The sequence below is a fragment of the Lactuca saligna genome, chromosome 7 (genome assembly GCF_052625555.1).
Source record: "Lactuca saligna cultivar CGN05327 chromosome 7, ASM5262555v1, whole genome shotgun sequence".
NCBI lineage: Eukaryota > Viridiplantae > Streptophyta > Magnoliopsida > Asterales > Asteraceae > Lactuca > Lactuca saligna.
In genome coordinates this window covers 81,014,458-81,086,546 of record NC_136423.1, presented here as the reverse complement: position 1 = coordinate 81,086,546, position 72,089 = coordinate 81,014,458, and the positions used below count along the sequence as shown (strand labels likewise).

At 36.2% G+C, this 72,089-nt stretch overlaps 4 protein-coding genes and 1 long non-coding RNA gene across 5 annotated transcripts; 4 read left to right on the top strand and 1 right to left on the bottom strand.

Moving 5' to 3' along the window:
- The first annotated feature begins 1,295 nt into the window (after positions 1-1,295).
- On the top strand, positions 1,296-9,610 carry LOC145007087 (uncharacterized). Its single transcript, XM_078966083.1, has 6 exons — positions 1,296-3,980; positions 4,176-4,712; positions 5,330-5,965; positions 7,291-7,980; positions 8,760-9,512; positions 9,587-9,610. The coding sequence occupies exons 1-6, from the start codon at positions 1,296-1,298 to the stop codon at positions 9,608-9,610; spliced, it is 5,325 nt and encodes a 1,774-aa protein (XP_078822209.1).
- Positions 9,611-17,216: 7,606 nt separating this feature from the next.
- Positions 17,217-23,152, bottom strand: LOC145004883 (mitogen-activated protein kinase 15-like). Its single transcript, XM_078963900.1, has 10 exons — positions 22,056-23,152; positions 21,632-21,774; positions 21,097-21,505; positions 20,853-20,980; positions 20,625-20,684; positions 20,115-20,264; positions 19,819-19,974; positions 18,831-19,042; positions 17,789-17,893; positions 17,217-17,582 (listed from the first exon to the last, which is right to left on the bottom strand). Exons 1-10 carry the CDS (start codon positions 23,104-23,106, stop codon positions 17,486-17,488), a joined length of 2,511 nt encoding a protein of 836 aa, XP_078820026.1. The 5' UTR covers positions 23,107-23,152; the 3' UTR covers positions 17,217-17,485.
- Positions 23,153-24,619: 1,467 nt separating this feature from the next.
- Positions 24,620-26,937, top strand: LOC145004884 (uncharacterized). The gene is made up of 2 exons (XR_013662460.1): positions 24,620-25,371; positions 25,472-26,937. It is a non-coding gene; the product is annotated as an uncharacterized LOC145004884 (long non-coding RNA).
- Positions 26,938-34,906: 7,969 nt separating this feature from the next.
- Positions 34,907-39,486, top strand: SR45 (arginine/serine-rich 45). The gene is made up of 12 exons (XM_078964267.1): positions 34,907-35,214; positions 35,310-35,378; positions 36,575-36,663; positions 36,850-36,896; positions 36,972-37,052; positions 37,156-37,324; positions 37,920-38,151; positions 38,236-38,298; positions 38,624-38,740; positions 38,851-38,917; positions 39,018-39,055; positions 39,166-39,486. Exons 1-12 carry the CDS (start codon positions 35,015-35,017, stop codon positions 39,266-39,268), a joined length of 1,275 nt encoding a protein of 424 aa, XP_078820393.1. The 5' UTR covers positions 34,907-35,014; the 3' UTR covers positions 39,269-39,486.
- Positions 39,487-56,773: 17,287 nt separating this feature from the next.
- Positions 56,774-63,453, top strand: LOC145005656 (glucose-1-phosphate adenylyltransferase large subunit 3, chloroplastic/amyloplastic-like). Its single transcript, XM_078964769.1, has 15 exons — positions 56,774-57,056; positions 57,145-57,258; positions 57,358-57,525; positions 58,345-58,437; positions 58,992-59,075; positions 59,162-59,217; positions 59,707-59,800; positions 60,164-60,276; positions 60,754-60,826; positions 61,048-61,128; positions 61,777-61,863; positions 62,210-62,314; positions 62,600-62,706; positions 63,035-63,095; positions 63,181-63,453. Exons 1-15 carry the CDS (start codon positions 56,862-56,864, stop codon positions 63,280-63,282), a joined length of 1,533 nt encoding a protein of 510 aa, XP_078820895.1. The 5' UTR covers positions 56,774-56,861; the 3' UTR covers positions 63,283-63,453.
- The last annotated feature ends 8,636 nt before the right edge of the window (positions 63,454-72,089 follow it).

Sequence of the window (72,089 nt, the reverse complement as noted above, 5' to 3'; positions counted from 1 at the left end):
CTATTACATCTAGGAGGCCCTCGAAAAACTCTTGGATCCCGATGACAAATGGAATGACTAATCAATCAGAATTGGATCGACAACTAAACCCAATGATCCACTACACCATTAAACAAAGCCCAAGAGAAAATACATAGACCGAACTCTAAACCTAATAAAAAAAAATAAACAACTGCCCATCCTTTACCATAAACAACCGACCCATATTGCGAGCTAACCATGTTCTCTATATCTGATTCTTAACCTAAGCAGCTCAAACGCTCCTCTCTTAATTTCCCTGGCGATTCGAGAAGGAACTAAAGACCACAACGAGTTTGTTTCCTATTGGTTTCTTAGTGTGAGGACAACACATGCATCCTTGAAGACATAAACCGGACGGCAACTTGCTCTGCACTCACGATCACGATCTGACTAATCCTTAAATTCTCCACGACCACGGAAGACTCTAATGAATCATTAAGAAACGCAACAAGGAACTTTATAACCATGAGTACTTCAATGATAGCCTACATTCATTTTCTTATGCAAAAATAAACCTACACCAAAACCTCATACACTTGAATAGTAGATTCTTCCGACACATAGTACTGAAACCACAAAATCGAACCGCCCAATGATCCTCCAATCATAATACAATGTTCTACCCCACTTAGGGTGGCTTAAAAAAATCATTAAACACATTAGATATCTTAAGGAATTGCAATGGGTCAAAATTGAATGAATCTATCTATTAGATAGTTTGTGATCAAATATGCTCACAACATATTCTAAGAAACTCTGAGTCACCATTTTTTACGTTCGAATCTAGAATTCCAGGGATTTCTAACCATATATGATGCATAAGTTATAGTCTTATAGATCACCCATTGAAATTGGATAAAATAGAGTTGTTGTCATTTCTTTATTAACTTTTTAGCTCATGTCTTCTTGGTCGTCTTATTCAAGGTATACAAAACATGGGCTGATAATACAAGCCACTTAAATATAGACCTCCATCACTCCTAAATCCAGTTTTGTTTCATCATCGAGGTTGGAGCAAAGCAGACATTACTAGCCAAACATGCAACATTGACACTAGTAACTATATCTTTAAAATGATCAAATAGTTATCTATAAATTCAGTTTAGATTATAGAATGATTCTTTTGACATAATACATCATCAATTTATACTAACAAACTTGCTCAATGAAATGCATCTCAGATAAATATATATGCACAATTATATCCCTTATCTTTGCTAATTTAGTTGTTTCCATATATATGTAGGAGATACTAAAAGTAAGCATATTAAGCAATGGAGATTGTTACTGCATTTATTAAAGAATTTGTTGAGCCACTCATGGTTCCAGTTAAGAAACACTTAGGCTACATGATTTCATGCACAAAATATGTAAGGGACATGAGTATAAAAATGAGAGAATTAAATGTTGCAAGACAAGGTGTTGAAGACCACTTGAAGTGGAACACAAGAACCCGTCTTAAGAATTCTGTCCAAGTCAGGAAATGGCTGGAAGACGTAGGACAGATCAATGAAAAAGTGGAGAACATTTCAAATAATATAAATAATGTTGGTAGTTGTTTCAATCTGAAGGATAGGCACATGCTCGGAAAAAAAGTCTCCAGTCTAATTGAGGACATTGATAGTGCAAAAACACAACACTCTCTCATTGATTGGACCAATTATCCAATTCCTCTTGGAAAAGTTGATTCCATGATGATACCCACCTCTATTCGACTAAGTCATCACAATGACTTCCAGTCAAGAATTCCGACTTTCATTGAAGCACTAAAAGCTCTAGGACCTAATCATAAATCTCACATGATAGCCTTATGGGGGATGGGCGGAGTGGGGAAGACGACAATGATGCAAATGATAAAAAGGGCTGTTAAAGAAAAGAAAATGTTCAATTTTATTGTTGAGGCAGTTGTAGGTGAAAAGACAGAACCACATGATATTCAGGAAGCTGTAGCAAATTACCTCGGTATAGAACTAAAAGAAAACACCCAACCAGCAAGAGCTGAGAAGCTTCGTGAAAGTTTTGAGGCCATTTCAGATGGAGGAAAGAATAAGTTCCTCATAATATTGGATGATGTATGGCAGTCTGTTGATATGGAAGACATTGGGTTAAGTCCTTTACCAAATCAAGGCGTCAACTTCAAGGTTTTGATGACTTCACGAAATAGGGACGTTTGCACTAAGATGGGAGTTGAAACTAATTCAATTCTCAACGTAAAAATCTTAACAGAAGAAGAATCACAAGGTTTCTTCCGCCAATTTGTAGAACTCTCAAATGATGTTGATCCCGAGCTCAATAAGATAGGTGAAGATATTGTTAGCAAGTGTTGTGGTTTACCAATTGCTATCAAAACCATGGTCTGTACTCTAAGAAATAAGAGCAAGGATGCATGGAACGATGCACTTTCTCGTTTAGAGCACCATGACATTCACAATGTTGTCCCTAAAGTCTTCGAAATGAGCTATGATAATCTTCAAGGCCAGGAGACTAAATCCATCTTTTTACTTTGTGGTTTGTTTCCTGAAGACTTTGATATTCCTACCGAAGACTTGGTGAAGTACGGATTGGGATTGAAACTATTTAGCAGAGTGTATACTATAATTCAAGCAAGAACAAGGCTGAACGCTTGCATTGAGCGGCTAATGCATACAAATTTGTTGATCAAAAGTGATAAAGTTGACTGCGTCAAGATGCACGATCTGGTGCATGCTTTTGTTTTGGATATGTTCTCTGCAGTTGATCATTCTTCGATTGTTAGTCAAAGTACCATGTCAGGGTGGCCTGAAAGTGATATTAGTGTACGATCTTGCAAAAGAATTTCACTAACATGCAAGGGTATGTCTGAGTTCCCTAGAGACCTCAAGTTTAGAAACCTCTCACTTTTGAAACTTATGCATGGCGATAAGTCATTGCGGTTTCCTAGAGACTTTTATGAAGAAATGGAAAATCTTCAGGTTATATCATTTGATAAAATGAAGTATCCATTGCTTCCTTCATCACTTCAATGCTCCACCAACCTTCGAGTGCTTCATCTCCAACAATGCTCCTTGATGTTTGATTGCTCTTCTATTGGAAATATGTTGAATCTGGAAGTGCTAAGCTTTGCTAACTCTGGAATTGAGCTGTTACCTTGGACAATTGGAAATTTGAAGAAGCTAAAACTACTGGATTTGACAGATTGTGGTGGTCTTCGTATAGACAATGGTGTATTTAAAAATTTGGTTAAACTACAAGAGCTTTATACGATATGTGGCTATCCACCAGACAACCGCATTAAATTCACAGATGATAACTGCAATGAAATCGCAGAAGGTTCAAAAAACCTTTATGCTTTCGAATTTGAGTTCTTTCGGAACAATGCTCTACCAAAGAATATGTCATTTGAGAATATTGAACGATTCAAGATCTCAGTGGGGTGTGCTTTAGATGGAAATATTAGTAAGACCAAACACTCATTCGAAAACACGTTGCAGTTGGTTGTAAATAAAGACGAAATATTGGAATCTAGAATGAATGAGTTGTTTCAAAAAACAGAGGCGCTTTGTTTGACAGTGGAAGATATGAATGATCTTGAAGATATTGGGTTCAAGCCCTCACACCCTCTCCATACCTCTTCCTTCTACAAATTAAGAGTCCTTGTCGTTTCAGAATGTGCAGAGTTGAGATATCTTTTCACACTTGGTATTGCAAAAGCGTTACCAAATATTGAGCAACTTGATGTCGAGTCATGTGTTAATATGGAAGAACTCATACATACTGGGAGTAATGCAGAAGAAATAATTACCTTCCCCAAGTTGAAGTTTTTATCTTTGCGTTGGCTACCAGTGCTATCGGGCTTGTCTCATAGTGTCAAGATAATTGAGCTGCCACAACTCGTTGAGTTAAGACTTTGTGGAATTCCAAATATCACCGGAATTTATACCAATGATAAATTTGCAACATCTTGTTTCTTCAAGGAAGAGGTAAATATTTATTATTTTAATACAATTCAAACAATTTGTTGAATCAAAACTTTAAATATAAAAGTTGCATTTAAACTTTGTTCTAGTTTGAGTAACGGGTGGCATACTAAAAGAATTATAATTTGATTGTATATGATGTCTTATAATGTTTGGATGAGGCTATCAGTGGTTGAACAAAGCTTGATTGTTTTGCAGGTTATGATTCCTAATTTGGAGAAACTGTATATCTTTTATATGGAAAATCTAAAGGAGTTATGGCCTTGTGAATTTAGGATAACTGAGGAAGTTAAGCTGAGAGAGATTGAAGTGAGGTATTGTGATAATCTTGTGAATCTGTTTCCGTGCAATCCTACGCCATTACTACATCATCTTGAAGCTCTTGAATTATGGGATTGTGGGTCCATTGAAGTGTTATTCAACATTGACCTGGATTGTGTTAGTGAAATTGGGGAAGAAGATAGCAACAGCAGTAGCTTGAGAAGCATTAAAGTACAACGATTTGGGAAGCTAACATATGTGTGGAGGATAAAAGGTGCAGATAATTCTCCTCACCTGATACGTGACTTTATAACTGTTGAAAGCATAGATATAAGAAGCTGCAATATGTTTAGAAATGTATTCACACCTGTTGTCACCAATTTTGATTTATCGGCACTTACGGAGATCTTCATTCATGAGTGCGGAGAAAGCGAGAGAAACAATGAATTGATGGAGTGTATCCAAGAGGAAAAGGTTTGACTTTCATTTATTATTTTGTTTAATTAAGGGTTAAGATCAAAACTTCAAAGCAACAAATCATTTCTTAAATTAACGTGCCTATGCATATATAGTAGAATCGATGGATTATCTATAGCTTATTTTTTTCAAAATAATGTTTCTCAAATCCAGAACTATAAAATGGAATTTGATTGATTTTTCAGTTATAAATTACTAGGTGTGAGACCCGTGTATTACACGGGTTTATTAAAAATAAAATTTTAATATCAATATTTAAACATTAAATATTTTATAAAATAATACTTTTACATAACATAATGTAATCTTTTGGAACATTTATAAAAGAAATCAAATATTCTTTAAAGCATTTATTAGATTTTATTATCAAATTAATAGAATGATTCTCTTTCCTTACATGAAATTTTATTTTTTAAAAAATGGAAATTCCTAAAAAATAACAAGTGGAAAATAATAATTCTAAAACTCTTACAAAATTACAAGTGACAAAACTCTTAACAATTTGACAAGTGACAAAAAAATAAACTTTCATTTATTAGAGAGGATTAATTAACGCACTTCAATTCTAGCTAGTTGAAGTTACTAATTACATTTCCTTTGGGATATATTTTCAGCTTAATATTGTACAAAAGGAAGACACATCTCGAGTCATTAATGATATCTCTAATGTTGTAATCCCTATGTGTCACATGCACTCTTTTCGTAACCTCCGTTCGCTTGAATTGTGGGGATATGAAGGAGTGGAAGCGGTATTTCAGATCGAGGGTCCACAAAGTAGAGAATTGGTAACAACTCAGAATAATCAACAATTACTGCCCTACCTCGAAGAATTGCATATGACTTTTATGGAGAGGATGAGCCATGTATGGAAGTGTAACTGGAATAATTTCTTAATTACTCAAAAAACACATTTGGAATCTCCATTCAACAACCTGACAACCATACATATGATCCAATGCAAAAGCATTAAGTACTTGTTTTCACCTCTCATGGCCAAACTTCTTTCCAAACTAAAGAAAGTCGAGGTAAGTGATTGTGATGGTATTGAAGAAATTGTTTATAATAGAGATGATGAAGAAAAAACAAAGACAGATTCTACCAACACAAGCACCAGTTTATTCACTCATTTCGATTCCCTCACTCTAAGTGGCCTAAACAATCTAAAGCATATCGGTGGCAGTGTCAGTAATCATCGGAGCAATCAATTATCTTTCAATAATACCACTACAACTAATGCTTTTCTTGATCAAGTACGTTTTCTACTATTCAACAACTTATTTAATTTCTTTATTTTAAGTACAAACTTTTATTATATGAATAGCAAAGGAACATTGCTGGGAATAAGGCAACGTTAACCAGGATATGACCCATAAGCAAATCAGCAACCCTTAACATTATTACTTATAGTACTATGTTAATAAAACAATCCCCAACCCTTAACATTATTTTTTATACAAAATTAATAAAAATGATGTAAAATATATTGAAAACACTAATTTCTTTTGAAATTATTACCTTATTTTAAAAACTAAAGAGAATATTTTTATGTATATCCCTGTTTTTCCAATTATGTACTTTGGAGAAAGCCAACCCTTATATTTACTAGTTGTTTAATTAGACGTTTAAACACATTTTTTTTTGAAGATAACTTTATAAATTATATTATTAGGCAATTATAAAACAAAGAAGTAAGTTCATTTATTATATAATAACACAACTAGGAACATTAATTTAAGTTTAGTACAATAACACACAAGTAATAATAGTAAATATAAGTTACAGCTATACAAAAAATAAAGTAAAAGTGAAATATTTCAAAGTTGAATGACCTGAAACTTTAACACTATACTTGATGTTGGTGGACAAATCGGTTTATTTATTTCTTTGTTCGTTTGTTTTATAAGTTCATGATGGATGGATTTTTTTGGCTTTGTAAAAAAATTTGGGTTTCATTGTTATTTGAAGATGATTAAAGGTGTTGGGGATTTTGGGATGATAGATCTTTTTTCTAGAGTTTGAACCTTCATTTCTTTGCTGATCTTATTTTTCGAAGAAAGGTTTTAGGTTGCGTTTAGTTATAGAAAAATAATTTTTATTTTTCGTTTTCAGTTTTTATTAGAAAATTTAGAAACACGTTTAATTAAAAGTTATTTCTTTTTTATTTCGGTTTTAGAAAATTAGAAAAAAATGTTTAGAAACCCAAATTTGAAAACGAGTTTTCAAAATTCTCGTTTCTCTTGGAAAAAAATTTCGAGAAGTGACCCATTTTTTTGGTAAGTAAACGCATGGTTTCTACATATTGATTTATAGAAACCCAAATTTTGAGTGTTGTTCTTCTAGAAGGAAGGGTGTGGATGATGGTTTGTGGTGGTGGTTGTGCATGGTTCTTCATATCTTCAACACCTTTACAATCTCCGTAAATGCCTTTATTTGATAACAACTAATTTAAACTTTAATGATCTAGAATGCGAAAAAAATGATTGAACAAATGATTACATAATGAATAGTTAGTTGGGCTGCAATGCCATAACCTATATATATATATAACATCACATTAATCTTTCATGTGTTGCAGCTTTCTCAAGTGGGTGGTGTTTGTTGGACCTTATGCCAATACTCTAGAGAGATAAGAATATCAAGGTGTCATACATTGTCAAGTGTGATTCCATCTTATGCAGTAGGAAATATGCAAAAGCTTCAAGTTCTAAAAATAGAGTCTTGCAGCTTGATGAAGGAGATATTTGAAACTCAAGACATCAATGACCACAACAGTAGCTTTCATAGTGCTGAAGAAACTGTTGGTACACCAACCATTCCAGGACTAAGTAATGTCATTAAGTTTAAACTGATGAACCTAAAGATATTGGAAATCAAAGATTGCAGCTGTTTGGAACATATATTCACATTTTCTGCCCTTGAAAGCCTTGGGCAACTAGAAAAGTTAAAGATAGAGAATTGCATTGCAATGCAAGTGATTGTGAAGGAAGAACCAGGAGATCAGACCAGGAAAACAAATGATTTGGTCTTTCGGCGTCTAAAGTCCATTGCACTTGTCAATCTACCAAACCTCATGAGTTTCTTCTTGGGGACGAATGACTTTCGATGGCCATTATTGGATGATGTTATGATCAAGGATTGCCCCAAAATGATGGTGTTCACATCTGGTCAGTCAATAGCTCCAAAGCTCAAGTACATACACACAAGATTTGGCAAATATAGTCTTGATTGTGGCCTTAACTTTCCTGTGACAACCACTTCGCATCAGGTATAAGTTTTAATAACATAATCTAATTAAGAAATCATGCCATATAAAATGATTAAACACATTGATATATGCTAGCTTCTTGAGAAGTTTAGGTTTGTTCTTTAATCATTTGTTTTCCATTTTGAAGGGAATGAGGTAAAACACAAAACATATATGTCTAACTTAAATACTTGATGACATAGTAGTCCAACAGAAACTTTTAGTTGGAGTTTATTAGCATCACTAATTAAGATTTTTAATATATTTATTGAACACCATCTATATTAATTATTATTCTTTTAGTTTCGTTAACAATAAAATGCTTTTGTTGAATGAAATTAAACTGTTCATCGTGAAAATGCTTGCAAGGGTAATAATTTTGTTCATATAACTAACGGATTCTGAAAGGTATCACATTTTTTGTGTGTTTTTGATCAAAACAGATAGAAATTTAATCATAAAAGTGTTTGTTTTTTCTTTCTTCAACTATAACAAAAATTATATTATCAGACGAGCATGAGCTAGCCCAAAGAAACAGACAATTTACAAATGAGGGTGAGCCTAATTAGGACTCATAAGACAACTTAACAAAAATCTGCCCTATATTTTTAAATCGACTAGAAATCCAAAAGAAATTAACAATTGGTCATAACCGAGCCAAATAAATGCCGAGTGTTGTGGCTTTATGTATTTGCATAGATATAAGATCATACAATGAAGTCATGACCATGTATAATCTTGTTGAACCTGGGATCGATGTTATCTTTCACATATGCCTCATTTTCTTTTTGGACTTGCAGACCCTATTCCCAGTTTTAGACAATACAAGCTCAAGCTCGGCTACTTCAGAAGGGATACCTTGGTCTTTTCAAAATTTGATCACATTAGATCTAGCATATAATAAATTTGTTGTAAAGATTATTCCATCCAAAGAGTCACTACAACTTCAGAAGCTGGAAAAGATTCATGTAAGGCAATGTGTTATGTTAGAGGAGGTATTTGAAGCATTGGAAGGGACGAATAGTGGTTTTGTCAAACTTCCAAATCTAAGAGAAGTGGAGTTACTAAGGCTAAAGCGTCTAAGGCATATATGGAAGAGCAATCAGTGGACAATATTTGAGTTTCCAAACTTAACAAGAGTCTCTATTGATTATTGTGATGGGTTAGAACATGTTTTTACTAGTTCCATGGTTGGTAGTCTATTGCAACTCCAAGAGCTACATATAAGTTATTGTGACAATATGGAGGAGGTAATTGTTTCAGATGCGAATGTTGTTGTAGAAGAAGAGGAGGATGGAAAAGTGAATGAGATTTTATTACCTCGTCTAAGATCTTTAGAAATTGATTCAGTTCCATGTCTTAAGGGGTTTTGCTTAGGGAAGGAGGATTTTTCATTGCCATTATTGAGTACTTTGAGTATCAAGAAATGTCCAACAATAACAATTTTCACCAAAGGAAATTCAGCTACTCCAGAACTTAAAGAAATAGAGACAAGTTTTGGCTCGTTTCATGCCCAAGAAGACATCAACGCTTTTATAAAGATAAAACAAAAGGTAGGTAGATCTTTCACTAATAACTTGGTTATACTTATTTATGACATTAACCCTTAATTATATATTTGATGCAGGAGTTTACAGATGCTGACAGATAATGTCAAGTAAATATTAGAGGTAATCTTTAACAAATAACTTGTTATACCTATTTATGATATTAACCCTTACTTATATATTTGATGCAGGAGTTTACAAATGCTGAGAGATATTGTCAAGTAAATATTAGAGGCAAATTCTATTCTCATGTCATCCTCGTTGACTATAAACTCTTGTAGTAAAGTAATGGCCATCAATTCATATTTTCCAGATCATGATGACATGAACTCTTGTGATGGATTACAAGTTTAGATCATATTTGCAGTTCGGTTCCAAGGACAATGTGTATACGTTATGAAAACTTAAGCATTCAATGCTTATAATACTGATAGCACTCATTTTCTCGTTTACTTTTCGTTTCTTATTACTTATTTTTACTAGGGGTGTGCATCAAAATGCATAAACCACCCACACTGCACCACACCGCACCGCATAATGCGGTTTTGGATGCTCGTGGTGCGATTTGCGGTTTGTAGTTTTCATAAACTGCACTATGCGGTGCGTTTTGCGGTTTATAGTTACCAAAATGCGGTTCAAACCGCACTATAACATATTATATATATATATATATATATATATATATATATATATATATATATATATACCCACACAACATGCTAGATGTTTACCACTTTTAATACCCTTAATAATGTTTATGAGATTTCGATTGATAAACATGAGTTAGAATGGGAAACCAACTATATTAAAAATATGTGTTTACAGTATCATAAGTTCATATTATAATTCTATAATATTGTAAAATATTTTGATGTTATGCATAAAGAAGACGCTTATATAGACAAGTAATCTTTTCTTCATTGTATATAAAGCACCACACACTTATTATGTTTAAAACTAAATTTAATATGTATGTTTATGAAACCGTACAAAAACCGCAAAACCGCACCGCATAACGCGGTTTATTACTTTTGCGGTGCGGCTTGCGATTCCCGAAAATAACAAACCACATATGCGGTGCGGTTTGCGGTTTTGAGGATAAATCGCAGCAAACCGCACCGCGAACACCCCTAATTTTTACGCATTGTTTTCAATAAAAATTGCCTAATGATTTATCATAATTCTTACATATCATAATAAGAATCACCGATAATCATTATTGGTTGAGTGGTATTTTGAAAATTTTGTTCAATAGCTAAACTTTTGCATACTTGTTTATCAAAATTTGATTCAATAGCCTAACCTTTTTTCCTGAACATCCAATGATGATTTGAAAGTAAATATCATGAAAAGAGGAGATAAGAATATTAAAGTATGTTAAAAGGTTAGCATTTTTCATAATCAAACTTAAACATTACTTTATAGATTATTGGGTAAGTTATGTATAAGTGTATATATGTGGGGGTGTGTTCGTGTATCTTGTATGCAGGAAGTAAGGTTTGTATGCGGATTTCGGGTCATATCCATGGATCTTTCTACCCGGAGTACTTAAGTGTTGTAGTTGGTTTGAGTCATTTAGATAACATTTTTTCCTTAACATACTCTCTCATCCCTCTCGTTTGTAGATTAGGGTTTTCTATCTAGGGTTTGTTCATATATCGTGTTCGATGTATATATTTCAAGTTGATATGTATTATGAGTGTGAGTGTGATATGCAGTGAGGCTTCAGGTGTAATCTGTTGATGTAAACCATCTATTTCATAGTGAATGAAATGATGATGTTGGAAAGCTCTTGAGTAGTTTACGTTTTTGAGTTGGGATACATCAACATTCAATTTAATGCTTAATTGGTTGTACACATTTGTAAGGGTGCACACTAATCTGAGTTTGGAAGGAAATGGAGTGGAAGATGAACCTGGAGTCGGCATGATGGAAGGTTACCATAAGCAACAAGCAAACAGCCGATAGAAGCACCACAGATTAAAGAAAATAGCATGTTGAGACAAAATTCAATCAACAATGGGTTACATTGAAGTAATCAACTAGGAGAGGAGGTCTTGAGAGTGGTTGATACACCAATGGATTAAAAGAACGCAACTTGGGAATAAGAGACAAGCACAACGAGTTTCGTGATTGTTGGAAGCGACGTCACAAAAAAAATGACGTACGTGGATTTGGTTTGTAGATATAGAAACCCTAGCATGAGACCATGTTGATTGTGGAAAAAGCCTCAAAATATAGAGGCGTGTATAGCAGAGAATATCTCCGTTTCTAATAAATAAATAACTTCAATGTCCAATTCTTCAAATGCCACGTGTCTGACTCTCAAACCTCCAACATTCTATGTCAAATATGTCAAAATTTAGCTGCGGTTTTATTTCATAAAAAAATAGTACCTGCAGATCAGTAAATCACTTTTAATGCTCTAAATTTAGCCGCATTTAAATTTTAGACATATATAGAATACAGAAGACTACAAGTATAATATCCCTAAAAAATAGCTATTGATATTCCAATTTCCCCCTCTTAAATCTCTTTAATTCCATGATTCACTGCCACAAATACGTCAATTTAAAATATTCATTTTACATTTTCCTTTTATACATTAAAAATTATAGAGATATAGAGATATTATAGAGATATCGAGATATAATACCCCTGAAAATCAACTATTCAAATTTCAATTACTTTATCATTATACTGATAAATACGTATAATGATCGATCCCTAAAATTGTTTTCTTCACTTTTGTCTTCAAAGCTTTCAGAGTATAATTCTTCTGCATCTCTACATCTACATTTAAATCCATCAGGTTAGTATACAAAACTAATGATAATGTAATACCAATGAATGTTTTCAAATCGACAACCACAAGACCAAAAAAGAATTCGGATGCAACGAAAGGTTTGAAGCGAGGTCTTGAGGATGATTTTGCTTTCGCTATCAACGACAACGTGTCGTCTTCAAAGACTACAAAAGGTGTAAGAGGGGAAGTTAGACAACAGAAATTTGTCAAGGTTAAGTTGAAAAGGTGATTGGTTACCTACCTTTTATAAGCAATAATCATTTTTTTAATTTTTTTAGTAAGGGTATTAAGAAATTTTTGTTCTTTTGGTTAGAGATTTGATGAATTTGGTTGTTTTTTGGTTTGAATTGTTTGTTTCATAATTATTTTTAGGATGACTTTATATTGTGTGTTTGTTTCTTAATAATTTGTTTCCTAATTTTCATAAACTACAATCATATTTCTATCATGTTCAAGAAATTCTATTGCTATTTTCTACAATTTTAACAATCAAAAAAGGTTATTGATTTATTTTATAAACAATGACATGCAATTTAATGAATACATAAATTTATACTTTTTTTAGATCTTCATTGTTGGGTAAAATGCTTACGAGTTACAACCTCCTAAATCATGTATTCAAGAAAATTATTTTAATGTTTTATTGCTATAGTTTTTATAATCGAATTTAATACAATTCGTATCATACCTTTATGCTATCTGAAAGAGCTGCAACATTTGTAAAATGAGGTAAAATCTCATATTCAGCCAATAGCCCCACTAAGGATGACATGAAAATATACCTCTCATCCTTAGCAACCTAAAGGGCAAAATGGTCATTTAATCATGGTCGAATTTTAATCCTAAGGCTACAAAAGGCACATGACTTACCTTCAACTCATGTGCTAATTTAAGATTTCGTCAAGAACACCTTTTCTACGTGCTAGTTCATTAGCAACAGCTTTAATGGTTTCATTTTGCCTCTCATCCAAATAGCATGTAATATTAAATAATTGTTTCATTGTTCAAGAAGGTTAATATGGTCATTTACTCATACCCAGACATTCACTCAATCTATAAAAGAAACAGTCTTTATTTATGCAACCTGTATAGCATGATTTATCTATTCGGCACTTAATGAAAAAAAAAGGCCCGAAATATTTCCATATAAAACAAATTAAAAATCAACATAATCGAACATAAAAGAAAAGGTTGAATTCATTAAATTAATAACTTGCACACCATCCGTTCAAAAACAGTCTTCTTAACTATCTTTTTCACTTGGTCTAACCCCAGATCAAAGATGATGTAAACTCTCCAAAGCCTGCTACAAGATCAAGCAAAGATGAAGAACAGAAAAATAGAGAAAAATAAAAGATGAAGAAGAAAAGGTTAAAACAAAAAAGGAGGAGGAAATAAAGGGAAATGATTTTTTTGAAGAGGAACATGAAGAAAAAAGGATGAGAAGAGAAAAAGGAGAGATCATTACAAGAGAAAGTTACTAGTCTCATTACAATGGTCAAATAATGGAAGCAAAAGACTTGGTATTTATTGAAGAGATACTAATTGTAAACTCAATATTTTTAATGCAAATGAACCACAAGTAACTAAATACTTTTAATAAAAAGTTGATTAAAATTAATTTATGAAACAAAAATTAATGTTTTAAAAATTATTCACAAATTAATATATATTAAACACAATTCTATTAAAATATTTGATTATTAATAAAAAAAAATTTAACATGGAAATCATATTCAGAACAAAAAATAAGGATGCAGTAAAAATAATTTTCTTTGAAATATTAATCCTAGGTGCCTACATCCACCACAAAGTCATTGAATACGGGTCGATTCTGTTATGAAGAGGGCAGAAAACAAAAGGGATCTCCATTAAGATTTTATTTTCCAACGGAAATCATAGTAAGTAACATTTATATTATGTGTGTGTGTGTGTGTGTGTGTGTGTATATATATATATATATGTTAATAGATTAACAAAATTCTAACAAAATAAATATTTAATATATGTAATTAGACTGAAGAGATGACAAATGAGAAGATACCAATGGATGATAGATGTAAAATGTTTGATCAAAAAACAACAGAAGCAATGAAATTACATCTATGCACATGATTTCGATAAACTAGGATTTGTAAGTTACAACAATCTTTTATATTATATATATATATATATATATATATATATATATATATATATATATATATATATATATATATATATATATATTTGACAGTTTACAGTTTAATATAAATCCAACTATTCTTTCTGTTCAAGAAGAAAATGTATTACTATTTATTATATATAAATCTCAAAAAGATATTAACAATTTTGATTGATAATCATAAAAGAATGCCGACTATTAATGTTGAATATGGGTGAATTTATTTTAGATTTATTTGCAATTAAACTGTGAATTTTAATAAATTATCAAAATGAGTGAATTTATTTTCAATGTAATATATGTAGCATTGATGGCAAAATTTATGATGGAAATAGGATACAAAAAAGCATTTCATTTCCTTACTAAAGAAATTTCTTTATTTAAAATCAATTGGTGGTTTTTTTTTTTTTGAGGAAAATGTAGTGGCGTTAATGAGACAAATGGAATGTTTTCAAGGACAGACTCAAAGCAGATGAGATTGTGACATTGAGAAGGATCAAAAGGAACAGATAGAAAAATTCACTAAAGTAAGAATTACTTGCCTTGGAGTCGATAAACTGAGAATCGACACAATACCATGAAGAGGAGGGGTTGGCCAAGTGTTTTCTTGGAGCAAGGAGAGGGAAGGTTAATGATTATTGTTGTCTGGAACTTATCCCCTCTGCCACCCTACATATACAAGACAACTCATATGAAATGATGAAAATGCTAGAGTTGGAAAAAAACAACCCAACCCATCAATCCAACCCGAACCCAACCAAAAATTAGCAGGTTGGGTTGAGATTTTCAACCCATTTACGATAAATTAGTCAACCCGCATAACCTATTTAATTAAATAGGTTGGGTTGGGTAAATGTTGTCAACCCGTTTTCAACCCACCAACCCATTTAACTTTACTATATATTTAATTAAACAATTATTTAAATATTACAATGTATTGGTCTAAGTGTTATTTTATTAATTATAAATGTTGTATTATTATTTATGTTTTAAAAAATGCAATCCTAATTCCTATTGTTTTTCTCTGCACTGATAACACTAGTCAGTCTTCAAAATCTTTTCGAAATTACATATTTCTAATGTTATTTGAACAATTTTTTTGTATTTGTTAATTGGGATTGTGTTTTTATTATTCTTTGAAACTTTATTTAAGTTTTGAACTAATTTAAGTGGTGTAATCTTTAGTTAATTGATTTACTTGTTTTATTTTAAATGGGTTAACCTAGGTTTAACCCATTTATTTAATAGATAGGATTAGGAATTAAATAGACATGTCAACCCGATGACAACCATTAAAGGTTGGGTTGGGTTGAAATCTTCAACCCAATTAATAAATGGGTTGAACCCGAGCCCAAACCAGGTCGATCCGTTGCCAACTCTAGAAAATGCCCTCATGTGCAAGGCACATGGAGCATAGAAACTACACATATAGACAGACATCCAATATAAGGACTAATAACGTGCAAGGTTTGCTCCAAAGGGATCATCAGGCAAACAAAGTTTCACAAGGAACTATTTTAGGGAGAAATCGAAAAGCAAAAGGACGATTTGTGAAAAAAATTCATTTAGTATTTGTTCCCGACGACATTGCTACATTTGCATGATTTCAATTTTTTAATCAATAAGAAGGTTATTTTTATTTTGGAAAGGCATCTATTCTACTCTTAAATTTCTTCTAGTTTCATCTTATGTCTCAAACAATGCTTAAACCTTAAACCCAAATTAGATATGACAACACTTAATATCGTTGGATTAGAAGCTCTTTGGTTATGAGCCAATGTTTATGGTTCGTTGAAAACCTTTTAAGATTGATTCCTTTAATGATCGATGTCAGCCCCTTATTCCTAAATTCTAGCTCCACCCCTACATTTAGGAGCTTGCGCTTAAAACTTTTTTTAAACAAAAACATATGATCCAAAACTACGTAGCTACTTCAATTAGCTTTTAGATTTGAGTTTTCATGAAATTTTACATATTTAAAAACTTACAACTACTTTTGCCAAACACATTTACAAAAAAATAAAAAATAAAAAAAAAAGTTACAACTACGAGCTAGTTTTATCCATGATACCCTTCATCTCTTTAGCTTAGGAAATCCTTATCAACGGATTACTCTTTATTTTTTGATATTATCTTCAACTCCACCTTCCGTAGTTCTCATGGGGTTATCTACTCAAGGTTTGTCACGGTTGACAAAATTTTGTTTTAGGATAAGCCAAATAATTTATGGAATATGAACAAGTAGTAAAATACTTCAAATGGTAACAAAATGTAACAATGTTTGATTTTAAAGTAAATTGTTTGTTTAAGTTGGAAGTAATTGATTAATTAAGATAATAAAAAAAATATTAATATACGAACATAAGGAATTAAGTATGAAGATTGAAATACAATTTGATCTATTCAAATAATTGTTGCCTCAATTCTTTAATCGACGTGACTCATCAGGTAAATTATTTCCTTCATTATGAATTTAAGTTTTGAATGGTGGGACCATGTCACAATTCACAGCTTTAGCAATTTTTATTCAAAAGAAATATAAACTCTCTCTCTCTCTCTCTACTTTGTAATCTCTACCATCTTGGTGAATAATGGTGATTTGTCATTTCCAGGCTGTTGACAGCTGTTGGCAACTCTTGAGTTAGTTAATTAGTTGCCATCGGTTAGGTTAGTTGTGTGTGTTATATATACACTCCATTCCATCTTTGTAAATTATGGAAGTAAATATCTATGTCTATTTTCCATTTCCTTTCAAATTATGTTCTGTTGTATTTCAATTACAGCATTATTCCTGGTATAAATAAGAGTTCTAAAAGCTCATTTTTACAAGGAATATGTACACTACTGCTACAGCTATAACTTTTTGCTATCTTGATTTGATATAATGAATATTTTTTAGCTCAAGTATATGTGGAAAAAAAAATTCGAATATAATGATCATATTCACCGAATCATCAAAAACCATTTGGCAGTTTGACGAACTTGAAGAGCAAGTCTAGTTATTGTCATCTATTGGTTCTCCACTTCATTGATTGAATATTGTGGGAGATCTTTTGCAACTTCAACTGTATTTTGTAGTGTCTCTTCTTGATGTAATACACAAGACCTGCACCCAAAAGTTAAGTAAACTAGTTTCAGGGTCAAGAAAAAAAAATCCCAGAGTCTATATGTCATATGTAAATAAGGCATACATCAGCCTGATTGGTGGTTTACTTCTCACAAGAAACCCAATTCACATTGGATCTGACTATGATATGTCCTAAATGAAAATCCAGGAGTTAGGAATTAAGTATGGACACAGTTATAGATCACCTTGGCAATGATGAAGCTCGTGGACTCTCTACAGGATCAGCAACTTTCCTGTTACCATAATGCTCCTCAAGGTAAGCAAACTGCTTCCTAAATTGCTCAACAGCACTGCAAAAGTGAAGACAATCATATAAAAGATGATATATTCCTTGGATACAGATTATCTTTCCATGTACCAAGTGGGGTCCAGATAGTCTAGTTGGATCACATGATCAAAATGCATGGCCCAAGTCAGTGGGGTTGACTAGGTCGAAAAAAGCCAAGAAAAGATATTAAAATTGGTTCCACACTATTTTAAGTCTGTTTATTATGTGAAACATGTGCTACAACAGCATGAATGATTTTTTGGTGTATAATGTGTTTATCGTTGTGTTTAGTGATTAAATTTGTAGTATACTTCAACAACATGATGTTAAAATATTAAAATTTGTTGACATTATTATAAGTCATTTATTGTGTCAACAGCAGGTGAGCATTGATTCAAGGAGTGTTTAGCATGCTTATATGGTGCTTTTTGTGCTCAAATTCATTGTATAATTCCACAATAGTCTTGAAATACGTTATCATGAAAGCGAAGTTTCGAGTTAAATATTGATATAATACAAATGTAGTTGGATTTAAATGCTAGTCATAAATATATGGATGTGATGGATCAAAATTAGATGTCATGCAACATTAAGGGTATAGATGCTAATGAACTAAAGATCAACATACTTCCATTGATTGGTTTATTATATCATTTTAATTTCATCTCGTACTTCTGTTTTTTTTTCTATGTATTAAGGCATTGTAGTTTAAAAAGTGTACACAGTTATAGCATCGTACTCATGTTTTTTTATTAGTACATTATAATTTGTAAAAAATACCCATTATATCGATGAATATTTATTTGTATTTGGATGAGACTACTATAATTGAATAGCTTTTTCAAAATACAATATTGTAATCAAAAGAAAGGAAAGAAGGATGCTATAACAAACAAGTATGTATATGTTTTTTGCATTTTACCCAAAATATATTGCCAAAGTTCCAAAAAAAATTGTACCTTGGATACTTGAAGCCAGTTTGTTGAGCTCCATCCAAATACTCTTTCAACATATTGGGATGGTATTCAAGAATCTCCCTATAAATCAGTTCACGTACATCTTCTTTTGTAATTCTTCTTCTTTCAAACTCAAATTCCAACTTTGAAATGGGCTGAGCAGAAGGCTCCTCCTCAGTCTTAGCTATATTCTTAAAGTATGGATCTAAAAGAGCCTAATACAAAGCGCAAAACATGCTTTTTGATAAGGCTAAATACATGAAATAGCAACGTACTTTAAGTTATATGTGTACTATAGAATCCTACATTCATTTGTTTCTATTACAACATTATACTCTCAATTGTTTTCTTAAACATTGTATTTTGATATATCTACACAGTTATAGCACTTTCATTTATTTACGTACTAAGACATTATACTTTAAATGTTCAATCCATTTATGAATGTGAAAACTGTTTTTGTATATGGATTGGTATAACTGGGTAGAATTTTCAAATTAAAGCCTTAAGGAAAGAAGGAAACCGGAAGCTACAATAAACAAAAAGAATAAAGTACGTTGTTGTTATGACCTGGGATCTAGACCTCATGACAGGACCGATGCTAGTGCTTGAAAAAGCCGTGAACTCCCTTGTAACCTAGCCTCTTGTTTGTTTGCAGGAGACTAAACTAAGCTATTAAACTAATTTACTTTATTGATTATTTTCAAATTCTAGCATATCTTATTTGATGAATGACTACCCTTTAAATAGGGATAAACAAAAGACTTAAATCAGGAAACAAAGACTTTAAAATCGACTCAAATAATAAAAGATCCAAATTACCAAAATTAAAAATGGAAACAAGATAACTTTCTAGAATATAAAATACTTATTATCTATTAACTTGCAGACTCATCAAGTATAATTCATAACAGTTGTTGTTTATTTCATTTAACCTTTTTCTTGTTAAGAGAGATATTTCATAAATCTAAATATATATCCAAAATTTTACCTCCTCAGTAGTAGGCCTATCCCTATGCTCAAATGCAAGCATTCTTTCTAATAAACGAAGAGCAAGAGGATCTTTATTTGGGAACTTCTGTGAAAAAGGAACCCTGTTTTTCTTCCTCATGCTGCTCAAGTATCTCCTTGCCTTTTCATTTCTTATCTGTTATTAACAGTAATAAGAAATTGATAACGTGATTTTATTATTGATTTGGACAATATTACAACCAAATATAAAGAAAAGAATAATTACACTTTGATACCCTAAAGAGTAATAATATTAACAATCTGATTCTAAACTACCATGGATATAGCTTCAGGTAATGGCGTTCCTAAAAGATCAGTGATCAAGTCCAGCTGATGCACAACATTTTTCCCAGCAAAAAGGGGCTTTCCTGTTACAATTTCTGCAAAAATGCAACCAATGCTCCATATGTCTATAGCAGGTGTGTACTGCAGAGAAAGAGCATCAAGTCAATTTTGGTAATGTCCTCCATATACAAAACACTTTTCACTACTATAATTTGGTAGATATTCATAGAATAATGTATTAATAATAAAAAATTGGAAGTACAGTCCAATAATTGATAGATTTTTCACCAGTACAATGCCTTAACAAAGAAAAATATAATCACAATGCTGTAATATCATGAAATAGAAATCGAATCCAATAATGCACACATAAATGAAAGTACATTGCTACTTTTTGCAACTAGCACTAATTTATAAACCTTTATTGCCATCAATATATAGCTTAATGTCAGTCTAAATGTGATGAATTAAAACATATTACTATAGTAATAGTTGTGGCACCTTGCTAAAGAATGATCCACACAGTTCAGGAGCCCTATACCATCGTGCTGCAACATAATCCTGTGAACACATCAAACAAAAGCAGTTCAAAAAAGTAACTTTTGAAAAACTTAGTTTACTATAATGAGCAGCTAAGGGACATATTGTCACACCCCAATGCCAAAGTTGTATATTAGCCCAATAACAACCTGATTAACTTAAAAAACCATGGCATTTTATTACACATACAGTCCAAAATATTGCAGTTGGTGGATCATTGAATGCAACCCTTGAAAGACCAAAGTCACAGATCTTAAGTTTGCAATCAGCATTGGCCAAGATATTTTTGGGTTTTAGATCTCTATGAAAGACATTTGCTGAAATTAAAAGAAGTAATTCACAATCAGAATACACAGAAATATAACAAGGCATGATTACTTCAAATAATTAAAAAAAATACTCATATCATCAGAAGATGATAACACTGTATGACCTGAGTGTATGTATTTCAGTCCTCGAAGAAGCTGGTAAAGAAAGAATTGATGGTGTTCTGGTGTTAAGTCATCGTTTCCTTTAATAACCTCATGAAGATCAGATTCCATAAGCTCAAAAACCATATAAATATCTTTGAATTCGCTTCTTGAAGGTGGTAATAAGATGTGTTTGATTTCCACAATGTCTGGATGACGAAGGAGCCTAAGAAGCTTAATCTCACGAATGATGCTAACAGCAACAGAAACATGTTCGAATATATCATTTATTTTTTTTATTGCTACTTTCTCGCCAACATGAGTATCATATGCAGAACATACAATACCAGAGCTTCCTTTACCAATAACTTCCAATAATTTGTACCTACTCCCTTCACCATATTCACTGAAAAAGTCTGTTTCTGTAGATCCCTGGAACATCATAGGAAAAGGATTTACACAACATGAAAATGGAAAGTTATCTGGGAAATATTTATTTTGTTCTTTTTGTGTTAATTAATTATTAATATAAGTTGATGTGTATTTTTGGATGCTTACCAGACTTGAAGTATCTGTATGTCCCTGAAAACCTTCTTCTTTGTGCTTCCTAATACCAACATCAGGATTTGTAGAGATCAAAGTGTTGTTATCAACCTTTCCAGAACTTCCCTCACCAAAACTACTCCTTGGATTTATGTTTGCTGTAACATAGTAGATGACCAAACGAATGTCTCATAAGCATTGTAAGTTGTAATTAACAAGTACAAACGAGCATTATTAATCATCAAATAACTTTGTACTAGTTTTAAGAGTGTAAAGAAGATAAGCATATATAACTGAAGTAAATGATAGAATGATACCCTGAATATTTGAACTCAGTATTCCTTTCGGAATAACTACTCTTTTGTGTTTTAAAGTTATGAGATTGCATTTCTATATTCTAAGTATTCTGTACACACAATTGAACAGGAGCTGAAAATACCAGAGTTCTCTAAACTGGAGGAAAAGGGAAACCTATCAAACATTCTTCCAAATATTGTTTTGCCACCAGCTTGAAATGAACTATTGATTTTGACTTGTAAAGTCAATGCAGATTCAAGACTGAAAACAACCTCAGCCATGGTAGGGCGTTGCTTTGGATGGCTAAGTAAACATCTCTTTGCAATTCGAACAAACACCTTCAAACATTTTGTGGATATTTCACCTCTTATATCTGAATCAATTATATCCTTTAACTTCCCCCCTTTGATAGAATCTTGAACCCATGTTGCCAATCCCTCTTCAATACTGTTATCCAAAGCACGCTTCCTGCACAGCACTTCGAACAACACAACCCCAAAAGCATACACATCAGACTTCCTTGTCAGCCTTCCAGTTGCGTAATAATGTGGATCAAGATACCCAAAAGTTCCTCTAACAAGTGTGTTGACATGAGTTGATGTCTGATTCGTTGGACCTATTTTGGACAATCCAAAATCTGAAATTTTAGCAGCCCAACTTTCATGTAACAAAATATTGGAGCTCTTGACATCACGATGTATAACCCCGAAATCAATCCCTGTACCCGTGTGGAGATAGTCTAACCCACGAGCTGCACTTATGCAGATCTTGAGTCGTTGAAGCCATGAAAGAGGGGTACCGAGTTTATGGAGGTGGTCTTCTAGTGTTCCATTTGGCATATATTCATATACAAGGATCATTTCATTTTCATGATTACAATAACCAAACAAGGATACAAGGTGACAGTGACGCAACTTTGAAAGCATCTCAACTTCCGCCCAGAACTCTGTTGCACCTTGACTGGACATTGAATCCAAACGTTTAATGGCAGCAACAATAACACTTGATCCATTGATAATGTTGCCTTTGTAAACTTTTCCAAACCCTCCATGGCCAATTACTAATGTTTCATCAAAGTTATTTGTTGCTAAGAGAAGGTCAGGAAATTTGAAGTGACGACATGGTTGTGAGAATTCAATGGAGGAGGACGTGGAGGGTTGGGATTCTTTGCCATGGCCAATAGAGGCCAACATAATTGTTGATGAAGAAGGAGAATTTGAAGTAGGTCTAGAATTTGAAATAGTTGTTCCACCATAGTTGATATTGAAGGTTCATAGACCCTGGTCAACTGTAAACCTCCTTTCCGGAAGGAGAAATGGAGCCCAGCATGACGCCACATTTGTTTTAAGACTATATTTTAAAGTCAATTGTAAACTTGTTGCTGGAATAGTGGAATGAGAGATGGAGCGCAGGTAAAGGCCGACCAGATATCATAAATCAGTCTAATATATTTTTTTTAATGTCAACCCGTTTTCGTCCTTGATTGATCCAGTTTTTTTTTTTTTTTTTTTTTTTTAAACATCATAAATGGTCATTATGGTTTCTCAAAATCTGAACAGTTAAATAAAGTATATTTTTATCATTTACTATCCACGAACCTTTTATGAGGTTTTTTTTTTTTTTTTTTTAAATTAAATTTAATATCTAAGATCTCTCTCCTCTCACACAAATAATTTAGTGAATGATAGGTACATTCTCATCAGTTTTTTTTTTTTGAAAAAACATCATAAATGGTCCTTGTTAGGTGTGTTGATCGGGTAAAATTTTCGGATTTTGGGTAATTTGGGTTTTCCATATAAAAAAATTTACCCGTTACCCTACCCAAATTAAATTCGGGTAATTCAGGTAATGGGTCGGGCAAGGGTAATTCGAGTATTACCCGATTTTTAATTTTTAATTTTTTTATTTTTTAATGGCACCTAAAAATAAATGTAATGAAATAAATATGTCATGCTAAACTTCAAACATTAAGATTTTTTACTCAATAATATTTTAGATATCAAGTATTCTTTCCAAACTTTTGATCTTGGATTGAATTCTTTATTTTTTTTTTTCTTTTTTTTCTTGTGGAACTTGATCATTAGTTGGGTGTCAACTTCAATCGTTTCATCTTCTACTTCAATATAGTCATCCATTGGTGACGAATACCAACGAAGAGCGGACGAGGTACAAGGGTTTTTTGACGTGGGGAAAATAGAACGAGTCTCAACGAGTGAAATTGGGATTTGGGAATTGGGAGGGACATATAAACTCATAAATGGACATTATTTGTTATATATATTTCGGGTAATCGGGTAAACCCGAAACCCAAACAACTTACCCTTTATCCGACCCGAAAAAAATTCGGGTTACCCACTTACCCGAAAAAATTAACCCGATACCAGATTTACCTTACCCGATTTACCCGTTATCCGAAAAATCGGGTGGGTAATTCGGGTAACGGGTATTTTTGATAGGGCTAGTCCTTGTGGTTTCTCAAAATCTGAAGTTTAATCATTGTGGTTTAAAAACGTCATAGATGGTCCATGTGCTTTCAAAACTTTTGATGTTTGGTCATTTTTGCTAACTCCGTTAGCTTTACACCATTAAATAAGGGGTATTTTTGTCATTTAACTATCTAGAGACTTTTATGAGGTTTTCTTTTCTTTTATTTTTTAAAATTAAATTTAATATCCAAGTATCTCTCCTCGCAGATAGATAATTTAGTGACAAACCTAGTTGCTTACCTTTCCGTCATCTTCTTCCCCTCTGCTTACCTCTCCCTCATCAAGATTAAGAACTTTGTACTCGTTTGTTTTTAGGGCATCGAAATCCTCTCAAAAAAAAGGAAAGGATGACTCATGTTTTTGTTCATAGGGGTTTTTCTGCCATTGGGACTTCTTCATCATCTAATAATACAAACAGTTCGAGTTCTTCGTCTTCATCGAGTCCACCTCAGGCTCAGATTAGGTTATTAGGGACTCGTCCAATAACAAGCGACAAACACATATACAAAATCGATTTTTCAGAAATTGATTGTTCTTAAATACCCATAAGCCTTATTTCAGATTTGGAAATTGATTTCTAGTTCCAAAAGCAAACCCATACATTCAGTTTTTCTTAAAGAGCAAACACAAAATCCGTTGTTTGTATACGTGTGTGTTTGACTTGAAGAGCAAACACTACTATGAAGTTTATTAGATTTTTCAATCAGATAGTTGTTTTAATCGATTCAATTCTCACATATTGATTTTAGTTCTTTCGTTTTGATAGTAAATCCTTTTGTGAAATTGTTGATCTTGAATGTATTTGAGTTTTAAAGCCGCTGCATATCAATTTGTAATTTTTTGTTAGAGCTTTTAAATCTGTTGAATTACTTTGTAATATCCCTTTGTATTAAGTCATTAGTCAACACCTAGAATCTCGTCTACTTACAGTCATAATCTCTATGGAGCTACGTTGATGATTCTCACTAATTTGTGAGTTTCTCCATCAATGATTTGGTATTACCAAACTTTAATGTTTGTTTTAATCTTGATGCTCTGAGACCCTTGATTTGCACATGTGTTTGAGTTGCAGGTTTTCTTGCTAATTTCAAAACCAATGGTTCATATTACTCACTTTTGGTTCTTAATCGTGATGAAGATAAAGATGATCTTGACTGATGATTTCAGGTGTTCTTGGTGCACTCTTTCTTCTAACAGTGGAGCATGGTTTGTATGTGTATGTGTGAGGTTTGTCACTAAATCATCTGTTTGAGAGAGAGAGAGTTTAATTTAAAAAAAAAAAAAACTCATAAAAGGTCCCTGGACAGTTAAATGACAAAAATACCCTTCATTTAACAGTGGAAAGCTAACGTAGTTAGCAAAAAGGATCAAACATCAAAAGTTTTGAAAGCACAGAGACCATCTATGAAGTTTTTAAACCATGAGGATTAAATTTTAGATTTTAGGAAACCTCAGGGACCATTTATGATGTTTTTTTTTTCTTGAATCCTTCTCACTTTTATTTTTTCTTGAATTCGTATCTTTAAATTAAGACAAAATTACATTGTTGGTCCTATGGTTTTTCAAACAAACTTAGTAAGGAAAACTATTAAGACTCATGTGCTTTTGGTCCCCATGGTTTCAAAAATATGATACATATTTTTCATAACACGTATTACGAGAGTTGTAGCTTGTTTATAGGACAAGTGAGATACTACGCAATGCATTGCTTAAAAGAATGGTGTTAGTAAGTTGTTATTGTTGAAATAATAAGCTAAACTTAGGATTATTTATGTTTATTTGTTGTTTTAGTGACTGATTATCTGATAGTTAAGGCAGTTACAATTATGTGAAAGTTAAGGTAGTTATGGCTATTTTAATTGTAAAATAAAGTTGTGTGTTGGTTAGGTCTAAAGAGTCATGTTGGTTTAGTTTCTATATATACATATGCAAACAGATGTAAGAGGTTGTTCTTGGTGTTTTAATAAAAAAAATCTTTATTTTGTTGTACAAGAACCCATCTTCTTCGTAAGTTCATTCAATCTCTCCATTAAATTATGTGTCTTATTTGATCTGTTTCCAACAAAGTGGTATCAGAGCATATGGTTTACGGTTCAAGAGGGCCTATAGAAACGTTGGCTTGTAATCGAAGCACTGTAGAACACATAAGAAAGAACATGAGAGAAATGACAAGATGAAGAAGACGATGATTGTTTTGTCTAAGGAATATTTCTGAAAAATATAGTGATGATCTCTAAAGAATGAGAATGGGTGGAGGTTTCTGATTGTGGATAAAGATCACATAAATGAAGCAAAAGTGGAAATTAGGGTTCGAGTGGGAGTTCTTCATGCAAGGTACCCATGACGAACAAGAAACATGAAATCTCTATGTTTCCTCTCTGCTTTGGGTACAATCCTTGACGAGGATTTTACTAATTAAACAAATGAAATGATATATTCATCTCATCAGCTAAGTGTTTAGCACTCTTAAATGTACGAACATATTCGTTGTTGTCCTTCAAAAACGTTACCATAAAAGTAACTATATTCTCATCAAAATCAATTTTTCTACGGTTTGGAAAAGCGGTAAACCTGCTACTCACCTCATTATCAACATCAAAGAGATACAACTGAAGAAACCTAGGCCCCATGATAGGATCGGGACAGAATGAACCAATTTTATGACTAATTTGTCCTAAAACCTTAAACACACACGGACCACGACCATCATTTATTTCCTCATCCATATCAGCCCCAAAAGATGTCATAGCAAACATACTATTATAAGCTCTAATTTCCCTCAAAAAAACGATCACTATGAAAAAGCGCAACATATTCATGCAGAAACGACGAAGGATAAGGGAGTATAATATCACCGGACTTGCAACAATGACCATATCTAGGATGATGAGTTGCAGGCAATTTCAGACTCCTTTCAACAAACCAAAAATAGGCACCACAATATTCACAGACACAATCACAATCACCAAAATCAACATAATTCGGAAGAACACCAGCAGAACGTATTCGTGAAGAGGGTCGAGGACGCCGAAAAACAGGTGTAACAACAAGACCCGAAGAAGAAGCAAGTTCAGCCCTAGAAGAGGACGACACAACAACACCATACCCCCGTTTACGTTGAGCATACATAACAAAAAAATAAATAAATAAAACAAAGAGGGAAAAACGACAAAAAAAGGGAAAATTTTGATGAATCCAAAACAGGGAGACGTAGAAGACAATCGGGAGATCTTACCTCGAGCTCACAAAAAGGAACAGACGAAAGAAAAGAAAACAAACAACCATAGGCCAAAAACAGAGAAGAAAAGGAATCGTATGAAATATTAAAAGAATAAAAAAAACGATAAAAAAAATAAAACAAAATACAAAATGAAAATTTCATCGGATAGGAAAACGGAAAAGGAACCATACATGAAACATGTGACAGAAACACAAGAGTAAACATAACAAAGTCTACAAAAACCGTCAAATAGCACCCAAAATGCATTCCATCCCAAAATAAGAAAGACCGATAAAAAGAAAAGGCCATATGTGACAAAAAAAAGGTAATGTTCACTGTTCCTATACTTTGGTCATTTTAAATAGGGAAAATGACCTTTTAAGGTAATAAAGTCTTCTACAAGTATTCATTTGGTCATTTTTTTTTGTATTCCATTTACCATTGATCTTGTTGTAGATGTTCAAAATGTACCATTATTACCGGGTATTGAAGGTTTCCGACGAGTATGTCACTCGGGTCGTCTTCTCCGGCTAGTTTCCGGCCAAATGCTTTTAGCAACAATTTCCGATCTACAAACAATTTCAAGAACACACACTTCCATCTGTTCATTTGTTTTTGTGAACGATTTTAGTTTTCATGTTTAATTTTTGGGTTCATGTTCAAGAACACACAAAAAATGATTGTGTGTGCTCATCAATGAGTTTGAATGTCAAGAAAGCGAAGGATGGAAAGTATGTGTTGGATCTGAGAGGTGTTTATCTTCATCGTGTCCAACAAAACCTAGAAATCAAAATTCTCAAGTTCAATAAATCAATTTGTCTAAGCAATGTTTATGTGTTCTTCATATTCACCGGTTATTCAAAGATCCCAACGATTTCAGATCAAAAAAATGTTTTCAAGAAAACACACACTTACATCTAGTTCATTTGAAATCAAGCAAAATATGACATCAAGTTCGTGTTTTTCAAGAACAAACCTAGAAATCGACGAGTGTGTGTGTGTGTGTGTGTGTGTTTATAAGTCTTCAAACTTCAAGAGTACCCACCAAAAAGCTACATAGATCAAACGGTTTCTTATTTTTCTTGAAAACCCATAAATGCAACCCTTGAAATCGAAGGTTTCAGTTCTTTGGGTTTGAGTTGCAGAAATAAAAACTTGTGAAGAGCTTTAGGTTTTGGGTTTGAAATCGATTAACACAACACATTTGGAATCGTTTTCCGGGTAAGAGTTTCAAGAATTAAGATCTTCATTTCTTCAGTTCTTGAGTCGTGAGTTCCACAAATAAACGAACCCTAGATTTTAGGGATTTTGATTTTCAAGTTTTGGGTTTGGATCTAGATTATTGTGAGTTCTTCAACCTAGTTTTGAAATCGATTTTAAGAAGCACATCACAAAAAATCTAGATTTCAGATTTGTGTATATGTGTATTTGTTCAAATTGCCCAAAAAATTCACAGTGTTATTCGGAAATTTTATGTTTGGCCGGAAAATTCATAAGCTTACCGGAAAATTAATTTTGACCGGCTAAACTTATGTTAGCTGGTTATAATGATATATTAAGACGATAACAACAAATTAAATGGTAAATGAAATACAAAAGTAACCATACTTGTTGAAGACTTTATCACCTTTTCCCTTTTAAATCTTCTTTTCTAATAAAACAATACATTAATGCCACGTGTCAATACTTCCTCTCCCCTCCAACTTATTTTCAGCTTCTTTTACCTAAGTGATTTTCCAATTATACCCTTCTGTGATTGGGAAATGCCATTAAACTCGCCTTATGCTTCCCTATTTGATAATGTGTTTCAAATCAATTTGATTTTGAAATCCCTTATAATCAGCCGAAAGATTAGTATAGTAAATATTCAAACATCACTATTCAATACGAAAATCACGTATCCTTAAAATCAACTGCATAATCAAATCGATTTCCTTCTGTACTCGCTACAACCGTCTCTCTCGAAACTACCTCACCACCACCACTAATCAACCCTCTCTGAAAATCCTAGATGCCTTCTCTTCACCATCTTCTTTACCTTCTTTTTGCTTTTTATCTTTCTCAGAAAAAATGCAGTAAGGCTCTCATCACTACCACCCTAGACGTCATCATTCCATCTTTAAAATGAGGATTTCATTCAATTTGATATCCTTTAGTGTCTAAATCTCGTCAAACGCCATCCCTGGTTATTCATGGTAACTTCATCTTCTTCACTCATCCAACCATCTTTTTCTATATTCGTTTCTTCTTCACTCATCCACCTTCTGCTTAACTTCGACTTCTGGTTCTCATTTATTCATTTTTAATTGATTGTTACTGATTTCTTTTTACTAATTTGTGCCCTAATCTTCCAATATGTTGACGTAATAATTTACACCGTTATGATCAGTGGGTATTGTAGCGCTGGTGAGATCAATAAAGCATTCAATGTGTTCGATAAAATGTATGCAGCACCTGGCATCGTAACATACAACACAATTATGTTTTTTTGTCTGACAAAAGCAGGACAAAAGCCAAACAAAGAGGCCGAACCTACTTCTCCATCGCCATCACCATCATCATCCCCATCACCATCTCCATCACCGGCTTCTGTTTTTTCTCCAGTCTGTCACACACACATACACACTCGACAGGTTCGTACCTAGACTTCCTTTTCTCTATTGCCGCCACCACTACACTCCTTCCCCACCCATGTTTTCCTTCTCTGCTACTCGCTTCGTCTCTCTTCCGATCGATTAAGAATAAGTGAGTTACAATATATGTTTTTTTATTTATTTTCTCATTTTTGAGTTTTAGTTTCAAGGTTTTAAGGTTATTGCTTTTATTTTTTATCTTCTGTGATTACATGTATTAAAAAATTAGGTAAGATTTTGCCCCTTTGATTTCTTCTCCCTAAACCCTTTGATTTCTTCCACGTTTTTTTTCAAATAGTTAGACGAGAATCCTGAAGATTAAAGTGTTATGAACATGAAATGAAAATGAACAGATACCATACAATGAAGACGATTCTAAGTGACTACATCAGATTTCAACCATAAGCTACAAAAGTAGTAAAGTATGTTTTCTCTCTGGTGTTCATATGTGAATTTGGAAACTACCTTTAATGAGTTAAACATTTCTCTTTTAAGTTTCTATTTTCCTTGATGTTGGTACACAACACTTAAGATTGGTTGTTGTGATTGTAAGCTTATGCAATCCATCTGTTTGATAAATATGGAATTTTTGCTTTGAGTACTTCAATTTTTTTGGAAATTTAAGAGAAACTTTTTATTTTTGAATTATATAGTCTAGAACCCAAGTGGATTGGATTAGCGTTGCTTGAAATATGAATGTTTTGAATTGTTTCTTTCAAATTGATTTTGTTTATTCGATCATTGTGTTGGAGGCATAGTAAATCTCATGTAGTTTCCAACTTTTTTACAAGGAAGAATTTCATTTATATCCTTACAAACTTTAGATATTACTTTTATATCCTTACAAATAACACAATTACACATATGTCCTTCTCAAACTATAAAACTCACATTTATATCCAAACTTATAATTTAATTTGGATTATATAAATTAATATTAAAAAACTTATCTAAAATTCAAATTTTCATACAAGTTTACCAAAATGCCCTTCCCAAATTAAAGATTAGCCAATACGCACATCCTCTTCCCCTTCGTCTCCTTGCACCCAAATCGTTGCTGGAAATATAGGTTCCTCGAACCTGCAACAACCAAAATTCCAAAATGAATTGATGATTCTTAATAGCATAAAGTGTCGTAGCACATGTCAAACTCACCAATCACTAACGTGGCCTTGTATATGGCCTCAATTCTTTATTAAAGTAATCAATTTTTCTAAAGACATACTCGCTGTTGACTTACGATTACATAAGCAAGAAACTGGACCATGTATATTCCAACTTACAAACATAAATTAAACAAACTTGTACATCGATAATGCACAAATTTATTTGTGTAAGCATGAAACATCAAGATATTAAATCATAACTTATTTTTCCATGGCAAACTATAGAACACAAAAAAGAAACAAAAAAACTATCGCCTAACGTAGAAATACCTAATATTATATTTAGGATTTAATATTGAAAAGAGTATTTTGGTAAAGTCTTATGGAATTTTTGAAGTTTAGATAAGTTTTTAAATATTAAATTGATATAATCCAAATTAAATTATGAGTTTGGATATAAATGTGAGTTTTATAGTTTCATAAGGATATATATATATATATATATATATATATATATATATATATATATATATATATATATATATGTAATTTTTAAGTTTGTAAGGATACCAAAGTAATATTTAAAGTTTGTAAGGATATAGATGAAATTCTCCCTTTTTACAAAATCAATCACATGGAGGTTAGATTATTTTAATGTTTTTTTTTTCTTTTCTATTTTAAATATATCATAGCTATATAATTTATATACAGTGATTTTGTGCACGTCTGTTTTTTTTATCAGGTTTATAAAGCTGATAATTTTGCTACTGATGGAATAACTGTAGAATTAGTCAAATCTTTTGAAGTTATGCAACAATTAAATATTTAAGTATTGTTATCATGTGAAGTAGTTAAGGTGGATTAATTATTAGATCTTACTTATGTTTGATGTTTCAGATTTTAGATTTATATCCTTTTATTAATATGTTCTTTAATATGCAGGTACCAAATAACATTGTACCGGTGACTAATAATGGTATTTGCAAGCTCTAACTAAATAACATTGGTATAGAGGAAGCGAATTTGCAACCGGGTCTGATTACATATGCACAATTGTAACCAGTTTTTTATAACCAACCCAAAAAAGTCAAACCGATTCAATTAAAATCGAACCATTTGTTTATAAATAGTTTTTTAATCATTATTCTAATTGAAACCGTTTTTTAGAGGAGGAACATTTATGAAAGCACTCATAGAGCCCTATTTTAAACCGGGGTCATATAAGATATATTTAGCCCAGTTCCGTTTTAAAAAAATCGGGTTGTATGAGGTTTATAGAAACTTATTACTCTCCAAGTAACCAAGTTGTATAATATTGACAAAACGGGACATTTATAACTTAATGCATATACATCTGTTAGAAGCTTCTTGAGATATGCATTTCTAACAAGTTTTTTTTTTTTTTTTTTTTTTTTTTTCCTTTTGCTGGTGTGGATGGTTCATTTCAGGGTTGTAACAAATATTTGTGGTAAGGTCGACGAAGGCCGCAAAATAAAATGTAAGTTTTTTCTTTGCATATCCTTTACGTGATTTCATACCAACATTACATGTTATTGATTATGATAGAAATCTTTAATTGCTTTAGTAATTGGGAACTTTGAAATTTATAGAGTGATTACAGGTTATTTATTAAATTTATCATCAATTGATATACATAGCTGGTTATCATGGTTATCAAGTTTGATACATTTACTCCTACAGTGAAAAAGGGGTTTTTTGGTTACCAGAGATATAGGTTGAATGGAATTACAAAAAGTTTCTATGTTGTAATCTTGAATTCTTCAAATCGTTACTTTTCTTCTCTTTATCTCTCTCATTCTTTGATTAATTGACTGAGATTTGGTGTTAATATGATAGGTGGTTCTTGTGTATAGTCAATGGTATGACACAAACACAACAACATTAAGTAGTGCTTTGTTCAACAATGGTTTGAGTTATGGCAATCCAACAATTATCTCAACAGAGTCTATCTTTTAAGGTCACCAAAACTGATGGTAAAACCATGATGTCTAACAATGTTGTCCCTGCTGGCTGGTCTTTCAGATAGACCTTTCTTGGTTCCCAATTCCGATGAAAAGACATTTTTACCTTATTTGGGAAATATGTTTTAGTGGTCACCTAGGCATTACTATTGTATCTTTTAGCAACTACAATAACTACTACTATAATAACTAAGAGCATATTTTGATAGTTTCCTGTTAAACTGTTTTGTTCAATTCACAAACTGTGGGTTTATCATCTTACCTTTCTTTCTTTCTACCCCAAATATAACATTGTACTCCCTTTGTTTTTCTCATTTGAGTAAAAAAAAACTAAACCAAATCCTTGGAACCCGACTACTGAGAAAGATCCAGAATATAAGGCATGAGAAGGTGATTCAATGATTTTATGACCATGTATATGGCAATCAAAATTATTCGAAAATGGTAAATTTAACTTTGGAATTTTCATTCTAATAATACATTTCATTCAATGATTTAACCCTCTTATGTTTATTATCATTTAGCAGAAACCACAAGGAGAAGATATTGCATAAGCCCCACTGGCAGAAGAATAGTTAATGTACTACTATCGTGTTGAGGCGAATTGCATTAGAGGTTTTGATGGAATTAATGTTAAAGTTTGATGTGGTGTTGTGTTGACGCTAATTTGATTTTTTTTCCACGGGACCATTTCTGTAATATACTCTTTATTTCTTAAATCTAACAATTTTATTAAAAATTTTTCATTTTTAAAAATCTAACTATAGATAAATAACGAAATTGAATGTGACGGTACTATATAAGAAATATAAAGTTATAGACTTTTAATTAGAAATGCAAATGGTATGTTATTTGTATAGATTGAATTTCCCAATATTATTATTTTTAATTTTATTTATTAATTGTTAACTAAAATTAAATTAATTTATTGTTTTGTTATATTAAAATTTTCAGTTGTTGTTTATTCTATTTGGTTTATATATGATTATTACATTACCGACATATATAATTTGTCATATCTTAATATCATTTTTATAATTTATTGGGTGGTAAGTTACAATGGAAAAATAGATGTTTTTCTTCTCAAGAATCATGCACAAAAAGTAAGGGATTAACAAAAATAAATACTTTTTTTTACAACTCATACGTCTGTCTTGTTACAACTTTCATGTATTTAATAAGAATAAAGCTCTAAAAGTGATACTATCTTACATCATACAAACTCATGACTTTTATTAAATAGGTGGATTTACATGTGTAATTAAATACTTACAAATTACAAAGTTATAAAAAATACAATATTACAATTCATAGGTTTTTCTAAATTAATGATATATTATTTTATTACATGATTAATTTTTTAATTCTATTTAAAATTAATTTTTTAATTCTATTTAAAATTAACTTTCACAGGTTTTAACCTAGTATATATATATATATATATATATATATATATATATATATATATATATATATATATATATATATATATATATATATATATATATATATATATATATGAGACTTTAGAGTCTTTATATGGGCCTAGATTTTTGTTGGGCTGAATACCCACAAGCTATCCGACCTAACAATCGAAATCACACTTCTATCCTTTGCTAGGGTTTGTCTGAACTGAAGGGGTTTCCGATCAGGAACCGAGCACTACTGTTGCGTATGGCGAAACCAGGACGTGGTCGTCCGGCGGCTCCTGCGGGGTCTGGTTCAGGCTCATCCTCCCGCTCCCGCTCTCGCTCCGTATCCGGATCCTCTCGCTCAAGCTCTCGTTCTAGATCTCGCTCCAGATCCTACACTTCTTCTTCTTCTCCGTCTCGCAGTGTCAGCTCTCGTAGTCGTAGTCCTCCACCAAAGAAAAGGTTTACTTTATTTAGTTAGACTTATTCATATCCATTTTTATGTTTAATGATTATTTAGGGTTTTGTAATGCTGAGGTTTTGGTCCTTTTTATCAGTGCTGGTGATGGACCAAGGCGAGGACGCTCTCCACCACCTCAATCTAAGAGGGCTTCTCCACCTCCAAGGTTACGATGCTAATTTAATTTGTTTATTTTACTTGTTTTGATATTTCTATCTGTAAAACGCCCCCTTTCTTGAACATGAGCTACATTCTGTGTAATCTGGTTTCAATTTGATTTGGATTTTGCACGTTTTGGGAATAATTTACTGGCTAACACCCATCCTAAATATACTATTTTAGGTGTATAATACTGTACCAAACTCGGTATCAGTTTTTCATATGCTAAATGCTAGTTTTGACTGAAGCTTTTAGAAGCTGTGTGCATCTATTTTGAATCCTACTTTCAACTGAAGTTTTTAGGAGCTGTGTTTGTCTATTTTGAAGTTGAAGTTGGTGCACACTTATCGAAAACTTAAGCATTTTTCTGGGCTTTGAAGTAATTTGTCTGAATCCGGAAAGAATAGGTTTCATGTTGTTTTATATAGTATTCAGGAAACTCAAAGGGTAATTTTTCTAAGCTCAATTTAGTATTAAAGTGAATCAACATGAGTGAAAAGGTAGTATTCGACTTGTAGTTGATCATTCTACAGGTTGCTCTGTTTTAGCTAAGTTTAAAAAGTGATTCTACAGGTTACTCTGTTTTAGTTAAGTTTAAAAAGTGGAGAATGGAAAATTGTGTAGCTTGATTTTTGTATTAAGACACAACAAAAGGCATATGCTATAACATCCCCTGAAGCTTTACTGTTTCAAACCATTAAATCTTTTTAAACCTTCAACAATTTTAAACTCATTATTTTACTCTCCCCTGTTTTATACTTTTTTAAAAAAAAAATTTGATTCACCTCATTGTTACTGTATGGTTTTGGTTACACATATTAAAAGGCCACTAAATGATACACAAAATAGATCAACACAAATCTCTTTCCGCTATTTGTCTTGTATTTATTAAAAAGGGCACACCTTTGACTAGATTTCTAACTATCTTGAGTTTGATTGAAGACAAGAGTCAACTATGATATATATACAACTTAATTTACTTTTCCATTAATTATACTGAGAATGCATAGGGATGTAAAGTATAAAAAATATTGCAACAGTTTTTGTTAGATAAACTATAGTGAATGTATTGTTTGTTGCTTAAGAAATATAGTTTGTTTTCATGTTCTTATGGTCATTTATCATATATGCAGTGACATTGTTATTGCTTTTGTATATCTATGAAGGCTCTTTGTGCTAATCTTCACATTTGGTTTCTTACAGGAAAACATCTCCTGTACCTGAATCACTTGTTCTTCACATTGGTCAACTCACAAGGAACGTGAATGAAAACCATCTGAAAGAAATATTTGGTAATACATCTGATATTTGTTTTTCCTAGGAGTTATCTCCTAAGTAGATAAAGTCTTTAGGGTTTATACTACTTTTTATTGTAATTGAAAAGATATCTAGTAGCTTTATTGTTAGGATGCATACTGACATTGTTTAATTTTAAAACAATGACTATTTTGGTCTATTATGGTTTCTTCTTTAAACAGGAAACTTTGGTGAAGTTGTACATGTACAATTGGCTATGGATCACATTGTAAGATTTAAGTTATATCCTTTCTCTCTATATCACATTGCAATTAATTGACAAGTTTTACACTTTTTTTTTCAGGTTAATCTTCCAAAAGGGTCTGGATATGTCGAGTTCAAGTTACGATCCGATGCTGAAAAAGCCCTACTACACATGGATGGTGTACGTGTCATTATCATAATTTTTAAATATTTTTTTTCACAAAAAATATATATATATTCCTTTGTTAAGTTCATGCTTATGTGGTAAATTAATAATACTACAGGCTCAAATCGATGGAAGAGTTGTTCAAGCTAAGTTCACTTTACCTGAGAGGAAAAAGGCTTCTTCACCACCTCCTAAGCCTTTGGCCACCGCTTCAAGGAGAGACGTTGCTAAAAATGATAATGTAGCCGCTGATGCCGAAAAAGATGCACCAAGGCGTGTAACAGCTGGTATGCTAATTTTACTGTGTTTGGCATGCATTGGACTGTGACTGTGACTAATGTCAATGGCACAAAGTGTTACTGATTTCAATAATACAAAAGTAACAGTTTACATGTCCCACCTAAAAAAGGTGGGACGTGAACTGACATCTTCTATCAGATGTCAGTGTTAGTGGGACAAAGTGTTACTGATTTCAATAATACAAAAGTAACAGTTTACATGTCCCACCTAAAAAAGGTGGGACGTGACCTGACATCTTCTATCAGATGTCAGTGTTAGTGGGACAAAGTGTTACTGATTTCAATAATACAAAAGTAACAGTTTACATGTCCCACCTAAAAAAGGTGGGACGTGACCTGACATCATCTATCAGATGTCAGTGTCAGTGGGACAAAAGTTCCCAAAAGGTGTAGTGTTTTGTTTCCCACCCAAAAAGGTGGGACATAGACTGTATAATCTTTTGTTACACTGTGTTACATGGTTACTCTTTTTTTCTCCCTTTTGCCAAAAGACATAAATGCCCTTCTTGAGTGTAGAAAGTTTGTCCAATGGAGAATGTATTAAGTTTATTTTACTTACTTACATAATGTGTTCTCTTAATAGTGTCTCCCCGGCGTAGACCTCCATCACCAACTCGCCGGAGGTCTCCTGTAGGGCGGAGAGGATCTCCTCCACCTCCCCGCCGCCGTGTAGACTCTCCTCCACCTCCTCGGCGCCGACCAGAGTCACCTTACCGCCGTGGTGGTTCACCGCCACCTAGAAGGCGGCCTGCATCTCCTCCTAGAAACCGCTCCCCTTCTCCTCCAGCAAGACGATATAATCGATCACCTCCTAGGTTTATTTAATATCTCTTTTATTAATTAATTACTTTTCTACTATCAAATTTCATTATCAGTTTTAACTAAATAGATTTTAATAGGTCCTCTCCGCGCCGGATTCGTGGTAGCCCAATTCGAAGGCGCTCACCCCCACCAAGACGCCGGTAATCTTAACTTTTTTACTTTATCAAAAATGCTAAATGGCAACATACTTTCATTTATTTGTGTATTATAGCATCTCACTTTTATTTCTTTCTACTAGGGTTTTATGTACTTTTCAAAATTTTATTTTTCTGACTGATGCATTGTAACATTATACTTTCATTTTTTGTTATTAGGACATTATACTTTTAGAATCTACTAAAGTATAACAGTGAACTGCTGTGTTTATATTGCATTGCTATTTATTATTGTATGTGTTTCGGTTTCTAATTCGTTATCACATACTTTATATTTGAGATTTATTTATTTATTTATTATTTTTTTCAGTTCTGGAGGAAGAGCAAGGAGTCCACCTAGAAGATCTTCTCTGAGCCGCAGGCGTAGCAGATCGCCACCTATCAGAAGGCCTGCCCGTTCACGCTCCAAATCAATTTCACCAAGAAGGTAATCTACTTTTCCACCATTTATCCCCTTTTTGTTTAAAATCTTTTTTATGATAATAATAATAGTAATTTATAATATAATTAACCCAATTTTTTATTTTCTATAAACAGGGCAAGACCACCAGTTGGAAGACGTGGGAGGTCATCATCATACTCAGATTCTCCAAGTCCACGAAAGGTTTGACTGAACTGATTGACTTTTTATCCAAATTATCTTTTACAAAATATTTCCTTTCATTTTTACTGAATTGTGTCTCTCTTTGTTATTATTGTAACAGGTGACAAGAAAGATATCAAGAAGTCGCAGCCCTAAAAGGTAATAATAATAATATTCATGTCTTTTTTATTTTTATAATATTTGTTTAATGATGTTTAAAAAATACATATGTAGCTTACTGGATTGATGTGTGGTTGTTTATGATGTAGGCCTTTAAGACGAAGGAGCAGCAGTAACAGCAGCAGTAGCAGTTCACCACCACCACCACTACCACCACCTCCACCAGGAGGACCACCACCACGTAAGCCTTGAGCCTCCACCACTACCATGGATATGATGGAGGAGCTTCTTTCTGGTGGGGAATGGGGATATTGATCATATCATATGTTTAGATTTGTTTAGTTTGACAAAACTGAGGGTGTGAGTAATTGTTCTCTTGACTTTGATACAACTCATGTGTATACTTCTTCAGTCTTTTATTACTCTTGAGATACATAAAGAAGGTTATGCATGTCTGGTTTTTGGCCAAATTTGTACTTGGATGTGCTCACATTTTTTGGTTTTATTTAGGATTTTAAGAAAAAAACAAGCATCACTGTGGAATCCAGTCCTGTTTTATAAATGTCTCAACTTGTAGCTAACTTCTTATTAGGAGTCATTGTTATTTGTATTTTCATGGTGTCGATTGGTGTTTGCCTTTTCTATAATCTTACATGAGATGCCATCACTTCTAAATACATTAAAGTTATTGAGATATTCAGTTTGGGGAAATAATAGCTTTATATGGAATAAGAGCATTCTGAAGAGGGATTTTAAATTCTGGACTATTGAGATATTCGTTACTAGCTTGTGTTTGGTTTATGGATTTCAAAGGAGTTTGGATGAATTGGAATGTAAATTCTAGGGATGAGCAAAAGGACCGAACCGGCCGGAACCGGACCGGAACCGGGAACCGGCTTCGGCCAAAATCAAGAACCGAACCGGCCCGGCGGTTCTATTGGTTCCGGTTCTACCGGTTCCCGGTTCTTACCAGTTCTTGTCGTGTCTTCAAATGTTGGAACCGGTCCTTGAAAAATAGCATGATACGGTTCCGGTTTTTGCCGGTTCTACCGGTTTTCGCCGGTTCTACCGGTTCCGGTTATATCGGTTCCGGTTCCCGGTTTCAAAAATCCACAAAAATAACATCCCGGTCCCGGACCGATCGGCTCCATCGGGTTCCGGTTCCGGTACCGGTTCCGGCCGGTTCCCCGGTCCATTTGCTCATCCCTAGTAAATTCCAATAAAAATTGAGCATGATTGACAAAATCAAAGAAATAGGAATTCTTTCCATGTGTAAAAAAAATTAATCATTTTTTTCCTTGGATTTTAGATTTGTTTTTTTATGTTTACTATAAAAGACAATGTCTTTGCACATGTTATTTAGATTTATCAAATCAAAACGCATTAACATTATCTCTCATATACGCTACCGACCCACCTTACCACACACTTAGGTTAAAGGGAGTGGTAACTCTCCTATCAGCTTGGCACATCATTTTTTTTAATGTCATGTCATTTTTTTTGTCTTTAACACTTAATTCTTAACATTTCATAAGGAGTGGTAAAACTCCTAATATTTTTTTTTCAAATTTTATTAAATTATAATTTTTTAGAACACAGACAATTAAAAATAATTTTTTTTTTAATAATTCAAAATTTACCTAAATGTCTAAATATATTTGTTAGCTTTTTATTTTTTATTTTATTATTATTTTTTTTATATAACTTTTATGTTCCCATCTCCAACTTGTATAATTTACCTAAAACAAAAAAAACAAAGCCTTAAACTGTTTCTTGTTTGGGGAAAAACACCGAAACATTCGATCCCAACGCAAAATAAAACCCCAACATTTGTTCCTTGTTGTTAATACTCTCTCGCCATCTCCATTCGTTCTTCGTCGTCTCACCGTTTCCCTATTGACTTACTGCTCATCTTTCGTGGCCTCGTCTTTGTTGATTTTTCCTCTATCATCGCCGCTTCAGGTAAATGTGAATGATAGATAACAAGTTAGATTTTTCCTTGGTCTTAGACGATTTTCTTTGCAAATACCGATTTTTTTGTTTACTCTCATCTGATCGATTATATCTCTAAGCATATGATTTCTGATTTTGCATCCTTATTTTTGTGATTGATTGTTGAATCTGCTGATTTTGCATATTAATTGGTAAAGCAACCAATCATATTCAGGCATCCTTCCCTCTCTCCTCTCGCCAAGCCCGTAATGAGCTTCATCTAGCGAGCGCTAGGGGGCGGTGTTTTGATGCCCTTAGTGAGATTAGCGACTTCCTTTGGCGACTCCACTCCGTTTGGCCTTACACACCTATCTACACCATCTACTATCACCCACATCTCTACATATAGCCCCGCCCATCCAACTTCTAGGACCATCCACACATTCAACCTAAACCACACATAAATCTATATCCACATGTATACATAACATACGTACACATACTGACAAGTCAATACCAACGTGTAAATCCACTACATCCCTCCCCTACACCTACCACCTACATTCCCATGTCCACACCCATCCTATTACTACATCCACCCTTACACCCACACCTTATTATACCCATATATGACCCTACCCCAACACCCACACATATACCCATGCATACCCTTGTTTCACTCCCATATACCTAACCTCACACCTACATACCCTGCACCCAAACCCATAATCATACACCCACATCAACGCTGATGCTTGTCAATACCCATACCTAAAACCCATGTCGATTTGAGCAAGCTCATATAGGTTGGAGTGGGTAAGAGTTTACCCCTCACTCGTCTAACAAGGAAGGGTGTGAATTTCCAATGGAGCCCTGAGTAGCAGGTTGCTTTTGAGACGCCGTGACAAAGGTTATATGAGGCCCCGGTGTTGACCCTTCAAGAGGGTGTCGAGGATTTCATGGTATTTTGTGATGCATCCATCACTGGTTTGGGGGCGGTTCTTATGCAGAGGGGATGAGTGATTGCTTATGCTTCACGGCAACTGAAGCCACATGAGGCGCGGTATCCTACTCATGACCTGGAGTTGGGGGAAGTGGTATTTGCTCTCAAAATTTGGAAACATTATCTATATGGGGTCTGTTATACCGTTTACACAGATCACAAGAGTTTGTGATATCTTATGGACCAACCGAACCTGAACATGAGGCAATGCAGGTGGCTGGACGTGGTCAAGGATTATGACTGTGAGATCCTTTACCATCTGGGTAAAGCGAATATGGTAACGGATGTCTTGAGCCACAAGTCAGCTAGATCTTCAGTTGGAGATATGTGTATGAGGATATCCATTGATTCTCTACTTTTGGGTTTGATCAGAAAGGCACATGCAAAAGGAGTTAGGAAGGAGAACTGGAAACAGGAAATGATCAGGGGCGAGATTGACAGGTATGTCATCGATAGTCGGGGGTTGTTGAGCCAGTGCAATTGGGTTTGGGTTCCAGTTTCTTGTGGGATCAGGTAGATAGTATTGCGGGAGGCTCATAAGTCTCGCTTTTCTATACACTCGGGAGCCACTAAGATGTATCAGGATTTGAGATTAAGTTACTAGTGGCCGTGTATGATGAGGGAGATAGCCTGGTATGTTGAGAGGTGCTTAAACTGTAGGATGGTCAAGGCCGAGCATCAGAGGCCACATGGCAAGCTACAACCTTTGGAGGTTCCCATGTGGAAGTGAGAATATAGATCACCATGGATTTTATCACCAGGTTGCCAAAGACTTCCAGGGGTTTTGATGCTATATGGGTCATCATGGATCAACTGACCAAGAGTGCCCATTTTTGGCCATCTTGGAGAGCTCTTCGGCCGAAAAGTTTGCCGATGTGTATGTTCGGGAGATTGTTTTTCGTCATGGGATTCTGGTCTCCATTGTTTTAGACCGAGATGTTCAGTTTACTTCCTGATTATGGCAGAAGTTCCACAAGGAACTGGGCATGAGGCTACATTTCAGCACTGCTTATCACCCGTAGACCGACAATGATGTGAGCAGACCATCCAAACTCTTGAGAATATGTTGCGGGCTTGTGTTATGGATTTTGGTGGGAGTTGGGTTTCCTATCTACCGTTTGTGGAGTCTTCTTACAACAACAACTATCACTCCAACATTAGTGTCCCACCTTTTGAGCTCTTGTATGGTCGGAGATGTCATACCCAAGTATGTTGAGGAGAGGTTGGTCACAGGGTCATGGGAAGGAACGAAGTAGTCCTTCAGACCACAGAGCTTATTCAGCAGATCAAGCAGAGACTGTAGACAACTCAGATTCGATAGAAGAGTTATGCTGACCAGCACCGATTGAAGTTGGAATTTCAGGTCAGCAACATGGTATTACTGAAGGTCTCACCCTAGAAGAGTGTGATACACATCAGGAAGAGGGGAAATTAAATTCCCAATATATTGAACTGTTCCGTATGATAGACAGGGTTGCCTACCGGTTGGATTTTTCGAGTGAGCCCAGTCAGATCCACAACAACTTCCATGTCTCTCAGTTGCAGAAGTGTGTGTTGGATGGTGAGGTAGTGGTTCCTTTGGATGATATTCAGGTTGATGAGTGTTTGAATTATATTGAGAGGCTGGTGGCTATATTGGAGATAAATATGAAGGTCCTATGCAACAAGGAATTACCTTTGGTAAAGGTTCGGTGGCAGCATCGGAGAGGCTCCGAGTGGACCTGGGAACCCGAGGTTGAGATGCGGGAGCATTACCCAGAGTTATTTACTGCAACAAATTTTGAGGACGAAGTCTAGGTCAAGTGGGGGAGAATTGTAACATCTTGTTTTGAGGTATTTTCACTTTGAGCTTTATATTGAGATTTATTACATTTTGGTCCTTAAAATGTAAGATTTGTGGCTGAGAGGGGCTAATATTGCCATTTTTGGAATTATGGAGTGGAGCCACGTACGCTGGGAGTACGGGGTGAAGTCCCAAACCCTAATATTTAGGGTTTGGACCCTATTTGTTCTTCATTAACTCTCAAACCTGGTTCCTTTCATCAACCTCCATCCTCTCAAAACGTTTTTGCAAACCCTAATCTACCTTGTGAGCATTTTTGAGCTTGTGTGTGTGTGTGTTTTGTGCCTTTGAAGAATAAAAAAGGAAGTAGAGACCATCTTGGAGGAGTAAAGCACCTTAGATCCAGAATCACATCATCATTTGACATCACTTGGAGGTATAAAGTTCAGAACTTGGTGAAGTTATACTTAGATCTTGTTTTGGGCTTGATTTTATGTTCTTTTGGTCCTATAAAATTGTTATTATGAGTGGGGATTACTCTAATCTATTTGAGTTGTCCTTTAAGAGGTTTTCAAGCCTCTTCAGTCATAAACATGTAATCTTGGACACTAGTTTCTTCTCATGCATGGCCTAAGTTGTCTTAATAGATTAAGAGGTTATGATCTTTGGTGTTGGGCATTTAATGGCTATGCAAGACCATAAAGTTGGAAACTTTATGGTAAAGGACATAATTTTGGACATGGATCTAGAAAATGAACTTAAGGGCTTAAGGATTAAGATCTTAATGAGTTGGGTTGGCGGCCAGCTGTGTATGCTGGGCGTACGTTGCACGTACATGGTCAACAAGCTCTAGGGATGTCAAAAAGTCATGTGGGACCCCGTTCCCGTGGGGGCCCCGTCCCGTTTGGGGGATTTTTAAAAAAAAAATCAGGGGCGGGGACGGGGGCGGGGGCAAGGTTAACCCCCGTTTTAATTTCGGGGGCGGGGGCGGGAGTAGACAATCCCGTCCCGAAATCCCCTTGGGGACCCCGTTAATAAATTACACATATATTTACATATATTAATTATATAAATATAATAAACTATAACATGATTTTGAGCTTCCAAAATTCATCAAAAAAACATGTTTTTAAGCTGTTAGTATAATTTTTTAAAATGCCATAACTTTTTTATTTTTAACATATAAAATTTTGTAATAAGTAATTATTTTTTACCTAAAAAATAGCTTATTTTAGCCTAAATAACAACTTTTTTTAGCCCAAAAAAAGTAGCACAAAATCAATTGGGGGCGGGGGTAATAAAGGGGATTCGGGGGCGGGGGCGGGGGTAGGAACATTGAACATTCCAGGGGCGGGGGAGGGAGATGCACTCCCCGCCCCGTTTTCCCCCGTTGACATCCCTAACAAGCTCGTACCTGGTCAACCAACGCGTATGCTGGGCGTACAGCTAAGTACATTAGGCGTACTCAACTGGGTTGACTCGGTTGACTTTTTGGAAGTTGAATTTTACCTAATTTTGATCAAGTTTAATCTTAGGGTATTTTGGATATTTTGGGTATTTTGGATTGTGTTTGAGAATTGGTCATTTGGATGGATAGGTGACTGTTAGAGCTGAGATTTAGAATTGGGACCTCATCAACTATTGTTCAGATTGAGAGGTGAGTCTTCCTCACCGCACTTGTGGGTCGAAGGCACGAAGGCTGGCCCATTGGATTAAATATCCTGTTATATGATAATATGTTATTATGCTGTAGAGATTTGTTAGATCGGTATCATGGTATATAGGATGTTAGCATCATGTAGTGATATGTAGATCCGCCTGTTTGTTTGTTGACTGGATATATGTTTATCTCTTATGTATATGTCGAAATGTTATGTTTGGTTGGGTTGAGGCGATCCTGCTTTGTGCTGAAGGCCAAGATATGGAGGGCGGTCCAGTCAGGCCGAAGTCCCGGAGAGTGGTCTGGATAGGCTGTATGCCCTACGAGGCGGTCCAGTCATGCCGGAGGCTTGGAGAGTGGTCTAGATAGGCTGTAGGCCCTATGAGGCGGTCCAATCAGGATGAAGGCTCATTTATGTATACTATTATTTGTTATGTTTATGTGGTGATACTTTAGGGGAAGTCATTAAGCTTTGACTTATAGTTTTAGTTTATTATTTCAGGTACTTCTGATGATCGCCGGAAGGCGAAGGCATGACCGTACACATCCTCATATTTTATGGCCTTATGATTTTAGGATACTCTGATAAACACTTTGGAAACAATGATTTTGTAAACATTTTATGATTATGGGTTGTTTTGAAAAATCAAAATTCTTCTGATTTTTGAGACGTTACAAGTTTGTATCAGAGCCTTGGTTTAAGCGAATTGGAGGAACACCCGTGTGAATCCAGTCTCAAACTAAGGAGCTGCAAATGTTTTAAGCCTCAAAGGGACCCACAAGTACATCTTTTCCAACTCAAGATCGTGTGTGGGGTATCTCGTATCATGCGGCTTCAACTGCCTCGACACATAGGCTATCACTCGTCCCCTCTTCTTGAGGACTGCCCCCAAGCCTGTGATGGATGCATCACAAAATACCACAAAATTCTCAACTCCCTCGGGGAGTGTCAACACTGGCGCCTCGCATAAACATCGCCGAAGGGTCTCAAATGCCCTCTGCTGCTCAGGGCCCCACCGTAAATCCACCCCCTTCCTCGTTAGATGAGTGAGGGGTACGAAAATCTTGGAGAAATCACGAATGAATCTCCGATAATACCTTGCTAAACCCAAGAAACTCCTGATGTCTGAGGGAGATCTCGGAGTCTCCCACTGCATAACCACCTCCACCTTGGCCGGATGGACCAAAATCCCCTCCAGGTTAACGAGATGTCCGAGGAACTAGACCTTTCGTAACCAAAACTCGCATTTCGAGAACTTAGCATACAATCGTTCTCGCCTCAGAAACCCCAACAGCTCCCTGAGATGCTCCTCATGCTGCTCTCGGGTCTTGGAATACACCAAGATATCATCTATGAACACAATGACCGAGCGATTGAGCATCGGTATGCAGACTCCATTCATCAGATCCATGAACATTGCCGGCGCGTTGGTGAGCCCAAATGGCATCACCACGAACTCATAATGACCATAACGAGTCCAAAACGCGGTCTTCTCCACATCTTCCTCCCTCACTCTTACCTGGTGATATCTAGATCTCAAATCAATCTTGGAAAACCAAGATGCACTCTGCAGCTGATCGAAATGATCATATATCCTTGGGAGTGGATAACGGTTCTTCACCGTCAACTTGTTCAACTCCCTATAGTCAATGCACATCCTGTGCGAACCATCCTTCTTCCTGACAAAAAGGATCGGTGCTCCCCAGGGTGAACTACTCGGACGAATAAACTGCTTACCCAGCAGCTCCTGCAATTGAGATGATAGCTCCTGCATCTCAGGCGGTGCCAGACGGTACGGCACCTTGGCAATAAGGGCCGAACCCGACACTAGATCAATCCTAAACTCAACCTACCTCTCCGGAGGCACTCAGGGTAACTCTTTCGGAAACACATCAACAAACTGCCTCACCACCGGGACCTCAGAAACTAAGAGCTGCTCTCTAACCCGCGTATCTACCACATACGCCAAATAACTGGCACACCCATGCTGAATATACTGTCGAGCCCTGGCTGCCGAACAAAACCCTGATCCCAACTTGGTGCCCTCACCATATACTACAAGTTCTCCCCCACATGGGGTTCGAACCACCACCCGCTGTCCCTCACCGTCGATCATGATGCCAAAACGGCTAAGCCAATCCATCCTACAATCACGCATACATCCCCCATGGGGATAGGAATCAAATCTATTGGGAAGGACACCCCGAAAATCTCCAACTCGCATCCCTGGTAGACCGAAGAAGCAGAAACCCTGTGCTCATTGGCGATCGAAACTCGCAATGGGCACTAAAGATCATCCATCGGCACACTAAACCCTCTACTGAAAGTCTGAGATATGAAAGACCGAATCGCCCCCGAGTCAAACAAAACCAAAGCAGGCAAGGAATTTACTAAAAACGTACCTAATCACCGGTACAACCAATAAGCACAACAAAGTTATGATAACTGAGACAGAGAATAGAAACGTACCAGCAACCACATGCGGTGCTGACTTGGCCTCCTCGGTCGTGAGTTGGAAGGCGCGACCCTAAGCCTTCGGAGGCTCTACCTTGACTGGCCTCCCATCTCCAATCCTCACAGTAACTCGTGTAGAGCCCTGCGTCGGCTTCGCAGCTAGCTACGGACAGTTGGTCTTCACATGACCAACCTGACGAAAATGGTAACAAATCCTCATATCTGCGGGAGGGGCAGACTAATGTCAGTCCCTGGCACAGTGCCCCTCCTTGCTACATTTGTGGTACCCACCTCCTGCTCTACAAGTTCACGAATGAACCCTGCCACACTTTACACAAGTGCGGCTCTGCTGACCCCCTAGACCGTGTATCAGTGGTCTTAGATCGCTTAGGCGCTGGTTGAGACTATGCCGGTGCCTGACGCTACTCTTTAAGCTGTAACTCTATCTCCAACTCACGCCACCTCACGACTTCCTGAAGGTCCAGGAGGGTATCACAACGTTGTGTAGCCACAAACTACCGTATATCCGTCTTGAGCATACTCAGATAACGAGTCATCTGAGACTGCTTTGACGCAAACTCCGGGCAAAACATAGCCCTCTCAATGAACATCCGGGTGATCTCCATCACAGACTCCCCATCCTGTCTTAATGTCAAAAACTCCTGAGCAAGCCGCTCGCGTTCCACGCGCGGAATGTAGTGGTTGCGAAACATATCCCGAAACTACTCCCAAGTAATAGCAGCCCACTGATCATCAAATATGAACCTGTTGTCAATCTCCACCAGTACTTTGCCCTAAGCCTAAGCAGGTTCAGAGCACACCTGACCTTCTGGTCAACAAGACATGAACACGTGAAGAAATAGCCCTCTACGTCAGACAACCACCGCATAGCCCTGATTGCATCCTGTGTACCATCAAATGTCAGGGGCTTCGTATTATCGAAGTCCCGGTACAGGAAAGCCCTACCGGCTCCTCCTCCAACCCCTACCGTAGTTAGCGCCGAAGTGGCTGCAGCGGCAGCTGTCTCTGCTAGAGCTGCATATCGCTCATCAAAGTACTCCACCATTGCGATCTTAATCGACCCAAACATCTCTGGCAGCTGCGCTCGGAACGCAACAACAATCTCGTCGTGCATGGTCTCCCGTATCCTGGCATCCAACTCCTCGGTCCCTATCTGAACCACGGGCTCAGGTGCTACCGGCACCTCCAACCCTCCGTCTCCCGACCTCGATCTTGATCCTGATCCTGATCCGGATCCAGAAGCAACACGTCTCGTCACCACCATACTGAAATATATATACAAGTCATCAGATAAATAAAATAATGTCGGGAGACCAAAACCAAAAAACCCTAGGGGTTGTGATTTCCTTGCTACGCGTATGGGTCCTGTGCTTTCAGTAGTACAGACCCATACTACCTTCCACACCTACCAATATTTGTCTCAAGTATCACCACAACGCACTAACAATATCATCAACATAGAAATGCGCTAAACCCTCACTTCTAGAGGAATATCAACTATCTCGCATCTAGTCTCACCACTTCTCATGACTCATACATCCATGAAACTTCCATCACCCCCTACAATGCTAGTGCATGATAGCTGCACATAACGCTGGACCCAATAGACTTTCGAATATCCAATCCTACTCGAAGGCCGAATCAACATTCTTAGGCTATAAGGTCTTTATTATGCATAGCCGTGATGCATACACTAAACATCTACAGTTATGATGTCAATTCCATATACAAGAAACCCTAGGCTAATAGGCATCATATACTCAGGCAAATCTATCATGCGATTCCCGAAGATCCCTAACCTAGCACTAGCATGCTGTTCTAACATATCAGAATATCAAATAACTGTATGGTATTTTGGGGTTTACTTAGAGGCTCTAGCTGATCGTACCCTCTGCATCCTCCATCCTTTATTTTGAAAACCATTTTAAAAACTTACTTTCCGAAAATTTCCTTGATTTGAGACTGGTTTCCCACGAGTGTTCCTCCAATTCGCTCAAACCAAGACTCTGATACCAACTTGTAACATCCATAAATTTAACGCAAAATTTAAACTTTTTCAATCATAATAAAAATTCAAACAGCAATGTTTACAAAAATGTTTTCAAATCAATATCCATAAGAGTGTCCCAAAATCATAACATAAGGATGAGGAGCGGTACGGTCACGCCTTCTCCTTTCCATGATCTCCTGAAGTACCTGAAACAATAAACTGAAAACTGTAAGCCCAAGGACTTAGTGAGCTACCCCCAAAATACCAATACCACACTGACAATATCATATCAGTAGTAATCAATCAATCAATCAATCATGCATACTGGGCCATCGGCCTGACTAGACTGCCCTATCGGGCCTACAGTCTGTCTGGATCTATCCCGAGCCTTCGACATGATTGGTCCTCCATGTGGGACTACAGTCTTCTCGAACCGCTCATAGGGTATGTTGGCATTCAGCACAAAGCAGGACCGCCTCAACCCAACCAACAAGCAAATAACCATGTGCGCATTACTATCATATATTGGCATATACAACATCAAACATATCTATCTCACTGATCATCAATCATAGAATTCTCCTGTAACTAGAGTACCGACCTAGCAGGTCACTAACATACCAATCCCTATGGATCATAAGAGCATAACACATTGTCTACCCTGATTCCGATCTAACAGATCATAACCACATGTAGCATACCATAACAATAACAACTAAAGAGTCGGCCTTGGTGCCGTAGACCCTATCGATATAGTGAGGATAACTCACCTCGCAGATGTCGACTCGAAAGGTAAACTCCAAATCTCGGATCACTTGACACCGGCTCCACCACCTATTATCATAGTACAACATACTCATAAGTCCTTAACCTTATAAGGTACTCCATAACCCACTAGTCAACCCCTGGTCAAAGTCAAAGTCCTCAGTCAAGGTCAACAGTCCATGTTGACCTCAACTCGTCGAGTACCCTCAGCTACTCGCCGAGTCCCTTGAAGCACATTACAACTCGTCAATCCATTGGGGTGACTCGTCGAGTTCCTTCGATTCTCGATTACACCTTAAGGCCACCCGTCGAGTTTCTTCCTTGCAACTCAACTAATATACACACAAACATATCTTCGATAAAACTCATCCGACTCGCCTAGTTGTTCTTCAACTCTTCGAGTCTTATGACAATCTTCATCGAATTCGCCGAGTTGTTCATCCAACTCGTCGAGTTCACGACCATCTTCATGTGACTTTCTGAGTCAACCTTGCGACTCGCCGAGTCCATTCAGTTCTTTTTCCATATAGACCTATTTTGAGCCATGCAGCAGCTCCAACTCATAGATCCAAGCTTCTAGGGCATGCTTATCACGTAAAGTTGCAAACTTTACGTGCATGCATGGCTTTTGGAACATCCTGATTCCCAAGTATCTTATTTTTGCATTAATATTGAGTTTTGGTGAGGGACTCGGCGAGTAGGCGCTTAGACTCGCCGAGTAGGATCGCGCATGGTCGGGTTGATTTAATGGCGGACTCGGCGAGTCTATTCATGGACTCGGCGAGTACACGCTGTTTAATGAAACCCTAATTCCCGAGGGTTGGGACCTATTTAAAGGTTCTTATAGCCACCATTTGCGGCTACAAGACCCCTGAGTGAAACCCTAAGAGATCTTGAGCGTTTGTGAGGAAGAAGAGGCCATTTTTGATCCTTTTGTGGGTGTTTTTGCAAGAAGAAGGTGGCCAAGGCAAGAGGGAACTGAAGAGGGTGCTATTCTATGGATATCCAAGTCTAGGGATTTCATATTGAGGTATATATTCGATCCTTCTTCAGTTTTGGTGTTAATCTTTGAGAGTTAGGGTTTCTAGCCCCTTTAGAGTATGGATTGTGGAGCAATTGGTCCCTTCTTGTGTTAAGACTTTGGATCTGGATCCAAAGAGGTCTAGAGACCTTAACTCCTTGATCTTTATGGGTGTCATTGGGAGTTATGAGCTTGGGATGGCATTTTGAGGCCATTTTTTCAAATAGAGCCATTAGGTCTTTGCATGGGCATCAAGACCCAGACTTTACGTGTTTTTATTTCTTAAGGAGGCCATATCTATGGGTTAGAGGGATGGATTTGACCTCAGGAGGTTATTTGAGTTTGAGCATGGCATGAACTCGCCGAGTCCAAGAACAGACTCGGCGAGTAGGATAGTTTTTCCCCAAGAATCGCTCAGTTGGTGACTCGCTGAGTTGGGGGAAGTGACTTGGTGAGCCATTGGGGATTTTGAGGACTTGAGTTCTTATCTAAACTTGCGGAGTCACAATTGTGCACTCAACGAGTCTGGTCAAAGGGTTGACCGTTGATTTTTGTTGACTTTTAGGGTTTGGTCAATAATTGGACTTGTGGTCTGTTGGAAGGGTAAAATGGTCTTTTAGCCTTCTTAGAGCACGTGTGAGGATTTAGTCTAGACTGGAGAGCTATTATTAATTAAGATGATCATTTATGTGTTTAGGCAGAGGCTAGATCAGTATTCCGCGAGCGAGATTTTACCGAGATATCTGAGGTGAGTCTTCTCACCTTACTTTACCTTGAGTGGTAATTAAAGTTATGTGACAGAGTTATTGTATGCTATTTATGTGATGTGTTGCACTGCATTGTTTCTATGTGATCTATGCCGTGTGTATATTAGAGTATATTAGAGTTAGAACCGGAAGGTTCATAGAGCTAGGACCAAAGGGTCCACAGTGTTAGGGCCTAAGGGCCCGCAATGTTATAGCCTCGAGTGGCTAGTATGTATTATGTGTGGTATTTTGGGGAACTCACTATGCTTCGTGCTTACAGTGTTGGGTGTTATGTGTTTCAGGTACTAGTGAGGATCGCGGGAAGGCGCCGGCATGATCAGTACACACACGCGCACAGAGTTTTATTGATATGTTATGATCTTGGGATTTTGACTTATGTGGAATATTAGAACAATGTGTTTTACAATATTGTGAATTGAATTGTTTTTAAAATGTGAAAATTTGTTTGAATTTTTACGGCATTACAGCTTTAAAGGCTCCAAATGCCAAATCTAAGCTCTTAATGGGGCTTCATGCTCAAGAAGGACCTTAATCATGATCAAAACTGTAACTTTATGCTTCTAGAATCCGAAGAGGGTCCAGATCTGAAGTTACAACTTCAGATCTAGCCCATAGCTCATCATACCAACTTAATATTCCAAGAAAACCCTAAAACTCAACCAATAGAGGAGATCTAATAGGAAAATGACGGTTTAGGTACCTATGGAAGATGATTTCTGAGATGAGTGTTGATTCCCACACTCTAATGCTCCAATCTCCTTCTCCTCCAAGTCTTCTCCTTCCAAAGATACTCTTTTCAAGCTTCAAACACACAAACAAGGCACACACACACGAATAAGGGCTCTCAAAGACTCTTTAGAACTGTAAAGAGGTCCATGGAGGATAAGGTCCCTTTAAATAGGGGTACAAACCCCGAGATTTAGGGTTTCATCTGCCAGCTCCTACTCGCCGAGTCCTAATATGGACTCGTCGAGTAGGTCACTTAACACGCGATCCCACCCCACAGCTGCTCAACGAGTATGGAAACCAACTCTTCGAGTAGAGCTTAACCCAATACATCGTATTTAAAACAATACCTGAGAATCGGGGCGTTACATCTCCAACCTTCAGATCTGAATCAAAATGAAGTTTAGATGGATAAAGTGTCCAAATTTATGCATAACAAGGTCACAAAATTTCAAGATCTAAAACTTATGAACTTAAAGTGACCAAAAGCTCATAACACCAAAAACTAGCTAGATCTAACAATTCCATCATCCGGATTCAAACTTTATAACTATAGAAGAAAGATCAATGTGAACAAAGTCTGGATCTACAAGCTCTAATGCAACCAACACTTCTTCAATGAGTTCCTTCTTCTCCAAGGTGCACAAGAACACTCCAAAGCACTTAAAAACACCTTCTTTTTGCTCACAAGGCTCAATCTAGGGTTAGGGTTACAAGAGAGGGTGTTGGATATGTGGAGGCTGAGAATGGATTTAGTTTGGGAGAGTTAAGGAGCTTAAATAAGGCTCAAACCACAAAAATAGGGGTTGGAACTAATCGCGTACGCCCAACATACTTAATTTACACCTAACGTACTAGGAATGCCATAGTACGCCCAACGTATACGACTCAACCCAAAACACCCTAACTTCAAACGATCATAACTTCTTCGTTTCAACTTTGATTTTGACGATCTTTATATCCACGCAAAGGTGTCGAGAAGCTCTACAACCCTATCAACTCTCCTTTGACTTAAAACTTACCAACCTCAAATCTAAAATTCATAAAAGGCTCGAACTATCACTCTATGGTTATACCCTTGGGCTCCAAAGCACCAACCGAAATCTCGGATCACCTAATCTATATTACCCACATCTAAAGGGGCCTAAATCTCTTTCCTCTCCATTCTAAGTTTTCTAGGGTTTTAGGTGTAAGCTATTAGAGATAGCCATAGTTTTGGTGCTTGTTTTCCAAGGAAGGTTTGAAGAAAGTAGATTGCTATATTTGATGATTGCAAAAGGTATATAACAATAGTCTTGTGATTTTTGATATTACATAGGTTAGATTAGTTTTTCAAAATATGTTGCTATTATGAGAAAAACCATAGATATTTAGGTTTCATGTAGAGATGCACACAAAAACTGATTTCACTCTTCAAAATCGGATCCAATCCAAAATCGGATTGAGTCAAAACCAGATCAGATTAGATTTAAAACCGGATCCTAATCCTACTTTCCAAATTGGATTTAATACCGGATCGTAAACCATATTTTCCAAAAACCGGTTTGAAAACCACCCAAAATCCATTAAAACCCCAAAAAACCCAGGTCAAACCGATTTATATCATCCATTGGGAAACCGGTCAAACCGGATCGAAATAAAGGCAAACCGAATCGACGATGACGTAAGCGAAACCAGATTGGATCGGACCAGATTTGGGTTTTCTGCACCTCTAGTTGCATGTGACCATAAATTGTTTTATGTGAATTACTTGTTTGACTATTACAAGCTTATGTCTAGTAGCAGATCTAGACTTTCAATCAAATGTAATTCTTTTGCATGTGACCATAAATTGTTTTATGTAAATTCCTTGTTGGACTATTACATGCTTATGTCCAGTGGCAGATCTAGACTTTCAGTCAATTGGGGCCCGTTAGTGGAGCGTTTTCGAACAACTTTGAGTCGTTTCTAGTGGTTACCAAGTACTGTAGTAGTTTCCGATAGTTTTAGGCGACCGCAAGCAGTTTCCGACGACTATGAGTAGTTTGCAAGCGACTGAGAGCATATTCCGACAAGTGGTTGGTTGTCTCCGACTTCTTTTCTAGGTGAAGTTGTGCATACCAACAACTAGGGTGGGCTTAAGAAGAGGGATACTTTGTTATCAGCTGATTCAAGAGGTGCCAATCTTTTGTGAAGTGGGGCCAATTACTTATTTCATATCAATAGATGCAAAAAAGTATACGCATTTAATAGGTGTTGCCACTCCAAGTGGTGCCATACACCCCACTACCCAAAGGGTAGCTCCACCACTACTTATGTCAATATAACATGAAAACTCGAATTAAAAATCTATGATCATTTCCGAAAAAAGGAAAACTTTCTGAAATGGATTTTAGAAATTCTATATTTCTAGAAAATGTTATTTTTGATCTGGTGAGGTATAACAAGCAAAGTAGCATTTTTATGGCTTCGAAATCCGTAGCATATTTACAAAATTCGACAAAACCCTTACAAAAAATCAAAAACTTACATGAGGCGATGTACATTCAATATATTCAATATATGCACATGAAAGGGTTCCATTTTATGAAACAACCGTGATATTAAGGGGGTGTTTGGCTAAGTTTTTTAAAACAACTTATTAAGTTCCACACCACTATAAATTAAAAAATGTTTGGATAAAAAATAAGTTACTCCGATAGGAAACCTCTAACAAATTATTTTTTCATAAGTTAACCTAGACTTACTTATTAACTTATAACCTAATAAGCTAATAAGCAATAAGTTTTTTTCCCAAACACACCCTAAGCATTTTGGAAGTTGGAAGTTGGGTTCGAGAGATAATTTATTTTTGAAGTGGCAGGGACGAATGAAAGTGGAATAAAATTTATATATATTCCTAACTCTAAAATGGATCTATTTCGCATATAATGGTCATTTTGGTAAATGCCCAAAAGTTTGGTCAACAACCTATAGTTACTAGTTAGACATTGACTGTTTAGTTTGTCTTTAATATTTAACTGCTCCATCTATGGTGAACCTTTTATAAACATTTTGGAGTTCTAACATGTTTAAATTATTTGTAATTTTCCAATACCTTTAAGAAATAATATTTTCTTTTTCAAAGTGTAATATTCTTTTCAACATAACAAACATAAATCTCAAAAATATACAAATATCTTCGCCTTAAGTTATGTAAAAGGAAATTTATTGTTTTCATTAACATAACGTAATTTTTCAACAACAAAAAAAGGACATAAACAAAACAAATTATTAATTTACTATGTAAATATAACATAACCGAATTATTGATTAACAATCAAAAGTATAACATAACCGAATTATTGATTAATAAGCACTAATTTATCAAGGTTATACATATTTAATTATTTATAATATTCAACTTAGATTACATTATGCAAATCATGAATAAACTAATTAACCAAAACAAAAGAAACATAGCAACACAATTAATCCGTACAGGAATATTCGTCGGTATTAAATTACATAATATTTTATAAATTTTATGTAAATATATATATAAGATAAGGATAGCTGAATCACACAAATTTTCAAAAGAGAAAAATACTTGTGGTCCATGAATACAGATTTTTATGGATAACATAGCTAACCACACATACCATGCAATGCAACACCCCCCCACCCCTCCTCCCACCCACACCCTACCCCATGTAAACAATACGACATTTCCATCAACTCAAGACTAAAAACCTACAGAAAAAATGGTAGTATCACTCTCCGCCACCGGAGTCCGGCAGCTACATGGCAGCTCTGGATTGGCTCCTAGGGAATGGAAACCTGTCAATGGCGACTTAATGGGGAAGAAGCTAAGTTTCAGTCAAAGGGTTCAAAAGAAAAACAATGTGAAATCAAGCATACAAATGACCCTCACCGCCATTCCCACAGGTGAGGCAAAGGTGAGTTTTTGACTTTTTTTCTTTTAAAAAAGTCAAAGTCAAAGTCTGATCCCACTCGGAATCTTGACTCGGTGGACGATTTATGCAGTTGAGGGACTTAGAGATGGAGAAAAGAGACCCAAGAACGGTTGTGGCGGTGATTCTAGGTGGTGGAGCTGGTACTCGTCTTTTCCCTCTTACAAAACGCCGTGCAAAGCCTGCAGTATGTTTTTATTTATTTATATTTTTATTTTTTTATAAAATTTTGTTGAAATTGAAATGTTTTAGGTAAATGTGGTGGATTAATGTATGGTGGTTGTAGGTGCCGATTGGTGGAGCGTATAGGCTGATTGATGTGCCTATGAGCAACTGCATCAATAGTGGGATCAATAAAGTCTACATTTTGACACAATATAATTCAGCGTCACTGAATAGGCATTTAGCACGGGCTTATAATTTTGGTGTTACGTTTGGAGATGGGTTTGTTGAGGTACGATTCATCACATTATGGTTTTTGTAGGCCCTGTTTGTCACATGAGATATGAGGACGGGATAGGTCTGGACAAGGGGTTCTTTAATATCATCATAATGATAAGGGAATTTATATCTTTTTCATAAACGGAAGATCAATGGCGAGTCCATGTTCCACATTGGATGGGACAATCAAATGTAATTCTTTTGCACTAGAAGATCAAAAGAAAGTCTTTGTCTCACATTGTTCCACATGTTTGCGTGGGAAAAATATTGCAATTTTTGACTCTTTGACATTAGTCTTAATCTTAATCCCATGCACACCGAATGCAGTATGTAAAAAGCAACAAGTATGGCTCCCATAGGATCCTATAATAGTAATATTGAGTTATTTTTTGATGACGAGCATCTTTAGTTGAGAGATATAGAGTGAGTCTCGTCTCATCTAGTTCAACTTTTTTGTTGGAAAAATATTGCAATTTTTACCATTTATCATGAGTCACAATTTGAGTCCAATGCATGAAAAATACAGTATAATTCAGTTTGTGTTGTCCTGTCTTGCATAACAAACGACCAATATGGCTCACATATGATCCAATAAAAATAAAATAGTTTTTGACTGTTCAAATCATTTAACATACAAGACATTTAGAGTGAACCCGGGTTCCATTTTTTTTTAACATGCTAGGTTGTATGTTGTCTTATTCCTTTGACAATTATCACAATCTCAGTCCAATTTTGTCTTATTGAAACTAGTCCTTTTGCTCTATCCTACAATACAGTTCGTATGACTCTCATATGATCCCAATATCCCATAATAGTAATTACATGATTTTAGGCACTATCTGCAACACAAACTCCTGGTGAGGAAGGTAAGAGGTGGTTCCAAGGTACTGCAGATGCTGTTCGCCAGTTTCATTGGCTCTTTGAGGTACCCACAACTTAATATTTATGTCAAATAAAATGTTTTTTTGTTTTTTTAAACTGATATAAATGATTTACTTGCACATCCTTACCCGTAATGGCAATGTACTTATTACATATTTTACTCATTATAGCAACCCACAAACTTTTTTACCAATAATAACAACATACTTACATTTTTTCGCCAATAATAGCAACATTTAAACTTATGTTTCTATACACCTAAGAGCAACGGTTACTAACCCATTATAGCAAGGTATTACATTTCTATACTAATAATAACAACGTACTTATAGGTACTACCCATAACAACAATGCGCTTACATTTCTTTATTGATAATAGCAACTTCGTAAATGAAACTTGTAAGTAATTTAAGAGTTTCACTTTATATATTTCTCTTATCAGTAAAGAAATATAAGTACGTTGCTATTAAAAAAACAATACAAGTGCGTTGCTATTATGGATAAAAAATAAAGTACACGGTCTATATTGGTATCTAGAAGAAACCACGCTTCTATTTTCATCAATTCTCCCTAATATCTAAATCTGCATAACTGTAGGATGCAAGAAGCAAGGACATTGAGGATGTTCTCATTCTATCTGGAGATCACTTGTACCGAATGGATTATATGGATTTTGTTCAGGTGAAATCTTAAAACCATTCACAAATTTGTTGCTCTTGGAAACAAACCATAATTATATTAAATGTAACAAACGATATCTCATGCAGAACCATCGGCAAAGTGGTGCAGATATTACACTTTCATGTCTGCCCATGGATGACAGGTTATATTAACTACAAATAGCAACTTACTATTGTATTTGTCTATGGCAGCATCATACATCAATTTCTTTTCCTATTTAGAGCATTGTTACTTTGATAAATCTACTCATTATATCAATGTTATCTAAATACAAAACAATTTTCACTGCTATAATGCGATAGATTATTCAAAGTATAATAATTTGAAAAATAGTGAAAAAATAATTGGGTATATTTTTTAAAGTGGAATACTTTAATAAGAAAAAAAGGAACAATGTTGTAATAGAAAAACAAGGAAACAATAAAGTTATAATGTTGTAATGCACAGAAATCAAAGTAGGATGATAAATTACACAAATAAATAATAGTACGTTGTGTTCTCTTGCGTTTAACCCATCTATTTATACTCACAAAATGCACAATCAAAGAATAAATTGACTTTGATGATGAAGAAAATATTCATGTTTTTATTTATACTATGAACATGGCTTTCATTTTTGTATTCTTTTCAGCCGTGCATCAGATTTTGGATTGATGAAGATTGACGGAAAAGGAAGAGTCATGTCTTTCAGTGAAAAGCCTAAAGGCAAAGAGTTGAAAGCCATGGTAAGTTCTCTAAACACAATAAATAGCAACACAATTTCTTTTTATTAATTTATAGCATCCTACATTCATTTCTTTCTTTGCAACATTGTACTTCCTTTTTTTCTTCTTAAGACGTTGTACTTTGAAAATTCTTTAAAGAAGTCAAAATTGTTATGTATTTGGATGGAACAGTTACATTGGGTATTTTATCAAAGTAAATTGTTGTAGTAGGAGGAAATGAAAGTAGGATTCTCTAACAAACAAATCAATAAAAGTAAGAAGTGATTTCTAGCATTTAACCTTGTGGTAAATTGGATCTAGTTTGGAAAAGTGTTAGATAAATCCATATGATACACAACCATTAATATGAAATTTGTTCTCCAGGCAGTAGACACAACAGTTCTTGGACTTTCTAAAGAAGAGTCTGAAAAGAAACCATACATTGCTTCCATGGGAGTATATATTTTCAAGAAAGAGATCCTTCTGAATCTTTTGAGGTACATGACATCAATTTATACATATCTTTCAAGGGCTATTTTGATGATGAAGATCCGCATTCACCTCATTTGTATAGGAAATAAATAAATAGCAAGACGTGTCCCACCTTTTCGGTGGGACAAATATTGCAACTATAGTCCCATTAACATCAGTCCTAGTCCAATACATGCGGGGACCACCTGTTTTGTCTTGTATAAAAAACGGGGCTTAAAGGACTCCGATGACATAATGGAGAAGATATTTACAAATTCACATGATTTAATGGTAAAATATACAACGTATATTCAAATTGTGTAGCAAAGATCTAAGTTATTTAAAATAAAAACTTGATTGTATAACTTTTGTAGAATTTAAGGAAAAAATAGTATGAGAGAAAAAAGCATGACAAAAGTACAAGGGACAAAGTCCATCTCATCATACCTCTTCATGGTGACTGATTATCCTGTCATGATTTAACTACTATATATATTTTACAGATGGCGGTTTCCAACAGCAAATGACTTTGGATCAGAGATTATCCCTGCTTCAGCCTCAGAATATTATATAAAGGTTTTTTGAACCTCTTGTGAATGAATAAACCACATTGTTATGCTCAAACATTCCCTTTTTGCACTTAAATATAAATAAGGTTTAGTAGCTTGTGTTCTACATCACATAGGCACAACCTTCTACTATATACAATATGTGTTATGTATGTATACAATCATGTACGTATGTATGCATATCAGCATATGAAGAGTTTTTCTGAAGGTGCAAAATTTCATTTGCAGGCATATTTGTTTAATGATTACTGGGAGGACATTGGTACAATTAAATCCTTCTTTGAAGCAAATCTTGCCCTTACAGAACATGTAAGTTGTTTTCTCTATTTCTATTAAAGTTCATGCCATTTTATTCATCAAGTAAGTCTCACAGGAAGCTGTAGAGTCAAAAATTCATAATAAATCACAATATGATCCAATGATCCTGTTACTATTACTGAAAATGATTTCATATTTTCAAGGGTTAAATGCAAGGAATAGCAACATACTTCCATTGGTTTGTGTATCATATCATCCAAAATCCTACATTCATTTCTTCATAATACATCATTGTACTTTGAAAATTTTACACTATTACATAAATTCCATCCAATATTCCAAATACGAAACAATTTTCACTGCTATAAATGGGTAGTTTTTTGAAGTTTAATTTTCTATTAAAAAAACTATGAAAGTGCAAATCCTAAAATAGAGTAGAAAATTTCAAAATGCAATGCCTTAATAAGAAAAGAACTAGCAATGGGAGCAGGAGATACTATAATAATTAATACACAAATAAAAGAACAAGGAAAAAAGAGAAAAATTTCATGTTCTACTGAAGAAGTTATGACTTATGACCAGTTTCAAAGTGACATTCTCTTCATTTTGCTATAAGTGAAAGTACGTTATTATTTTGTGCCATTTAGCCATATTCTGGGTTATATTAAGCTATTTATTACATTTAATTTTGCATTGCAGCCATCACGGTTTAGCTTCTATGATGCAACAAAGCCAATGTATACATCTAGGAGAAATCTGCCACCATCAAATGTTGACAATTGCAAGGTCAGTAGCAGATAACATTCAAGATTCGTATGCTTTAAATATGTGGTATGATTTGATAGACAAACTTCGTGAAAGTGACAAACTTGTTAGACTAGGAATTCAAACAATCAATTTTTTGTTGCTCTGATTTTATACACAAGAATAGTTTGTATCTAGCCAGAAGATTAGACTTCCTAAAGTTAAAGTGTTAAAATAGATCAACGGAGTTTATCTTTACTTTTGCTTTTTGTATCAATGTTAATAAATGTTTTCTATCTAAGTGCAATGAATACCAAAGAACAATTTGAATCTTTTGCAATGAAGTGTAGTGGATATCCTGACCCTCTTCTTTCACATTGTAATGCAGATCGTTGACTCAATCATATCACATGGTAGTTTCTTAACCGATAGCTTCATTGAGCATAGCGTTGTTGGTATTCGATCCAGAATCAATTCTAATGTTCACTTAAAGGTATGCCATTGCATTTAAACTATTATTTTTCAACTCCTACCCATATTTGCACTTGTATGAGGGACATGCTCTTATCTGCTAACTTTCTAGCATTACATTTTAATAGTCTTTAGACCAATATAATTTCTTATCTTCCTTCAATCTACACTAGTCCGTTTGGACATGTTTGTTGGGGTGCCCTAGGACATTATTTTTCCTTTTTTTTTTTTAACTAATCCAATAATCTATAAATTTATCTTCATGAAAAAGACTAAAAACATTACTTGTATGCATAAATGAATGCAGGACACTGTGATGCTTGGTGCTGACTACTACGAGACAGATGCTGAAATTACATCATTGTTGGCTGAAGGCCGAGTTCCTGTGGGAATAGGAGAAAATACAAAGATCACGTACAAATTCTTAAAAATTTGGTCAATTACACCCGATTTGTTATGAGATACAGGCCAAAACATGTTGTACTGTATTTGACTGGGACTGATATCAATGGGAAACATATTGCAAAATTTTCTCCCACCTAAAAAGGCAGGATAGGGACTCACTCTTAGTCTCTTGTCTGTGCAAAAGACGTGAATACCCTCCTCATCTTCATCATCAAAATAGCCCTAGAAAGCATGTTTCGTGTTCCTATCATGTGTAACAAATGCCACTTAAGTCAATAGGTAAATCTTGTTGAAATACTTTTCTTGATAATGACTTGTTAATGATGTTAATTTGCAGAGGCTGCATCATTGACAAAAATGCCAGAATTGGAAAGAATGTAGTCATTGCAAATTCAGAGGTTAGCTCATTGGATAATTTGGTATTTGTCTAATTGAAAATGAAAGGGTGCAGATTACTAAAAATTTGTATTTTTGGAATTATAGGGAATAAAGGAGGCTGACAGATCTTCAGAAGGGTTTTACATTCGATCAGGCATTACAATCCTATTAAAGAATTCAACAATTAAGGATGGATTAGTTATATAATTCATTTTGTTTTTTTGTTTATTCTCCGATTTAAGGATGAAGATGGTGAATGTTGAAAGATGAAAATTTCTATGCAGAGAAAGGATCAATAGGCTGGTATCACTGCCAAGCTTCTGTAAATGTGAATAGACTGCAATTTTCGACTTTATAAAATAACGAAATTTTGCTTCAGTGATGTAAGCATGTGAGATGAAACTTCAACTTTATAAAATAATTGACATGTAAGCATATGAGATGAAACATGTGCTTATGTGTATGCAAGGTTTAAAGATAAATATAAATAAATTTGTAAAGATGATGATGGTTTGCTTCACCAGCAATCTCTCTAAACCAAAAAAATGGAAGGTTTCAATTTGGCAAATAGTTCAATGGAAGTGATTGACTACTATTAAAATATATAAAAATAACCCTAGCAAAAGTTAGAGAACTTAGTGGACAACAATGAATGACATAAATACTTTATATGATTACTATGGGCAAATAGGTAATATTTCCAAAAAGTTAAGCTTGGGAAGTTCACGAAGCTAATGATGCCTCATATATCATGCTCTTTTGTTCCATTTGATGATGGATTCAATTTAACCCGGTTTCTTGTATACCAAGAAGACATGGCAATATGCATCACTGAGAAAATAAATAAGAAATATGGAGAAAATCAAGAGAACAATAATGATACTGAAATCAGATTACATTAAAAGGCATAACATCAATATATACTTATAGTTATAGAAACAGCTTTTGACAGTTATTTACATATATTTATTAAACAAAGCGCTCCTGTGATGTTAATATGCAGCTAACAACGCATTTAGTTTCTGAAGATGGTTTTCTACCCGTTCTTCAGCTTGATGTAGATAGTGGACTACATATTTTGGTAAGTCAAAGTATACATGTGACTATGTGAGTTGTATCAGGCAAATCGATGCCCCTACCCTCTATATGAAGGGTGGTTCGTAATAAAATGAAGCCGATAAAAATGAAAGAGATAACAATACTTGTGATGGTAGGTCGTATACTTGTAGCCAGTGCTAGTAGATTCAAGGTCCTGTGCAAAAACAAATAAGATGTCCTTTAAATTACCAAAAAACTATATTCAAATTGCCAAATTTTAAATACAAATAATAAGTTTATTGTGGTATGATCGGATCCGAGTAATCATTCTTCAGGAAGGAACCAATTTAAATACTTTCAATATCCTCAAGAAAAATATATGTGTTATCTCATTCAATTCATTTCTCAAAAGCTAACAAGAACATAAATACATAATTTTATATTGATTTTTATGGAAAGTTATCAACACATGGGTCAATCACAAGTTTACAAATGAAAATTAAGGTTTTTGTTGGAGAAAATGATGACAAAATTGAAACTATAACCCACTTATCACAATTTATATAAGACTATTGCAAAATGTTTGAGTAAGTTAAAAAACACACATTTAATGGGTATAGAACCCAAGTCTCTGGTTTACGAAAATAATATGCTTACCAACTCAACTAGGAGTAAACTTTTTTATTTTAACATTCCACCAGGATAACATAGGTCATAATTTTTTTTAAAGGTAGGTCCTATTTTTATTTCTATAATATATAACTAGAAGGGGTCCCCCGCGTTGTGGGGGTTGGAAGGTGTTGGGTAGCCACAGTAAAGTATGTTGCTATTCTCTGCAATTCGGCCATTTATAAATGCATAATAGTCAAATATGTTGAACTATGTTATATAAAATGAATGTACATTGCTATTTCTTAATTGCATTACTATAGCTGAAAAACAAATAAATGAAGGTACATTGCTACTTCTTGTATTTAATCTAAGAATAAATAACAGTTTAACATCCATTCCATGCTTCTGTCCATATTGCGGGCTTGTATGGTTTGTTAGGATCACAATAGAATCTATTACATGTGTTTATCTATCATAAATGCGTATGTAAATTCTCACAATACAATCCGTTCCATTCACGTGCATGGTATGAAAGAAATCTTTATATAAAAAAATTGTCTCAAAAACTGACCACAGGGTTAGGTGCATCATCTTCTTGCATATTGACCATCCGACTTTCGTGTTTAGTTCAACTGCCATTTTTGCATCCCCATTTATGTTTGTTTTCCGGTTTCTCCAAATGACTTCCTTTGTGCACCATAGTCGTCTTCAATCTAGTTAAATCGAATATTGAAATATACAACTAATATTGACGTGTTTTTTGGTTTTTTCTACAACAATGGTTGATAAATGCCTAAGGCTAGATACCAGAAATAACATCAATTCTTATGCACTTTGTAAAAGTTAACTAACACTATGGGGATGTAATTTCAATAGACTTTTCTAAGCACACTGTCCTAATAAGAAAAAAATACAATGTTATTTATATTCTTGGTAGATATTTTAAACTTGATAATGGAATTTTGTAATTGAGAGAAATTAAAGTATGATTCTATAATAGATAAATAAATGAAAAAGCTTGGTGATGTTTCTTTCATTTAAACCTAGTTTGCTATAAGGAAAAACTGAATAAAAGTAGTTAGAACCTAATGCTCTCTTTAAAAAGTACATGTAATGGTAGGAATAATGAAACATCCCAAAATACGATCCAAATTTTTTTTGTTTAAATATTACTAAAAACACCATGTTAATATCATAAAGTAAAACTCGTACGTCAATATCTCAAAAACAATAGCAAGGTGTTATGAGTAAACTGTATCAAGACTGTATCAAATCACATCTATGACAAACTAAAAACAACTCACAGGACAACTGAAGTTGTGGTGTGTGCGATGCCATCAACCCGAGCTCTTCCCTTTGCTTGCGGAAGTACCTGAAACCAAAACTGAAACTGTAAGCACGAAGCTTAGTGAGCTCCCCCAAACTACCACATACCATACAATACATATAAACACATATTGGGCCTTGCCCACTGCATCAGACCGAAGTCCGGAAACTGCATCGGACCGAAGTCCAGAACTAACCAGGGCCTTGCCCTCTGCATCAGACCAAAGTCCGGAACTACTGAGGCCTTGCCTCCTGCATCAGACCGAAATCCGGAACTAACTGCATCGGACTGAAGTCCGGAACTAACTGCATCAGACCGAAATCCGGAACTAACTGCATCGGACCGAAGTTCGGAACTAACTGCCTCGGACAGAAGTCCGGAAGTACTGAAAATAGCATAGCATAAACATATCAACTAGCATGAACACATAAACTGCATACTGCATCAGGCTGTAGCCAGGAACACATAACACATAAATCCTGTCTGATCCACGAAGGCATCAAACATACTAAAATCTGCATCGGACCGAAGTCCGGAAACTACTACTAGCTAAACGGGCCGGCATTGTGGCCTTAGACCCGTTCCTACTAGAAGGAAACTCACCTCGTGATCTGGCTGCTGAGTGTATGGCTCTGGAAGCTATCTGCTGCTGCTGCTCCGGTATCTCCCCGGCTACAATTTCACAAATACACTCAATCAACTACTAATAACTGCATTGGGGTAAAATGACTCTTTTACCCTTTGCTAAAGTCAACTCTCCTGGTCAAAGTCAACTTACAGTTGACCTGACTCGCCGAGTTGGGCCGCCAACTCTCCGAGTCCCTACTCTCACTTCTCAACCCTTCGCGCTGCTACTCGTCGAGTATGGCATCAACTCGACGAGTTCCCTTTCGATTCTAGAACTCAGGCTATCTACATCCGACTCGCCGAGTTGTATGAACAACTCGATGAGTTGTTCTTGAATCTATGAAGATTGCCTTAGACTCACCGAGTTGTATGAAGAACTCGTCGAGTCCCTCGATTACTGAGTCTAACCTCTGGCTCACTGAGTCCATTCTACTACTCACTGGTCCCCACTCAGAATCACTCAAAGGGGAAAGATCGGGGACTCGCGGCTCGACTTGCCGAGTCCGAAGAACGAGTCGCCGAGTCGCATGCATGCAGTTACTAAAAACTCGATTCTGCTCAAAACCACTCATACAATTTATAGATCTAGGCTCCTAAGGCTTGTTTACCACGTAAAGTTTCCAACTTTACGTGTACATATGCATGAAAAGGAATTTAAAGACTGAAAAGACACTTAAAAGAGTAGATCTAGGGCTTTCATGCAAAATGGCTCCATAAAGGTGTTAGATCTACATTTTTGGAACTGAAACATGGCTAGATCCGAAGTCTAGTCAACCCAATGTGATCTCTCTACTATAAACAAGCTAAGAAATGGATAAAATGGACTAAATGTGCTTATAATGGAGAATCAATCAGAGAAACAGAAGGAATCCGATTATTACCTCAATAAACTCTGTAGTGGGTGCAAGATCTTGGATCTTCTTCTACTCCTTTGGATCTAGCCTCCTTCTTCTCTTCAAAACTTCAAGATTCACACAAGAAATGCTCAAATACTCAAGGGAATGGTTAGGGTTTGCTAAATGATGCTCTGAGGGTGAAGGAGACGAGTTTGGGACTCATAAGATGGTTTAAATAGGGTGCAAACCCGGGGATTTAGGGTTTCTTCCTAGCAGGCGGACTCGCCGAGTCCCGAATATGGACTCGTCGAGTCGCCGATCTATACGCTGCTCAAAATCCCGTCTCTACTCGACGAGTCGGGCTATAGACTCTCCGAGTCCCTCTTGAAACTTCTAAATAAATAACATGAAAACAACATACCAGAGACGGGTCGTTAAAATTCTCCCCCACTTGACTCAGACTTCGTCCTCGAAGTCTGCTACAGCTGAATCTGCAAATAACTCTGGGTAGTGCTCTCTCATCTCATCCTCAGCCTCCCACGTCCACTCAGACCCCTTCTGGTGCTCCCGCTACACCTTCACTAGCTGAATTACCTTGTTCCTCAAGGTCTTTGTCTTCCGGTCCAGAATCGCGACCGGCCTCTCAATATAATTCAGGCTGCTATCAACCTGAATATCTTCTAAGGGAACAACTGCTGACTCATCCACCAAACACTTCCTCAACTGAGACACATGGAAAGTGTTGTGGATCTGGCTAAGCTCTTCCGGAAGATCCAACCGATAAGCAACCCGACCCACCCGGGCCAAAACCCTGAAAGGACCAATGAACCTGGGGCCCAGCTTGCCCCTCTTCCGAAACCTGATGACACCTTTCCAAGGTGAGACCTTCAGAAGGACCATATCGCCTACCCGGAACTCCAAGTCTGAACGCCTCCTGTCGGCGTAGCTCTTCTTCCGACTCTGCGCAGTCTGCACTACGAACCTGCTGAATCAACTCGGTCGTCTTGAGCACCACCTCCGTGCTCCCAATGACTCGCTGACCGACCTCGCCGCAACAAATCAGGGTCCTACACTTCCTCCCATAAAGCATCTCAAAGGGAGGTCGATCAATGCTCGCATGATAACTGTTGTTATACGAAAATTCCACTAGCGGAAGATACGTATCCCAACTGCCACCGAAGTCTAGGACACATGCCCGGAGCATGTCCTCGAGAGTCTGAATCGTCCTCTCGCTCTGCCCGTCCATCTGAGGGTGGAAAGTGGTGCTGAAATGGAGACGAGTACCCATCTCATCGTGAAAACCGCTTCTAGAATCTGGATGTAAAACGGACGTCTCGGTCTGACACCACTGATACCGAAACTTCATGATGTGCAACTACCTCACGCACATAGATATCGGCTAACTTTTCTGTCGATATGCTCTACTGGATTGGTATGAAATAAGAACTCTTCGTCAACCGATCCACTACTACCCAAATCGAATCTGACCCACGTGCGGTCCTGGGAAGCTTGGTGATAAAATCCATGGTGATGTCCTCCCATTTCCACACGGGAATGTCTAACGGCTGCATCTTGCCGTGAGGCCTCTGGTGTTCTGCCTTGACCTTCCTGCAGGTCAGGCACCTCTCTACATACCAGACGACATCCCGCTTCATGCAGGGCCACCAGTAATTGGGTCGAAGATCTCTATACATCTTCGTCGCCCTTGGGTGGATAGAAAATCGAGAGTTATGAGCCTCGTCCATCAACACCTGCCGTACTCCGCCCCCGTACGGTACCCACACTCTCCCATGAAGGGTCAACAACGCCCGACTATCATTATCAAACAAAGCTACTCGACCCACTATCCTCTCACACTTCTACCTCTCCTCCTTGAGGCCCTCAACCTGAGCCTCCCTGATCCATTCCAACAACGGAGTAATCACTGTCATCCTCAGACATAAGTCTCTGATAGGGGCTGCTGTCACCTTTTGGCTTAGGGCGTCGGCCACTACGTTGGCCTTCCCTGGATGGTAAAGGATTTCACAATCATAATCCTTCAGCACATCCAACAACCTCCTCTGTCTCATGTTTAGACTCGGCTGATCCATAAGGTATCTCAAACTCTTGTGATCCGTGTAGATGGTACAACGGACCCCATAAAGGTAATGTCTCCAAATCTTGAGGGCAAACACCACCGCCCCTAGCTCTAAATCGTGGGTAGGATAGTTAGCCTCGTGAGGCTTCAACTATCTCGAGGCGTAAGCTATCACATGCCCTTGCTGCATCAATACTGCTCCCATACCTGTGATTGAGGCATCACAGTAGACTACAAAATCCTCTATTCCCTCTGGCAGGGTAAGGATCAGAGCCTTGCACAACCTCTGCTCGAGGGTCTCAAACGCCGCCTGTTGCTCAGGCCCCCAACAAAATACCACCGACTTCTTGGTCAGTCAGGTGAGCGGTACTGCTATCTTGGAGAAATCCTGAATGAATCTTCTGTAATACCCTGTCAAACCTAGGAAGCTCCGAATCTCGGATGGAGACTTCGGGACCTCCCACTGCATCACGGCCTCTATCTTGGCCGGATCTACCAAGATACCCTTCTGGTTGATGAGGTGACCAAGGAACTGCACCTCACGCAACCAGAACTCGCACTTGGAGAACTTTGCGAAAAGTCTCTCCCTTCTCAAAACTTCTAGAACCTCCCTCAGGTGCTCTTCATGCTGCTCCTGAGTTTTGGAATACACTAAGATATCATCTATGAATACTATCACAGACTGATCCAACATCGGTCTGCATACGCGATTCATGAGATCCATGAACGCGGCTGGAGCATTAGTGAGCCCAAAAGGCATCACCACGAACTCGAAATGACCATAGCAGGTCCTGAAAGCAGTCTTCTGCACATCTTCGCCTCTGACTCGCATCTGGTGATATCCGGAGCGTAAATCGATCTTGGAGAACCAAGACGCCTCCTGAAACTGATTAAACAAATCGTCTATCCTCAGGAGGGGGTAACGGTTCTTCACCGTTAACTTATTCAACTCCCGGTAGTCTATACACATACGGTGCGACCCATCCTTCTTCTTCACAAACAGGATCGACGCTCCCCAAGGTGAACTACTCGGCCGAATAAAACCCTTGTCTAGCAGCTCCTGCAGCTGCATAGACAACTCATGCATCTCAGGGGGAGCTAGCCGGTACGGTGCCTTAGCTATCGGAGCCGCACCAGGAATTAGGTCGACCCTAAACTCGACCTGCCTCTCAGGATGTATTCCCGGTAAATCCTCTGGAAATACATCCGGGAAGTCTCGCACTACCGGAACATCGTCAACTGCCGTCTTGCCCTTCTCCCGGCATCCAAGACATAAGCTACATAACCGGCGAAACCCTGCTGAAAATAGCGCCTCGCCCTCGCGGCTGAACAAAAAGCTGGTCCACGTTGTGGCCTCTCGCCCTGAATCACTAACTCTCCCCCACTGGGAGTGCGAACCCTCACTAGCTGCAACTCGCAATCAATCACCGCCCCGTTGGGACTCAACCAATCCATGCCCACTATAACCTTATTCCCTCGTAGGGGAATAGGGACCAAGTCCACCGGAAACTGCTCGTCGAACAACTGAAGAGAACATCCTCTATGCACTCTGGCAACCCTCACGGTCCTGTCATCTGCTATCTCGACCTCTAGTGGACAATCCAGCTCCCCTGGAGCTCTACTAAATTTCTTGCTAAGCGCTAGCGATACAAACGATCGGGTAGCCCCCGAATCAAATAATATTGTAGCAGAAATGCCGTTCACAGAGAGCGACCCTATACAAAACATATAACCATAAGCAATAATCAATAATAATATATAGATGAAGGGAAGATACATACCCGTCACCACATCAGGAGTCGCTCGTGCCTCCTCTGCTGTCATCTGAAAGCTCTACTCTTTGCCACTGGCGCCTCGGCTCGGCCCTACCGACCATCTGTAATCCTCAAAGTAGTAGGGGCAGGTGCAGCCACCTTCCCTGCTATAACTAAACTTGGAAACTGGGACTTTTTATGTTCCCTCTGATTGCACTGAAAGCAAATCAGATCTGATGCTGCAATAGCGGTAGCAGGGGCCGTACAATCCCTGCTCAAATGCCCAGTCCGATCGCACTTGTAGCAGCCGGAACTCCCTGCCTTGCACACCCCACCGTGCAATCTCCCACACTTGCCACATCGACCGTGGCTCTGCTGACTCCTGGATCTGTGAGCTGAAACCTTGGACTTTTTTCCCGAACTACTTGTACCCGAAACCGCCTTCGGTTTCCTCTTCTTCTCCATCTCAAGGTCAATCTCCCTCTCCCGAGCCCTAGCAATCATGTCATCCAACGTTTTACAGCTGGACCGGCTTACAAACTGGCAGATATCGCTCCACAACATCTCATGATAACGGGCCTTCTTCATTTCCTCATCGGCTGCATACTGAGGAACGAGAAGAGCCCTCTCCCTGAATTTGGCAGTGATCTCCGCCACGGTCTCTGTAGTCTGGGTGAGGTCCTGAAACTCTCTGGCTAACTGCTGCACCTCAATAACCGGTGCAAACTCCGCCATGAACTTGG

Excerpts from the sequence above, each read along its gene's own strand:
- LOC145007087 (XM_078966083.1), top strand. The coding sequence starts at position 1,296 with ATGGAGATTGTTACTGCATTTATTAAAGAATTTGTTGAGCCACTCATG. Across the intron at positions 4,713-5,329 it reads AGTGTATCCAAGAGGAAAAG|CTTAATATTGTACAAAAGGA; the intron begins GTTTGACTTTCA and ends ATATATTTTCAG. Across the intron at positions 5,966-7,290 it reads CTAATGCTTTTCTTGATCAA|CTTTCTCAAGTGGGTGGTGT; the intron begins GTACGTTTTCTA and ends CATGTGTTGCAG.
- LOC145004883 (XM_078963900.1), bottom strand. The coding sequence starts at position 23,106 with ATGTTGGCCTCTATTGGCCATGGCAAAGAATCCCAACCCTCCACGTCC. Across the intron at positions 19,975-20,114 it reads TACCTGAAGCTATATCCATG|ATAAGAAATGAAAAGGCAAG; the intron begins GTAGTTTAGAAT and ends TGTTAATAACAG. Across the intron at positions 19,043-19,818 it reads ATAGGCCTACTACTGAGGAG|GCTCTTTTAGATCCATACTT; the intron begins GTAAAATTTTGG and ends GCTTTGTATTAG.
- SR45 (XM_078964267.1), top strand. The coding sequence starts at position 35,015 with ATGGCGAAACCAGGACGTGGTCGTCCGGCGGCTCCTGCGGGGTCTGGT. Across the intron at positions 35,379-36,574 it reads AGGGCTTCTCCACCTCCAAG|GAAAACATCTCCTGTACCTG; the intron begins GTTACGATGCTA and ends GGTTTCTTACAG. Across the intron at positions 39,056-39,165 it reads AGAAGTCGCAGCCCTAAAAG|GCCTTTAAGACGAAGGAGCA; the intron begins GTAATAATAATA and ends TTTATGATGTAG.
- LOC145005656 (XM_078964769.1), top strand. The coding sequence starts at position 56,862 with ATGGTAGTATCACTCTCCGCCACCGGAGTCCGGCAGCTACATGGCAGC. Across the intron at positions 57,259-57,357 it reads AACGCCGTGCAAAGCCTGCA|GTGCCGATTGGTGGAGCGTA; the intron begins GTATGTTTTTAT and ends TGGTGGTTGTAG. Across the intron at positions 59,218-59,706 it reads TGTCTGCCCATGGATGACAG|CCGTGCATCAGATTTTGGAT; the intron begins GTTATATTAACT and ends TATTCTTTTCAG.